The sequence below is a fragment of the Heteronotia binoei genome, chromosome 21 (genome assembly GCF_032191835.1).
Source record: "Heteronotia binoei isolate CCM8104 ecotype False Entrance Well chromosome 21, APGP_CSIRO_Hbin_v1, whole genome shotgun sequence".
In the NCBI taxonomy this organism is placed as follows: Eukaryota; Metazoa; Chordata; class Lepidosauria; order Squamata; family Gekkonidae; genus Heteronotia; species Heteronotia binoei.
Window position 1 is genome coordinate 170,514,463 of NC_083243.1, and position 71,338 is coordinate 170,585,800.

At 44.6% G+C, this 71,338-nt stretch overlaps 3 protein-coding genes across 4 annotated transcripts in view; 1 reads left to right on the forward strand and 2 right to left on the reverse strand.

The window, feature by feature from the left end:
* Nucleotides 1-15,865: 15,865 nt before the first annotated feature.
* SERPING1 (serpin family G member 1) lies at nucleotides 15,866-37,922 on the reverse strand. Of its 2 annotated transcripts, XM_060262671.1 has the most exons (9): nucleotides 37,799-37,922; nucleotides 37,324-37,393; nucleotides 33,752-33,856; nucleotides 28,645-29,131; nucleotides 26,761-26,898; nucleotides 22,966-23,169; nucleotides 20,655-20,797; nucleotides 18,120-18,339; nucleotides 15,866-16,447 (listed from the first exon to the last, which is right to left on the reverse strand). In XM_060262671.1, exons 1-9 carry the CDS (start codon nucleotides 37,906-37,908, stop codon nucleotides 16,200-16,202), a joined length of 1,725 nt encoding a protein of 574 aa, XP_060118654.1. In that variant the 5' UTR covers nucleotides 37,909-37,922; the 3' UTR covers nucleotides 15,866-16,199. The 2 variants fall into 2 exon arrangements, with proteins under 2 accessions (XP_060118654.1, XP_060118655.1); XM_060262672.1 differs by lacking the exon at nucleotides 33,752-33,856 and having other exon boundaries at nucleotides 37,799-37,856.
* An 18,603-nt stretch (nucleotides 37,923-56,525) lies between these two features.
* Nucleotides 56,526-57,874, forward strand: UBE2L6 (ubiquitin conjugating enzyme E2 L6). The gene is given in 3 exon segments (XM_060262421.1): nucleotides 56,526-56,699; nucleotides 56,996-57,182; nucleotides 57,325-57,874. Coding segments are annotated over 3 exon segments (516 nt in total). The 3' UTR covers nucleotides 57,480-57,874.
* A 4,258-nt stretch (nucleotides 57,875-62,132) lies between these two features.
* Nucleotides 62,133-71,338, reverse strand: part of SMTNL1 (smoothelin like 1) — a 12,169-nt gene continuing 2,963 nt past the window's right edge. Inside the window, exons 3-8 of the mRNA XM_060262045.1 lie at nucleotides 70,663-70,717; nucleotides 69,980-70,147; nucleotides 67,664-67,766; nucleotides 63,967-64,118; nucleotides 62,947-63,152; nucleotides 62,133-62,224 (exon numbers count right to left, since the gene is read on the reverse strand). Coding sequence (XP_060118028.1) covers nucleotides 63,008-63,152; nucleotides 63,967-64,118; nucleotides 67,664-67,766; nucleotides 69,980-70,147; nucleotides 70,663-70,717 — 623 coding nt within the window. The 3' untranslated portion in view covers nucleotides 62,133-62,224; nucleotides 62,947-63,007. The remainder of the gene's footprint in view (nucleotides 62,225-62,946; nucleotides 63,153-63,966; nucleotides 64,119-67,663; nucleotides 67,767-69,979; nucleotides 70,148-70,662; nucleotides 70,718-71,338) is intronic.

The following is a 71,338-nucleotide window of genomic DNA, read 5'->3' on the forward strand; positions in this document are numbered from 1 at the left end:
ATTAGCTGGAGACTGACAAGTGGGTCTAAGTAACTTAGTAACTTTGATAGCACACACAGAAGAGAGAAAGCTATTGCTGCATCTAGTCTTGAGCATCCTGCTACATTGATACAGGCTACTGGCTTTGCCATACCTGGAAGCTAACAAAATGCTTGATAGTCTATTTAAAGCATTTTTATGCTGCCTTTCCACCCAAATAGGATCCCCAAGGTGGCAAAATGTAACAGCACAGTATCTGTGGTCAGCCTGGATAGTTGCAGTTTCAAGTGACTATTGTGGCATGTTGGCTGATTGCGGTAATTATAATGTGTAATTCTGGCCAAGGTTTGTGGAGACTGTGGCATTGGTACTGCTCCTTGAAACATAAGTGCAGCAAAAGGAAACATGGTCATGGATGCCTTGCTATTGTTGCTGTCAGAGTGGAGAAATTCCCAACATTTATAAGGAGTTTGCAGTTATTTCAAATCAGTGCTCCAATTAATTGGGTAGCATTTCTTTTGAGTGTCTTGACAGAGTTTGAATGTGCAGGAAGGTATGGTCCCCTGAGTGAGTAGATAGTTGGGTGCACTCCAGAACACTGTGGTAAAAACAGTGACTCCACAACAGCCAGTTAACAGTTATATTTTGGGTTAAACGGAAGAGGCAGTCAAAACAGGCAATGGTCATACACAGAATAGCAGTCCTCCAATATGCAGCACCAAATCACAGTCCAATAGAGAAGTCAAAGTCAGTCCAATACATTACATGAATCCAGCAAGTCAGTCAGTTAGTCACTCCTTTCAAGAAACAGTTCAACAGAGTTTCTCCTTCACATATGTCATACATACAGCATCGCCCAAGGCCAAGGCACGGCATGTAACCAAGGCAAAGTGCTGTGGCTAATGCTACCACAGATATAGTGCAGCCACCCAATCCTAAGCCTGATTGGTAACATGAGCTACACCTGTGCTTCTCGTGACTTCTATCACAGCTGTATAGTTTTAGTTGCATAACCTTGACTCAGCAGTTTAGTTCTTAAAGGAACTCAAACACTGACATCCTCCCCTTATGGAACTAAAAACATTCTATACAGGTAACATAAACTATTTACATTCATAGTTCACATACATATCAACAACATGGCAGTAATATTGCAACTTCACTTCAGACCAAGTTTTATGCAGTTGTCTTTATGTTTAAATGGTGTCTGAGCTTTTGTGAAAATGTCTGCAATATTGTCACTCGTTGCACAGTATTCTAGAGTGATTAGCCTGTCTGTTAAGCATTGCTTCACATTGTGGAACCTGACGTCTGTGTGCTTGGATCTTGATTTAACTCCAAGATTGGTTGCTAGCTTTAGAGCCGCCTGATTGTCTTCAAACACAGTGATAGGTTCTATGTAAAACAAACCAAGGTCAGCTAGTAGCTGTTTGTACCAGGTTAACTCACTACAGACTGTACTGAGTGCGGAATACTCTGACTCGCATGTCGAGAGAGCCACATGTCGTTGTTTCAGAGATCTCCACCCTACCAGGACACCACCCATGAAAATTGCCAGACCGGTGGTTGACTGCCGGGTGCTCTGATCACTAGCAAAACTTGCATCTGCGTAAGCATGCACCTTTAGATCCTTAACAGGTGTTATATACAAGCTTAACTCTAGAGTATGCTTTAGGTATCTAAGGACATGTTTAGCAGCAATCCAATGGCATTGTCTTGGCTCCTTTACAGCCCTTGCCAATTGGTTAGTTGCCATAGCTATATCAGGTCTTGACCAGTTAGCTATATAAGATAAACTTCCAATCAAAGACTGATAGATGCTTTGGTCAAACAGTGGACTATTACTATCATTTAAGTCAAAGTTCTGCAGCATAGGAGATTGCACTCCCCTGCATTGGTCCATTTTATAGCTCTTTAGCAACTGAGCTATTTTACCCTTCTGTGAGACACGATACCCACCATTTACAGGTTCTATGTCTAAGCCAACATATTGTCTGATGTTGCCCAGATCCCTCACAGTAAACTGTTCATTCAAGGTTTCAACAACAGATTTCATCATCTTTTCAGTTCTACAAATCAAAGCTAAATCATCAACAAAGACAAGGATTAAACATTGCTGCTCCCCTTTTCCTTTGAGAAATATACAAGGGTCAGCTATGCCTTGCTTGAAACCAAGCTTCTTTAAACATTCAGTTAAGAACTGATTCCATTGATGCCCAGACTGTTTTAAACCATACAGTGATTTTTTAAGTTTCCAGCACACATTTACATTGTTATTTCCACCAGAAACACCAGGTGGCAACTTCATATACAATGTGTGTTCTAGAGGAGCGTGTAGGTAAGCGGTTTTAACATCTAGATGTTTTACAACACAATTATGCCTGGCTGCATAAGTCAGAGCACAAAAGATTGATGTAGCTTTGAGTGTGGGGGCAAATGTTTCGTCATAATCTTGCATGGACTGCAAGTACCCCTGTGCTACTAGTCTAGCTTTATAACATACGTTTCCGTCTGCCCCAGATTTTAATTTGTAAACCCACCTACAACCCAAGAGTTTATGATTAGGTGGTAGTACAGACTCTTCGTAGACTTGTAGCTCTGTTAACGACTCAAGCTCCGCCTTCATGGCTGCGTTCCATCCAGCCTGTTCGTCTTGCGTGAGATGCTTGATGCTGTCGTAGCAGGAAGGCTTAGCAAGGACGACACACGCCTGACCAGGACTGTAGCGATCTGGAGGACGAGTGTCTCTCGTAGATCGTCTGAGAACAGGTTCTGGTTCCTCATCTGACACTCCATGCTGGCTCACCGGCTGCTGCTGCTGCTGCTGTGACACTCCCGCTCCAGAAGACGCAGGTGTAACAGGTTCCGGCTTGATGACTCTGCTGCTGGGTGAAGGACTCCGCCTCTCGCCTCCAGTTGGTAGTTGCGAATCGTTTTCCACTGCTGTAGGTAGGGATACTGTAGAGGACGTTCTCTCCCAACCGACAGAGGTTTCCAGGAACTTAGCAGAGCAGGACGTTGTTATCTTCTTGTCACCTACTTGGGAAAATCTATAAGATTGGTGATTGTTGGAGTACCCAAGAAATAACAACTTTACAGCCTTATTACTCCCCTTTCGCTGTAGCTGTTTTGGGATGTTTACATATGCTGGTATCCCAAAGATCTTTATATGGCTAATGGACACTTTCCTGCCGTACCAGACCTCAGCAGGGATCTTTCCAATAGCAGAAGACCAGGAATAGTTCAGCACATGGGAAGCACTCATGATACTTTCCCCCCAATAACTCATGGGAAGGTTACTGTCTCTCAACATAGAGATACACATATTGTAGAGGGTGGCATTCCTCCTCTCGACAAAAGCGTTATGCTGTGGCCTATAAGGTGATGTCCGTTGATGGCTGATGCCATATCTCCTAAACAGAGAAGACATGCGGTCATTACAAAATTCTGTGCCGTTATCAGAAATAATAGCCCTTGGAACTCTCCCAGTTTTCCTGTTGACAAAACGAAGCCAGTTGCTGATGTTTTGGTAAGTTTCGGCCTTGGATTTAAGTAAATAACAAAAACCATAGCGAGAATAGTGATCTTCTATGTGTAAAGCAAACTTAGCTCCGCCCACACTTCTGGTTGGGAATGGTCCAATCAGATCCATGAAAACTAGGTCCAAGATTTCTGCAGACTGGAATTTTGATGGAGACACTGTGGGTGCTGCCTTTGATTTCGTTGCTTTGCAGATCTCACAGTCAACAAAACAATGACAGGCTCTGGGGGTAATTCCTGCAGCTTGCAAGGTTCTCTTGACAGCTTGGAAATTTATATGCCCCAGTCTCCTGTGCCACATGTGTATGCATTCATCATGAGGGGGTCGGTTCATACTCACATGTTGCACAAGGTTTTCTTTCTCCAGAAAATATAAGTTGTCTCTCCTTTTAGCCACCACTGAAACGCCATCACCACTAATCAAGCAGCTCTCAGCTGTAAAAGACACTTTAAAACTCTGCTCAGTTAAAGTGGAGACAGATAACATGTTGTACTTAATGCTGGGCACGTGAAGCATTTGGAACTTTCTCCTTAGACAAGGAATGCTAACAAGCCCAGTTCCTTCTACGTTGGCACAAAGCCCATCAGCTAACATAACACACTGACCTTTAATTGGTGTGTAGGTGTTGAAGAGACTCTTGTCCTTGATAATGTGCACAGTCGCGCCGCTATCAAGTAAAAACTGATTGCAGAAGGAAGAATAGTTAACAACAAGGTTCACATGCCTGCCTCCCTCCGGAGGTACAGTAGACTGTTTCCTTTTGAAATGTTTACAGCTCCGTTTGAAATGATTAGGGCTGTTACATATAAAGCATCTCCTCACTGAGTAAGTTTTCCCAGCTGCTGCATGACTGTCGGCCCCTTTAAATTCCTCCCGGGCGGGAGACTTGGCTGAATGAGCTGGAGACACACCGAACAAAACTGTGTTCCTTCTCCTCATGTCCTCATTCAACAAACGTTGAGCGATGTTAGACATAGTTATCTCAGCTTTAGGCAAGATATCCAAACAGGATACAAACTGATCATAACTAGCATCCAGGGAGCAAAGGATTATGTAGGCTTTCTGCTGCTCAGAAAAAACCACCTCCTTCTCCTGTAACTGTTGCAAGATACGTTGCATAAACTCTAGGTGGACATTCATTTCCCCACCAGGCACATATTTTGCACTAAGGAGTTTCTTCATTAAGTATATGTGGGAGCCTACACTCTCACTGACATAGAGAGACTTTAAAGCGTCCCAACAAGACTTTGCACTGCTGGAGGACTTTATGTGGATAAGCTGGCTGTCTTCCAACGTTAGACCAATTAGTGCGCAAGCTTTATCCTCATTACTCCTGTGTTTTGCTATAACAGCTGCGTCATCAGCAGCGTCTAACACAGCTATATTGGGTGGACTTGTCACGTACTCCCACAAACCATGATATTTGAGGATCATTGTGACCTTCTCCGACCAGGTGCAGTAATTCTCCCCGTTCAGCCTCTTGATGAGGAATCCGGAGACTTGGATACTGGACTCCATTCTGCCTGTGTAAAAAACAAAAAACTGCCACGCCCAAAAATGGCTGTTACTCACGAGTAGACCTCGAGTAGACCACAGGAACTGATGGCACGTAGCGCTCTTACTCTCCAGGAGACCTACGCACTGGGCCCATAACCGATGACAGAGTTTGAATGTGCAGGAAGGTATGGTCCCCTGAGTGAGTAGATAGTTGGGTGCACTCCAGAACACTGTGGTAAAAACAGTGACTCCACAACAGCCAGTTAACAGTTATATTTTGGGTTAAACGGAAGAGGCAGTCAAAACAGGCAATGGTCATACACAGAATAGCAGTCCTCCAATATGCAGCACCAAATCACAGTCCAATAGAGAAGTCAAAGTCAGTCCAATACATTACATGAATCCAGCAAGTCAGTCAGTTAGTCACTCCTTTCAAGAAACAGTTCAACAGAGTTTCTCCTTCACATATGTCATACATACAGCATCGCCCAAGGCCAAGGCACGGCATGTAACCAAGGCAAAGTGCTGTGGCTAATGCTACCACAGATATAGTGCAGCCACCCAATCCTAAGCCTGATTGGTAACATGAGCTACACCTGTGCTTCTCGTGACTTCTATCACAGCTGTATAGTTTTAGTTGCATAACCTTGACTCAGCAGTTTAGTTCTTAAAGGAACTCAAACACTGACATGTCTCCATCTTTCAGCAGAGAATAAGTTGATCTTTTATTTATATTGGTAGATGTGAAGGGCCCTTAAGTGTAACAAGAAAGACAATTCACACCTCAGGCTCTTCTGTAGAAGACAGAGTGCCTACTCCTGCTATTTAAGTTCAACCGCTTGTTTCCTTGTGGGAGGCACTCTGTGTTTATCAGCATGCATACTGTTTGCATTTGACAGAAGTGAAATAGGAGAGAGACATCAGGATGAGCTGTAGAAGTATCACTTGCAATGTGAATCTGGATTCCAGGTTTTGATGTTTAGTAGGTTCAAAGAGGGAAGAATCTAATTTCCTTTATACTGGTAGGAAATGCACTTGCCAATGTTCTCTTGTCAACACTTTTGCTTCAGGCATAGGCAGGGCTGCCAAAAACCACCACAAGCTCCCAGACCAAGATCCACTTTGTGCCTTCCACCTCACAACACCCAGATGCAATACAATTACAGTATGAAAACAAACCATACAATATGACCCAACTTTCTGAGACTATAGCATGCCCAAGATCCTGGAATTTTATCTCTGGTCCCCCATCTTGAAACTCCTGGGCATAGAAGTCCCAGCCTGTACTGAAATCCAGGTCTCCCAACAGATCGCTGCATTGCACCTCAGATTTCTGAAATCTTATAATTGTTCCTTCAACATAAAATTCTTTAAAGCAGTGGCTGTCAGCTTGTCACATCTGGGACCCACTGAGTTGCAAGCATTTGCCATCAGAAGAATCACATGACAGGAAGAGAGGGAACCAGGGAAACATTACAAATGTCAAGGCTAGGATGGGGCAAGCTGCCTGAGAGACCTAGGGTTGGAAACACAACCTGAGCATTAGGAGGAACAAACCAAAGACCAGATCTATGGAAGAATCATTGAAACCTCGGGTGACTTGTTCTTACTGTCCTACTGCTCCTCTCAGAGCCAAATTACTTCACAAGACATTTGGCACATGATCTTCAAGGGGATTGGCATCCATATACCAGCTGCTGATCCCCCTGGAGAACTTCCTTTAAAAGTGCTGTGCAGGGCCTAACTTTAGTCAGTTTCATAGTGTGGATGGGAAGTAGGATTGCCAAGTCCAAGTCAAGAAATATCTGGGGACTTTTGGGGTGGAGCCAGGAGACATTGGGGGCGGAGCCAGGAACAAGGGTGTGACAAGTATAATTGAACTCCAAGAGAGTTCTGGCCATCACATTTAAAGGGACAGCACACCTTTTTAAATGTCTTCCTTCCATAGGAAATAATGAAGGATAGGGGCACCTTCTTTTGGGGCTCATAGAATTGACCCCCTGGTCAAATCATTTTGAAACTTGGGGAGTACTTTAGGGAGAGGCACTAGATACTATATTGAAAATTTGGTGCCCCTACCTAAAAAAAGAACTCCCCCAGAGCCCCCAAAACCTCCAGATCAATTCCCCATTATACCCTATGAGAATCGATCTTCACATAGGGAATAATGCTCAGCAGACGTTTCCCTCCACTTTCCCTCCCCCGCCACCCCATTTCTGGCGACTCTGAAGTGAGGGATTGGCCTCTCTACTCACGAGTTGCTGCCAGCTTCTTCACAGCAACACAGACACACCATCCCAAGAGGAAGCCTTTCAATCAGAGACTGGAGCCTCTGGAGGGGGAAAGGCACATGGTCCTCTGGGGACGGGACTTCCCCCCCGCCGGCCAGCTGACTGGGGGCAGGAAGGAGTCTGGGAAAATGGAAGAACCCCCGCTGGGACCTGGGGATTGGCAAACCTAGTGGGAAGAGAGGCTCCTGCCTCCCTTTGCTCCATTTTCATGGCCTGAAATGGGGCTAGAAGGAGCCAGTGTGGTGTAGCAGTTAAGAGCAGCTGAATCTAATCCGGAGAACCCGGTTTGATTCCCTGCTCCTTCACAAGAAGCCTGGGTGATCTTGGGCCAAAGTTCTCTCAAAACTGGCTCAGTCGTACCTACCTCACAGGGTGCCTGTTGTGGGTAGAGGAATGGAAAGAGATTGTAAATCACTTTGAGACTCCTTAGTGTGGAGAAAAGCTGGATATAAAAACCAGCTCCCCCTCCTCCTCTTCCTCTTCTTCTTCTTCCTCTTCCCCTGTTGAGTGGCTGCATGCTTCTGGAGCCTTTTTGGGAACAGAATTAGGGCCCCACATAATTTTTAGAGGAATTTCTCCACAGAGATTATCATTGGGTGGCATGTGACTACCATCCATGTGGAGAACATGAGACAAACATCCAGGCCTTGGATTCAGCAGGAGCTCACAGGAGCACAGCTCTTGAACCTTTCTGAGGGTTCCCTCTCCTCCTCCCCACCTTGTCCATTGAATAGTAGATGCAGCTGCATAGCAATCCCTGGATGAGCTCCACCACCTATTTTTCTACAAAGCCACCCCTGCAAGCATAAATTCCAGTTTGGCTCTCAATGTGCAATCAAAGAGAAGCTGGAGTTGTGGCACCATGTTATCTACCTGTACATACTAGCAGTAGGTTCTTCCAAAATAAGGATCTCTAGAAATTATCACAATCTAGCAGGTGGGGCTCTACTAGTCACCTAAGGGTTTTTACGTCTGGGCTGAGGCCTGTTGGTTTAAAGCAACTGTACATACCACCAGTAAATGTTCATCTGTTTAGTGCCCTTTCTTGTTTGTCTTACAGAGCAGTATTGAAACTAAACTGTGTCAGTATGCCCAGTGCCTCCAGCATTTTGTAAACAATATCCGGGAGATCAACAGTTTGCCACCTAGCATCACCCGGGCACTTACTGTTTGCCAGAACTTCCTTGGACATCTGGAATCTACCATTAAAAAAATGAAGGTAAAAGAGCCCATTCAGTCAGAACTTGTTTACACACAGTCATGGTTCATAAATTGCTATCTCAGTGTTATTCTGATGAGACAGCAACCTTTAGCTAAATAGACAATGACTTCCGAGATACTTCTTTTGCAGTCAAATGTTGATGATCCAGGATTGTTCATGGATTACTGTATTTTGCTGTAAAACTGTGAATATCGCACACTACAGAGCTGCAGGTTTTTTGCCCTGATAAAACATCTGTGTTTTTAACAGGCAAACAATTATCATGTATGTAGCATTTCCCCAGGGTAACAAAGTGATGTTAAACTTCTCTATTTTTTGAATGTCTACCTTTCATATATCAATGAACCCTCCAGAACAAAACATGGCCACTCTGTTTAGCATATGTGCAGACATACATAATTTTAGTGGTCAGGTCACTTTGGATCTGCACTTGCATATTCTGTGCGTATGAATCTTCTCTGTAGGAATGAATTCAGGACAAACTGGAACTGCTAGTTTCTAACAGAAGTTGACGTTGCACAGAGTAGATTGGCTGATTGTTATGATGTCATAATACCATCATCTTCACCTTTCCAAATCACTTTTTCAAGTTAAAAAAGGATTGTTTTTTTAAAAAGGTATTGAACTTTAAAGACACTAAAGAAAGTTGAGGAGAGCTAAAGAAAAATCAGCATTGAACTTGGGCTGTTTCCACATGGATGTTTTGTTACTCCTCAGCTTCCTTATGGCTGCACTATTTCTGGGAGCATCCACATGACATCATCCTCTATTCATCCTGCTTCTGTGCTTTCACTTGCTTTGCTATGAAGTGTCCCAAATTTCATTTGTTAACATCTTTTTGGAAAGATAGCAGTTAAAACACCTGTGGATGTTATGTGGGTGGGAAGGTGCACATTTTTGAAGGTCCTGCTTCAATCAGCACTATCTTCCTGTCCTCATCTCCACAGCCACCATTTTCCTCTGCTACTGGAAGGCTTTTCTCAGACTTTTAAAAAAATGTAATAGGTAGATTATTCTGGCATTGTAACACAATAATGATCTATTGCAACAACATACCAGTTCCTAACTTTCATTTTTTTAAAAAAGTAAGTCTCTAGCTCTTTTTGTCTCCATGTTATAAGAAAAAAGATGTGCGCTTTGCATTTCTCCTGATGAGTCTTCAAATAAAAGGGCTAGATGTTTTTTGAAAAATGAAATGTGGGCTCCGCCAGTCCTCTAATTATTATGGGACTGTTCAAAATTTGTCTCTGATCTGAAATCTTAGGTAAATTTTGTTTTTTAATATATTAATCTATTTTAGATGCAGAGACATCCTGATTTTTTTATATAAGCTGGAACAATATTTATGAAATGATTTTTGAATGTCTATATTTTCTGTTAATACCTTATTACCATCTTGAATTTTCAATATCATTTCTCTCTCTCTTACATTCCTCATAAGCAACTATTTCCCTGGTTTGTTAGCAAACGCAGAGTCTTTTTGTTTTACATAATTTAGTTTTGTTTCCATCTCCCTTGTCATCATAGATAACTGCTGTTGTAGATTTTTATTTGCTGGGAAATGCCTATATCATTCGGGGACTTTTTCAAGTAATCTTTTAAAAAATCTCATCCAAAATAGTTTGAATCTTTTTTCGTCTCTTTTTCTTCCATTCCACATTGTGTTATATTAGGTGCCTTCTCATGTCGGCTTTACTTGCATCCCCAAACCATTCTCAAGTTATTTAAATTAAGTTGAAAGAACTCTTAACTTTTTCTTGCAGCCTACTATAATTGACTCTTTTTGAAGTAGGGATTCATTTAGTCTCCATCTAAAGGGGTCCATTTTTCTTTTACATATCATACTTACAGGATTATTATCTGAGAAAATCCTAGGTAAAATCCAGGGCTTTTTAAAAGCAGGAATGCACAAGAATGCAGTTCTAGCTGGTTTGGTATGAGGGTGTGGGGATTAATATGCATATGAGTTCCTGCTGGGCTTTTTTTACAAAAAGGCCTTGGTAAAATCTCTGTGTGATCTTTGTGGCTAGATCTTTAGATACCAAAATCATATCAAGTCTTGCAAAGGATCTAAGTCTCTCTGAAAAATAAGTAAATTCTCTAGAACTGCCATTTTTCTGCCTCTATCAGGTAAAAAAAAAGACTTAGGCAATTTATCTTGGGTAATCTTAATATTCTTTTCGGATGATCTATCTATATATGGAAAAATATCACCATTCCAGTCACCCATCAGACACCAACTATCATAAGAGAAGCCCACAAGTTTATCCATAAGTTGCTTGCAAATTGACCCTTTGTCTTCACTGGAGGCATAAAGACCTAAAATCAACATCTTAACCCCAGCAGAGTATTTGAACCCTCACAAATCTATCTTGTTTGTCAGAAAGCACCAATTCAGGTTTCAGTTGGGGGTTTATATAAAGTGCCACACCATTTTTCCCCCTTTGTGTTGGGGATTTTTTTCTTTGGGTTGGCAACCTCTGTCCAAACTCCTGGCCTCTCACCATTTGAAAAAAATATATATAAATTGGTACCACTATACCATTACATTATTTCTACCATTAAGTGATATTCCTGGTGTCATGTGTAAAAGCATTAATTGGCTCAGACTGGGAAAAGTACAGAGATATGTTATCCAGATGTATATAAATTCAATTGGAAAGTACATTATTTTGTGTGTGATCATAGCCTCTGTCTGGCAAATTTAAAATCTGGCTCTACTTCTGCAATCAGATGTGAGATGAGCTCCTGACTGGATCACTCCAACACATGTGAGAAAGTAGCGTAACTCCATGACAAAAACATCTGAATTTGTTTGGACACATCTGGACTGCTTGCCAAATGACTGGCTGTCTGTTTACAACCAGCAAGCATGATGTAAGCTAAACTGGTGGATGTTTGAGCATCTTTACACAGAACTGGAAGTTAGGTGGGAGTTGGGGTGGGGTTTACCCTCCTGAACAGGCTTGACAGTGTGTCAGAGTTACTTCTGCATTTGACTGTCTTGTTTTGTCCACAGTACCTTTCCCATGTAGGTAGATAGCATAACATCTGCATGATGTTTTCATGACACTTGAGGGAGGAACTGCCAAAAAAGACCAAAAAATTTCAGGAAGTAATGAAGACCTGGTGGCAGAGAGAAAGAACGGGGACATCAAATGAACATTTTGTTCTTTGTATAAAAGGACTCAGTGTAAACAAACCAGACCTTGAACTGAGTTCAGGTACTGGTAGCTCAAGATCATTGGCAGTATAAATAGGGAATTAGCACAGTTCTTTTTCTACTTGTTGTACCAAAAGAACTTTCATCTGGCAGCACAAACTATTAACATTTGTAAACTTCCATTGAATTCTCCCACAAACATATACCATGGGTTTTAAGTAAGTATGGTTCTCCTGCAAAGTAACCTTCCCATTGGGAAAATCCTTTCCATAAGGAAAAGTCACTTGTTCCTGATGCAATTCTTAAGTTATGCCATGACTGATGGTAATGTGGTATAGTAGTACTTACTGGATGAAGATCTGGGAGGACTTTGGAGACCTAGGTTTGAACCTCCATTCCAAACCAGTCACTTTCTCTTTCAGTCTAATCTTTGGGTAGGGGCTGTGGCTCAGTGGTAGAGCATCTGCTTAGCCTTCAGAAGGTTCCAAGTTCAATACCTGGCTTCTTCAGTTAAAAGGATAAGACAATAGGTAATGTGAAAAACCTCAGCCTGAGACCTTGGAGAGCTGCTGCCAGACTGAGTAGACAATATTGACTGCAATGGACTGATGGTTTGATTCAATATAAGGCAGCTTCATATGTTCATCTGACTCACAGAGTTGTTGAGAGGATAAAATGGAAGAGAAAAGAATGATATAAACTGCTTTGGGTCTAGTTGGGAAGAAAGGCAGAGTCTAGATGAAGTAAATAAAACAAACAAATGATTTGATATGAAATCCAATGTCTTTCACTTTGCTTTCTTGTGCCCTCATATCACATGTACTGTATTTGTATGACTGTGTTTTGGCATTTTTGCTCCATCGTTTTGCTTTTCTCTTCAGCAGGAGCCCTCAGCTTTGTGTACGACTTCCTGTACAGTCCCCTGGTCCTTTGCTGAGTTGACGTGGGAGGAGATCATCAAAGGACCCCGCCTTGTCCAGGAGCTGCTGACATATTTGGAGCATGTCCAGTTTCATTGCAGCTGAGGCATATATATGCATACGTCTCACTGTATACTAAGTTTGGAATGTATGAGTACAAGTTTGTATGTGAGAGACAAAGAGACATAAGGTGCCTTTTTGAGTTTGAGTATGCATGTGTGGAGTGGTTGGCTCCAAAATGAAGCAAGGGGGCCTACTTGATTTCTATTATTTGCTTGTTCTATTTATATATAATGCTATTAATAATATTGCCCATTGCCCTTGTATGTTTTGTCAACTCCCCGTTAATCTCCAGCAACTCTACTTTGTAATGCTGGAGCTGGATGCCCTTTTAAATAAAACCAAACTTGTTTTTCTATATTTCTGGCTGCTGTATATTTTTTAGGAAGCATAGAATTTTGCTCAAAGCTGTCATGTAGGAGCACAGGGCGGGAGATGGCCCTGCAGATGTGAGGGACAAAGGCCATGAGGGGCTTTGTATATGATAGCCAATACCTTAAAGCAAGCCCAAAAACTAATAGGCAACCAATGCAATGACTGCGGAATAGGAGTAATGTGTATAGGTGAGGTGATATGATCACCATCTTCAAGTACTTGAAGGGCTGTCATATAAAGAACGGTGTGGAGTTGTTTTCTGTTGCCCAGAAGGATGGACCAGAACCAGCGGGTTGAAATTAAAAGAGTTTTTTGACTAAACATTTGAAAGAACTTCCTGACAAAGCGGTTCCTCAGAGGAACAGGCTTTCTCAGGAGATGGTGGGCTCTCCTTTGGAGGTTTTGAAACAGACACTAGATGGCCATCTGACAGCAATGAAGATCCTGTGAATTTAGGCAGATCATGAGAGAGAGGCTAGGAAGGGTTGCATCAGTGCTTCTTCTGGGCATGGAGCAGGGGTTACTGGGTGTGTGAGTGGGGGAAATAGTTGTGAATTTCCTGCTTTGTGCATGGGGTTGGACTAGATGACCTTGGAGGGCCCTTCCAACTCTATGATTCTATGATATGATTCTCCATCTAGGTCCTAATAATAGCTGAGCCACAGTATTCTGCCTCAACTGTAGTCGGCAGTATACACTTCCCTAGGTATTGAGCCATCATGTAGTGACTATCTCAGCAGGATCAAAAAGATGATACCCACTGGAAAGTTGTGCTTCTCTGGAAAAAAAATCCCTCATCCCTCATTGTTATGCAAGAAAAAAACCCACACCCTTTAAAACTACAAGCAATCAACAGTAACGTGTAGTCCTTCTGTACATCAGCTGGCTGATTAAAAAGAGCTTGACCCACCAGTTTGCTCCCAGAAGCAAATTCCTACTTTGCCAGTGGAAATAAAGCACTCTCTACTTGTGTCTTGATCCTACTGGAATACTGTGAAGCATCAATTGAACAAAAATAGATTATAAAAGTGTTTTTCAAAACTACATTTTTAAACGTATTTATTGCAGTCCTTTTGGGAAGCTCACAGATCAAACTGCTTCAAGATGTTATGCTTCCTCATAAAATTAATGTTTTTCAGATTAATTATTAATGTCTTAAGATTTTACAGAGTTTGTGCATGCAGTGAAAAAGATCCTGCGTTTTACATAGTTTAAGTAACACAGTGTGTACTTTTCTTGGCAAGAAAGAGTAGAAGACAAGGTACTAGCAGAAATATCTGAGGGTGTCATGGAATGCTTTATTAAAAAGGCAGTAGTCTGGCTTTATGGGAGTAATCCTAATGTTTCAGATTGTTGTTTTGTGCAAGGAGGTCTGTGAACTGAAAACAGGAGCCTATAATAAATTTAATTTATTTTCACATCATTAACAAATGGCAGGTGAGCTTGGGAGCCTATTTCTAGATGGTTCTATTTCAGGACTACAGTTGTGTGTGTTTGGTGTGTGGGGTAGAGCTCATGTGGTAAAATGTAAAGAAGGAAGAAAGAAGATGAAGAGATTGGATTTATACCTTGCCTTTCACTTGGAATCTCAGAGTGGCTTACAATCTCCTTTCCCTTCCTCTCCCCAGAACAGACATCCTGTAAGGTAGGTGGGGTTGAGAGAGCTTTTTTGAGAACTATTGAGAGAACAGCTCTTTCAAGAACAGTGACTGACCCAAAATCACTCAGCAGGTGCATGTGAAGGAGTGGGGAATCAAGTTCTCCCAGATTAGAGTCCGTGTACTTAACCACTACACTAAATGGGCTCTCAAGGAGAAATTACTCTAACCTAGGCTTGCCAACTTCCAGGCAGTGGCTGGAGATCTTCTGCTATTACAACTGTAGATGATAATTTACCCTGGAGAAACTGGCTGCTTTGGAGGGTGGACTCCCCATTGAAGTGCCTCCTCTCCCCACACCCCAAACTTCTCAGGCTCTGTCCCCAGAATCTCCAGGTATCTCTCACCAGGTATCTGGCAACCCTTCTTTAAACTGAGAATTTACTCCAATATTTCAACTATTCAGACTGCATTCTGTTTATGACCTGGAATACAGCAGAAAATCCATAGCTGGCCGAAAGGAGAGTTTGGGAGAAGGAGCCATCAAGCCTCAAGCATAGAGCACTCAAGCTCTTGGTTATGCTTAATTAATTAATTATTGTATGGCAGGGTGTGTAGTATAGCCAGGAGATCCTAAGATTGTCTGGCAGCCAGAAGTTCTAGCTAGGTGGTGAGCTAGATGTTTCAAGGCTAAAGATGTTTCAGAGGTGGCTTGTCATTGCCTGCCTCTGCATCACTCCCTTGGTATTCCTTGGAGGTCACCCATCCAAATACTAGCCAGGGCCAACCCTGCTTAGCTTCCGAGATCTCACAGAATTGGGCTAGCCTGGGCTATCCAGGTCAGGGCCAGAGCCAGTTTGGTGTAGTGGTTAAGTGTGCGGACTCTTATCTGGGAGAACCGGGTTTGATTCCCCACTCCTCCATTTGCACCTGCTGGCATGGCCTTGGGTCAGCCATAGCTCTGGCAAAGGTTGTCCTTGAAAGGGCAGCTGCTGTGAGAGCTCTCTCCAGCCCCACCCACCTCACAGGGTGTCTGTTGTGGGGGAGGAAGGTAAAGGAGATTGTGAGCCACTCTGAGACTCTTCGGAGTGGAGGGCGGGATATAAATCCAATATCTTCTTCTTCTAATTACTCTAGTGGATACAAGACAATAACTCTCTCACCCCAAATTTCCTCCAGCACCCTTTTCTAGAAACACAACAATAACACTCCAGTAAGCTGGCATGGACATTCTTTATTCCATTATCAAGCAGAAAGAAATGCAAGAGGCTGACAGGCTTGTTGCAGTGGTTGCGCCTGGGAAAAGAAGGACCTGACAGATGAGATGTCTTTTTCAGTCTATCACATAAATGAGCCTCAGCAAAAGGTGAGAATGGATTTTTTTTTTTAAAGTAATTGGTTAAAGCAAAAAGGGATCTGAAAAACTCTGTGCGTGCACCACAGCCAATCAAAGCATTATGTGTAAATACTGCAAGATGAGCCTAGGACAATCCTACTGGTGGAAGATGTGACACCTACAGACAGAAAGTGAGAGGAGCAAGGAGGAAGTTATCTCATGCCTGTGGATTGTTGATGCGCCCCATGAAGATGGGGAACTTCTTCTCATTCACTACTGCAAAGATGAAAGGCTGCTGCACCTCAAAGAAATTGGCTGTACGTGCCAGGGAAATAGCTGTGGCAGCAGCTGCCTCCACTCCTTCCTCATTGATTTCCATCACAGCTCTGTGCTGGGCACTGGACACTGCCAGCTCTTCACTTTCAGAAATTCCACACAAGTTGGCATCGAAGAAAATACCATATGCTAGAGGGGAATAATGAATGGAATGAATAAATGAATATCAGCTCAGATGATATATGAACTATTCCCTTTCTTGGGAATTGCATGGCAGAAGCCTGGAACCTTAACCAGAACTATGCGAGAGCAGATCAAATAGTATAAGCCTGTACTATTTTTGTGCTACTAAGCTACTGTTAAACCAATATGTCAATAAAATTCCTGGTCTTCTAGGCCTGAAAGCACATGGCTGGTAGACTTCATTTGGCTTGGTGTGGAAAATGGGACATGGTGGTATTACCCATCTCTCCCACTATGGACATGAGGTCCAGGGAGGAGTCCACCTTGAACCTGGGAATAGTCACTACAGTCAGTTTGAAAAGGATGTGCTCCAGCTTGGTCATCACTGACTTGAAGATATCCCCACTGAGACATGCTCCTGGTCTTCTTGGCCTGAAAGCACATAGCTTGTAGACTTCATTTGGCTTGGTGTGGAAAATGGGACATGGTGGTATTCCCAGACATGCATTGGCCTGACTTGGACTGGGGCCATAGCATACATGAAGAAGGAGCACCCCCCCCCACCCCCCGCTCTTTACCTAACATGAAATGTTCCTGGGGAGATGCGATTTGCCCCATTGTGGAAACCCATGTGGCGCAGTCAGTACATGTAGTTTTCCTCAACAGGGCAAATAGTAGCTCTGCAGGGCTGTTTCAGGTTTACAAAACTGCATAGGGTGGAAGGCTTAAACCCCATCTCCCTGAGTGCCATAGTTCCAATCTAAATTGGGCCCCCACATATCTGGAGATTAAGTTTGGATCACGGAACTCCTAGCACACATTTGATCAACAGGACTCACTGAAGACAAGTGGGAAGGGCAGGACTTTGTAACGTTAATTTGTCCTAAATCATTCATACTTCCAATTAAGAGCATATCATGTAGCAGGGCTAGGAAGTACCAGCTGTGCAGACTTGACTTCCCAGTAGCTTCACAGATATCAATGAAATGGATTACATATTAGGAAAAAAGGGGTATCCAGAATCAGGGATGTAAAGTGACCTCTTCCTCAGCTTTCAGGATTTCTCCTCAGTCCACTGTGAAGATCTATTGATTTATCTCAGTTTTGCTGTTAACTAGAATGGCCATAATAGATATTAATTTGAGTCCCATTTGCTTCAGTGGGCCAAACTGAACCAGTAAGGTACATACAGAAAGGAATTAACTTGTTTACTGAGGCACAGCAATCAACATACCATAAAATAAACTCCTTTAAAAAGTTAAAAAAGAAATGTCTTGAGCTTTACCTATTTTCCCCTTTCTTTTTTTGTTTATTTTACGGTACATCGTTCCTTGTGCTTCTATAGACCATTTAACTCATTTTAGTGAAGCTACTGATTCTGTGAGTACATTATCAGCTCAGTGTGGCCCACTGGAGTAAACAGGACCTAGAATAACATGAAGCACCCATCATATGGATCTTGTGCCCCATTTCTACCTGAAGCCATTGAATGAGTTCTCTTATATCATAGGCTATATGGTGCACAAACAGCTTTCTCAGGAAAAGATAAATATGAGTTAAAGGAATATGCCTCTGGTAGATGGTATTTTCCCCATAATTCACTATGCAAAACATGAGAACATTGATGACCCTTTTTTCTTGTTTTCAATCCTTCCACCCTTTATTTCACTTTTCTTACCCATCTCTCCCACTACGGACATGAGGTCCAGGGAGGAGTCCACCTTGAACCTGGGAATAGTCACTACAGTTGGTTTGAAAGGGATGTGCTCCAGCTTGGTCATCACTGATTTGAAGATATCCCCACTGAGACGCTTCTCCACATCAGAAAGATTCTGCGACAGGAATCGAGGCATGATAATAACCAGACTCATGTTGTGGGACAGCTGCAGTTGACCAACCTAGCAAAGCAAACTGTATTAGCTTTTTATGTCTCTTCCATATTCTTATGCATCTTGCTTTAAAAATCAGTATTTACTCCTTCCTCTTCTTGGCTTAGGATCTGCAAACCACAGTTGCTTCTGCAACTTTGTGCTCTATAGTTCCTGCCGCCCACAAGATATTTGAAGGAGTTGTGTGGGTTTCCAAAGAAATCCCTAAATTGTTTTGTATGGTACATGCTAGGAGTTTAAAGATGTGTCCCACTTCAGTAGTAGGAACCTGTGCTATTCAAGGATGTTGGCAAGCGAGGAATGACACAGGACCAAATCAGACTTGGTGCTCAGAGATCCATGGTGAAATCTTCCCAGCATTTTTGAAAAAGGTCATCACGTTGAGCTTGGCTCAAGTGTAGAATGGGTCTATGATGCAAAGGGAGAAGGGGTTTAATTCTCCTACCTCTCTGCGGTATCATTAATTGTACTACCACCACCTCCTCCTTTCTAAGGCTAATATTAATGGGAATGCACATGGGAGGGAGTTGGTTCCAACTGCTGAAACCATGAGAAGGTAGAAGGGTTAATTTCCTTCTCCCCTCCAGCATTAGTCTTGAATCAGATTGAGACTTTGCACAAAAACGATTAGCCTTTTAGGCAGGTTGGGAAGACCAGTCATGGATTTCCTACTGTCTTATCTGTTTTGGCCCACTGACATGCTCCCGAGAACTTTGTAGCATAGAAATGTATTAATATTTGGAGTATAAGAAGACATCTACACTATTAATTTAAACTGGTATGAAACTGATTTAAGTTCTATGGCTTAGGGTTGCCAGGTCTGACTCAATAAATATCTGGGGACTTTAGGGGTGGAGCCAGGTGACTTTGGGGTGGAGCCAGGAGCAAGGGTGTGACAAGCATGATTGAATCTCAAAGGGAGTTCTGGCAATCACGTTTAAAGGAACCGCACACCTTTTAAATGCCTTCCCTCCGTTTGGAAATAAGAAAGGATAGGCACCTTCTTTTGGGGCTCATAGAATTGGACCCCCTGGTCCAATCTTTTTGAAACTTTTTTTTTGGGGGGGGGGGTTGAGGAGAAACACTGGATGCTGTGCTGAATATTTGGTGTCTCTACCTCAAAAAACAGCCCTCCCCCAGAGCCCCAGATACGCTTGGATCAATTCTCCATTATATCCTATGGGAATCGGACTCCATAGGGTATAATAGAATGCCCAGCAGACATTTCCCTCCCCCCCACCACCGCCACTTTCTGATGAACCTGAAGTGGGGGAAGGCCCTCTAAATTGGGAGATCCCTTGCCCCCACTTGGGGATTGGTAATGATATTACGGCTTCTTCCTAAGAACTCTGGAAACATTAATACTGCAAGGGTACTAAGTCAGAATTCACTTTTTGATGTGAATGAACTGAAGAAGCTATTTTCATTACCATCATTATATCAAATATGAATCACAAATTAACAATGTTAATTACTATTAGCCTTTGTAATCCTTGCTTTTGCTGTTTGTGTTAGCACTCATGGTGGTTAGAGGGGACTAACTGCAGGCTTGGCTAGTACTGGTGCTAGGTTAGGGGCTTTTGCTGCCACCATTGTTAGCCTAACCTGGCCAGGCAGGATGCGAGGAGATGAAGAACTGACTCTCCGCTGTAATTCTCTGGGTGCACTGTAATGCCTTCAATTTGGAGAGCCAGTTTGGTGTAGTGGTTAAGTGTGTGTACTCTTATCTGGGAGAACCAGGTTTGATTCCCCACTCCTCCACTTGCACCTGCTAGCATGGCCTTGGGTCAGCCATAGCTCTGGCAGAGGTTGTCCTTGAAAGGGCAGCTGCTGTGAGAACCCTCTCCAGCCCCACCCACCTCACAGGGTGTCTGTTGTGGGGGAGGAAGGTAAAGGAGATTGTGAGCCGCTCTGAGACTCTTTGGAGTGGAGGGCGGGATATAAATCCAATATCTTCTTCAGTATCTTCTTCTTGTTACAAGGAGTGTCTGAGGTGACGGGGAGAGTCGATTCTTCATCTCCTAGCAACCTGCCTGGCTGGGATGCTATAGTGGTTGCAGCCTCAAAAACCCAACGATGAAGTTTTACCTGGCAGCCACTCACTAATCAAACTCTTAGGGAAGCAGTTACACCAGTGGCTGCCAACCATAGTTGGCCTTTAAAATTGCACTGCCTATCTGCCTCCACCACATGCTCAATTTGAACAACTGTAGAGAAAGGAATTAAAAAACAAACAAGCACAAGTTTCTGATGCCCAGTAATGCTGCTTGGGAAAGTATAGGGACACCTAACAGTATCCATCAATAATGGGTCATGAGCATTACCTTGGCCTGCAGAGTGTGGTCAGTGAAGAAAGCCAACGGATATTTCTTACTGGTCATCATGAACACCTTGAAGGGAGGGAGGCCTGGGCGGTAGAATTTTTCCTTTGTTGTATCTTTTATCCTAAATATATTCTTCCACTTGGCTAGAAAGATAAATAACTTGGATCAGAGAGAGGTTACTTATTTATACATACAACCTAGAAAGGCTCATTAAACTGAGCTGCAAATTTTTGAAAAAGAAAATAAAAAGAAATAACATTTCGTATTTAGGAAGTTCATAGTCCAATGGCCAAACTGTATATTAAAGGGAAATCTGTGACCACGGGTGTAGAATTTCCAATTTCCCGGGGGGGTGGGGCTGGGGCTCAGCCAGAGGCATTGCTATGATAGGTCCCTAAAAGAACTGGGATCCAATGACATCATAGGGAGGAGCAGGTGACATCACAGGGAGGGGCCATTATGGTCAGTGGGGGATTTAAGGAGAAGCTCCCCAGAAATTTAGCAGGAACTCCCCTAACAACGCCCCTGGGCTGGGCCAAACCCAGGAAAAGGTGGGAGTTGGCTAGTGGTTATAGTGGTATCTCAGCAGCCTCTTGCTGTGATTCTGTTTTTGAAATTCATTTTTAGAATAGTCACTTTAAGATCTGCAAACATGAATATCATGTGCATAGGATAAACTAATGGTCACAAATTTGACAGTAAAAGGCAACACAGAAAAGCCTTTAGGGGAACTTTTTAAAAAATTTCCCTGGATGTTCATTTACAGGTGTCTTGTTTCCTCCTTATTCATAAGGGTGACACTGTACTGAAATTTACGAAATTATGGCATCACAGATACCTTCATTTGGTAAATGCATGGCTGGAGTCTCTGAGCTAGGGCAGAATAGAAAACAGTTGCTGTGTATTCAAAGCAACTGTGCCATAAAACAGCTATTCTGAGGTCCCCATTGAGTGTCCTGTGAGGTTTAAGTGTTCCACAGGTTTCTCATTCTTGTGATTCTTGATGTCAGATTTGTGGCCATTGTGTCTGGGGATCTGAAAGACTTTTTCTGACATCTATGCCTGAAGGAGTACTTCCAACGTATGCAAGAACAGAAGAACATGTCAGCCTTCCAGGACACTCAATGGGGGATCTTAAAGTAGCTGCTTGTTGCAAAGGAACTTCAGAAGCAGATGGGAATAGGAGATTGCTAGGAGTAAGGAATAGGAGAACTGCAAGCTATTACAACACTCTGAACAATGGAACCCCCAGGACTTAACAGAGATATTGACTTCTCTCACTATACATGCTAAGTCACTCAGTTTTCACTTTGAACCAAGGGCATAGCCAGAATTTTTTAGGTTGGGGGGCTGTTTAAAAAGTTCAGGGGGCACCTGAATTTTTTAAAAGTGCCCCCACCTTAAAAAATCTCAACTATGCCCCCCACTTGACCTTCCCTCCCCACCACCCCACTCCTGCCACAGCTTGAGGGCCAACCGTCTCCCCCTTTCAAATCACGTGAGAGGGGGTGTCAGAATCATTTAAAGAACCTGCCGACCAGATGGTCAGTGGGGTCTTTAAATCACTTGGGGAAGCTGGTGGATGTTCCTACTGCCTCCTGCATGATTTGAATCATGGGGGGGGGGGGGTGGCTTTTAAATTGAATATGGAGGCTGGGGTCTGCTCTTACTGCCCCTCCCATGCAATTTGAATCATGGGAGGCAGCCCTGAAGCTGCAGAGGACATAGGAAAGGAAGGCCTCAGGCTTCTCCTTCCCTCCATGATTCAAATCGGGGGGGGGGGATGGTAGGAGCAGCCCCTGGACTCCACATGTGATTTAAAGTCCCCACCAACCAGCTGATTGCCCTTTAAATGGCATGGGGAGCCTGGTGGGTGCTCCTGCCCCCCCTCTGGTGCAATCTGTATCACGGGGGAGGGAGGAGGCCACAGCACAGGCCCTGATGGCTGGATCGGAACTCTGAGCTGGGGGCCCTGCCAAGAAGTTGGGGTGGGGCCTCCATAGCTCACCCACCCCCGTGTCTACGGGCTTGCTTTGAACTGGAATCGGAAAAATTATATTAAAAACCATCTGAAAAAGAGGAACTCATTCTCTAGCAGGCTGCACAACACAGCCCTGGAGCCACAGGGCTTATAGATTGGGAGCAGGTACAGGCATGGTTTATGAGAAGCAAGTGGCAAATGCTGACGTGAAGCTGTCCACAATTAAGACTCTGCACTGGCATTGCCAAGGATAGTCTGCCACTGAGGGCTTCAAGGCCAAGGTCAGCTTTGTATCTGTGGGGCTGGGAGGTCTGAGGAGTTCCTACTTACAGTGAAAGTAGACAGCATTGACAAGCACAATCTGGACATCTGAATCCAGCTGATCCAAGAGCTTTTTGATTTTGTAGTTTGTATTTCTTCTCACCCAGTCATTGATTTCATTTACATCACTGGCACTGTCATTAGTGAGACTCCGCAGCACAGTGCGATAGAATTTTTGTGACAGCTGGTAGAAATCACTGTTCCAGGTGAGCCCTGTATATCAGAAAACCCAGGAAAGACAATCTGAAATATCTCCTTAGTAGAAAGTAATATGCCTTGCTCTGTGGGATTATTTTGACAGGTTTCACCTAATCCAAACGAAGAGCAAGGGAATTATATTAATAACTATAACTACTGAAAAGGACCTGAAAGATTTTCTTTGATCAAAAGGATTTGCAGATTATGCATGGTAAGAACAGCATCATATGCATATTAGCCATAATTAGTGTTACCACATGTCTGAGATTAACTTCTGTAACTGAGCATGAATGGAGAATCTGGAAATCTCTCATTATAATCTTAGTTCAGACATGCATTTATTTTAATGTTTAAATCAGGGGGTTTTTTTGTAGCAGGAACTTCTTTGCATATTAGGCTACACCAGGACTTTTTTTTTTGTAGAAAAAGCCCAGCACGAACTTATTTATATATTAGGCCACACCCCTGATATCACCATTGTTTCACACAGGGCTTTTTTTGTGCAAAAAGCCCAGCAGGAACTCATTTGCATATCAGGCCACACCCCCCAGTGCCAAGTCAGCCAGAACTCCATTCCTGTGGGTTCCTGCTCAAAAAAGTCCTGGATTACACCCCCCGATGCAGCCAGTGCTCCAAGAGCTTACAGTAGGCCCTGTAAAAAGAGGCCTGTAAGCTCTTGGAGGATTGGCTACATCAGGGGGGTGTAGCCTAATATGCAAAGGAGTTCTTGCTACAAAAAAAGCCCTGGTTTAAATTAAACCAAGCACATTCTCTTTCAACCCCCAGTCTATATGGTAGTAATAATAATACAGTCATAACTTAAAGGGTTGTTGTATGGATTATTGAGACAATATAAGTGAAATATACTGAAAACCTAGGAAATGTGCTACACAAATATCGAGAAGTAATATCCCATAAACATGATACCACCATTAGTATTCCCACTGCCCCACTGATTACATATATACTCTTGTAATATTAAATGATGGACTATAGCTCCACCTGATTAACAACCACTGATGATAACACAATGCAGTACTTACGAACACAATCTTTCACGGAAGTTAACATTAGAGACTATAACAACGCCAATTATATATAATATTTGTTTCCTTGGTGAGAAATTTATTTGGGCATCTTGTTCCCATTTTTCTCTTCAATGAGGCCCCGATATGGCTAATAAAAATACAGTTTAAAGGATTAAAGGTGTCTGATATACTACAAAACTATAGGGAATAGCAACTCTCATGCTTGGGTACACGCTCCCAAAGAGTGTTAAAAGCATTCACATGACACTTGTCTTGTACCTACTATCAGCAGATAAATCTGAGAAATTATGACCTTATTATGCCCCAAAGTGTTCCTCATAACCTTACTTTTGTGTATCAGGTAACTCCCCCAACTTATTCCCATGAATGCATCCACGTGTTCAATAGAGTAATAATGCCAATTTTGTTACTTACTTATTCTTCATAGTATTTAATGATGTAGGTGTAGCATAGGTGAGATGGAAAATGAATAAAATATATATAATTCAATCATAATTCTGAAAGATATAAATTGGTTGTTGACAAACAGAGCCAGTTCAGGCTTAATGTTTTGTGCTCCTGGATTCAATTTTTAAGATCATCATGTGAGTGTCTGCATGAACAAAAGTTAGCCAGTTTGTTCTCCATGAACCTTCCAATAGTTAAAATCTTTTTATAACACTTGGGCTCAGTTTAAAATGCTGTTGCACTGATGAAGAAGTTCCACATATAGGTGCTGCTGCTCATATGATCATTACCAAAATCTATGATCATTATAATGTAGAAAATAAGAAGACAACATTCATCACTCCATCTTGAGAAGAACATACTTCTTCTCCCCACAACCCTTTCCTCATACTACAACTTTGGGATCTTTCATAGGGGTATATTTCTCAGAGGACTCCAAATCACATTTTAAAAAACAGGATTATGTCCAGTGTTAATATCAAGAGATGGAGCACCTGCTTTCCTTCCCTCAAACTGTTTCTACAGAGTAATTCCAGTAATCTAATATTATGCTAATATTATGAACAAAACAGGAGTCAGTTGCACCTTTAAGTCCAACCAAGTTTTATTGAGAACGTTAAGCTTTCATGTGCTCTCTAAGCACACTTCATCAGATGAGGGGATCAGGTATTATGGGCTGAAATACATGCAGTTTGTTGTTTAAGAGTGCAAACTGGCTGTGGTCACATGATAAAACTGCGTGGCTTGGCCATTTGGTCTGGATAGCCATAAAAGGTAATAAAGTTCCCTGCCAATTGGTGTTCTTGCAAATCACAGAGGGACATGTATTTCCTAGTTGCAGGCTACCTAATTTACTTATCAGCAATAATCTATACAATATAAACATCATTCTAGTCTGCCGTTACATAAAATGAAAATGGGTTAGGTATATATAATGAGATGAATAGCCAATATCCTTTGTTTGAGTATGTCAATATAAAACATTATTCTGATACACTATTATAAAAGAGAAATGCATTGGAATACTGTGAATGTATAGCTATACTCACTGAGAGTGGGTTTATCATATGTAATGAGATAAAAAACCAATATCCCTGTTCAGTCGTGGGGAGGTGTCCCAAGTTTCATAATAATTTGTAATTCAGCAATTTCTCTCTCCATTCTGTTCTTGAAGTTCCTTTGCAGTAAAACAGCTACCTTGGGGTCACCCACTGAATGCTTTGGAAGGTTAAGAAGAGAGCCAGTTTGGTGTAGTGGTTAAGTGTGTGGACTCTTATCTGGGAGAACCGGGTTTGATACCCCACTCCTCCACTTGCACCTGCTGGAACGGCCTTGGGTGAGCCATAGCTCTAACAGAGGTTGTCCTTGAAAGGGCAGCTGCTGTGAGAGCCCTCTCAGCCCCATCCACCCCACAGGGTGTCTGTTGTGGGGGGAGAAGATATAGGAGATTGTAAGCCACTCTGAGTCTCTGATTCAGGGAGAAGGGTGGAGTATAATCTGCAATTCTTCTTCTTCTTCTTCTAAAGTGTTCTCCCACAGATTTCTCAGTTCTGTAATTCCTAATGGCAGATTTGTGTCCATTTATCCTTTGGCGCAGGGTTTGTCCTGTTTGCTCTATGTAGAGAGCTATGTAGAGAAATGCCCTTCAGTCTGATGAAATGTGCTTAGAGAGCACATGAAAGCTTACATTCTCAATAAAACTTGGTTGGACTTAAAGGTGCCACTTGACTCCTGCTTTGTTCAACTGCTTCAGACCAACACGGCTGCCCTCTTGGATCTATGCTAATATTATGAAACTCACATCTCTGTGAATAAAGCCAGGTCTATACACCCAGAAGAGTGGAGCAATAATGAGGTGTTAGAATGTCCTGTGTTAGAATGGCCTTCAAATTGCAGGTGAAGAAATTACATTTCTCAAAATTCCCCTACATTAATAGTTCCCTAGACCTGGAAAACTAGCACAGCATGTGAAGTTTTAACATGGGGAGACATCACAAAAGTTACCCACCTGAAATCTGAAGTGGTATGGTCCATTTGAACAGAATAGTTCCAACTCATAGACAGACCAGGTAGAGGAACTTACTCCTCTTGGAACTGGCAATTTACTCACTTGGTTGGGCAAAAATTGCAGAGGCTGCCTTCATGGCTTCTGATTTGCGGAATGTACTCATTACATCGTGGACACAAGTGAATTCTTTAGGGTAGGAGAGCAGATTCTCAAGATCTTCTTTGGTTTGTCCATGAGCTCCTGTAAGGCAAAGGTATTACACAGAAAGAATGTAACTGGGCAGGCCAAGACCTCTTTCATCCAGGTGTTTTTTAAATGCACGATTGCTCTCTGTTCTCTTAGATTAGAAGTTGCTACGTTTTGTCATGGTAGCAATCAAAGTTTATTTGTACAGTGCTTTATTACTTGTTAAAGTGTAATAGTTTTTCCAATATGTTAAAAACTGCTACGAAAAGTGGGGGTGGCTTTGTGACTGACGCATGAAACAGTCAAGCTATATTGTTCGTGGCCTGCCTTCAAGGAAGAGGGGTTATGGTTTCATGAATGATAAAAGGGCTGGCGACTCACAATTGTGCAAATGAAGGTTCTGTTGAAAATTAAAAGAAACTGAAATTGAATTTGATCTGGGGAAGGAAGATGATGTGGATGCAAAAAAAAACCTGTGCACTAACCTCTGAAATTATGTATATTTGCACACATTCTACAAAATCATAGAGGGTTCCCTGTATAATAGTCAGATGTGTGATTAGTGATTGAGGAGTGATTAGTGAAAAGGAGATTGAGGAAGAATCGCACTGCTACAGCACCAACCCCAAATCAGACTTTTCCCTGCAGCCACTGTGGCCGGATCTGCCTGTCTCGCATTGGTTTTGTCAGCCACCAGCGAGCCTGCAGCAGACGTGGACTACTGCACCCTTCTTAAATCTTCGTTCGCGAAGTCAAGCCGAGAGAGAGAGAGAGATTAGTGAAGAGGCAAACAGACTAAAATGAACAGGAATGAAAGAAAATGGAAGGAACAGCAGGACCAGATTTACATGGTTGTTGAGGGGGGGCAAGTTTAAAAAATGATGCCTTCTTATGGGCCCTTTCTATTTTATGGGCTCATAGAATAGAATGGACTCCATACCCAATTTGGTGGCCCCCCTCTGGTGGCACCCAGGGCAAGCACCCCTTCTGCTCCCCCCAAATCTGGCCCTGGGGAACAGGATTCACAATTTGATTTTCAAATTGTTAGGGCAAAAGAATTGGCAAGAAATACACAGAGTACCCATGAAGTCCCATCACTAACAATCAGCACACGGGAAGGTGCTTTAAGTAAATTAATGACAAAGGTGGTGTAGCAAGTCACAGTTATAGCGTAAGAACAATAAAACAGAGCTGTGAGCTAAACAGGTGGAAATGTGCGGGGGAGCAAATGAGGAATCTGTACAAAGGGTATGAGGACTGCTTCTTAAGTTACATTTTCTCTATGAGAAAACCTTTGTTTAGTAAATGATATATACATACAGCAATGCTTACAATGTGAAAGGTTTTCTTTCCACGAGTGCATGAGCAAAATTTTAAGCACTGGGGCTCCTCATTTTGTGTAATCACAGAGGAAACACAAAAGGCAGCTCTTCATATATATTGTGATATATGGATCGATTCCCCACTAGGCTTGTTCCGACGTTGGAGGTCTTTTTCTCCCAATGCTTCAGTCTGGTTTTGCACAAGCTGCTGTGTTGCAGCGAATTGGCCCGCCTCTTTCCCGCAGCAAGCAAGATCCTCTGAGAACCAGTTTCTGCTTGCCACGGGACAGTTTGTGCGAAATCGAACAGAAGACTTGGAGGGTGGGGGGAGAAGAGCTTCGATGCTGGAACAAGCCTAGTGGGAAATTGGTCCTTTTTTTTTAAAAAAAAAAATGTGAACTGTATTTTAACATTTTTTTTTAAACTAGCCGTCTTGAGGTTGTAATAATTTCGTTCAGGCATGAGAATGAAGAGTTACCTAGCAAGAGGTTAGAAAGCATCATGGAGATACTGAAGGGCGAGAAGACCAGATTAGAGTCACTCTCCTCATACTGTATTGCTGCCGTATAGAAATTGATTGCAAATTCACTTAGAGCTTCAGCCAACTTTAATTCATCCTCCACTGTGGATTCATTACATGATGACCATGGATTACTGAGAGGCTGGCATCGTCGGGGCGGGTTACTGTCAGTTGTCTCTGTTGTAGGAACTATGGTAGGCTTTGTTGTGGCTGCACCCTCAAAGGATGGCTCTGTGGCATTCAGACATTCCAATAAGAGGTTTCCAGGGAGTCTTGCCAGTTGACATGCCTTTGTAATACTTTCACTTTCTTCTTCCCTACTTGCTGTGTTAGATTCAGCTTTCAAGTCAGCAGTTTCCTCATTCCTTGTAATTGCTTCTACTAGCCCTTCTTCTGGATTCCTCAGATTCTTGCTTCTGTTGTTTTCATTGTAATCTGAAGTCACCTGTCATACAGGAAGTAGTCAAATGATGTACAACTTACCATGTTTAAGAATGTACTGCTATTAAACTAGTGTTTTTACCCATCAACAATGACAAGGGTATTGTGCACTGTTCTCTAGTCTCTGTTTCCTGGGCCTGGAATTTCAAACCACAAATCAACTATGATCTTTTCCTTTCCTTTTGTCCAGTAAAAGCTCTATGAGGCATAGATCTCAAGCAGTGGATAGTTACTATAAATCATTTATTACCCAATAGACCAAAAGGTAAAAACACATGTTGGACTCATTCTTGTGAATTTTCTTTACAATATTTCTTTAAGGAGATGCTTGAACTGTTGATGGAGCACACCTGGAGGCTGTTAATGGATTTATTTTTATTCTGTGTAGCTTGTGTTCAGACACTTTGAGATTTTTTGAAATTGACAAAGAGAAAGAGTTCTAAGCATCCTGCTTGGTGTGAGCTATTTTCATATTGTTATAAGAGGTGTGTTCTTTATGGTTATTTCTCCTGGTGATTTTGCACGTATTATTATTGTTCTTTCATGTATGTTTTACAATTGCTATAGTTTTTCCAGTGTCGACTGGAAGGCGGCTCTACTCTTTGAGAAAGTATCTGCAAAATGAGGCTATTTAATGCCTGGGTGACGGTGGGACTGGGAATGTGTCTGGGACTTGTTCTTTGGGACCACAGACAAAAAATTTCTACATGAATTGTTTCTCATTGGATTTCTACATGAATTGTTTCTGAGACCCTGATTGTACAGACTTTGGTGACTTAGAGGAATGAGAGCCCATTGGCCAGAAGGTCAGTCACCCAATGCATGGGACACATTGGTGTGGGAGCCCAGTGAAGTCCCACCCAGGTACTTCTTTATAAGACCTGCCTGGAGACCCCCAAGGAGGAAGGAGGCCAGGTCTTGTTCTCAAAGCCAGAGAGCAGGCAGAGGCCAGAGAGAGAAAGAACAAGGGTGAAGGAATATCGCACTCCTCCCCATTGCTGAGGCATTGCTCACAGACATACTGGAAAAGGAGAAGGTGGAAGGCGTTCCTGTTCTGGCTTCAGTGCAGCGACATCGAGGGGGAATCGCAGCGCTTGCGATCCCCCTCAAATTGCACACGTTGAGGTGATCTGGACACCCGGATACCCGAAGGGACTCCAGAAGAGGAGTCTCTAAGCATGGGATGCGACAAAACCCAGGACTTTCAGCGACAGCGGAGTCCTGGGACTCCTTGTTTATCCTGAAGCCTCACCGTTGCAATTGCCATTTTGTGTGGCATCAGCTGTAGCTACCAGTAACAGAACTGCTCGATGTTAAAGTGTTTTGCTACTACAACCAGCAAAACCCTGCCTTGCAAGTAAATCTCTCTTGCAATGTTACCTACCAGCTAAACTTTCACTATTATACCAAATTTGACTGTTCAATACGAGGGGGAAGACCCCCCCCCCCAAGTAAGATTGGCTTTCAAACTTAAAAGAACAAATTTGCAACAACTGTTATTATTTTAAATAAAAGAAATTGTAGCGAATATTTACTTATGGATGGATTTGGTACAAAATTAAACACAGTATTGGGACTTACAATACAATAATATTATGAGAAAAGGCTTGATGCAACTCTTTTATGTGACAAACTTATCTTGTGATCTGTCTAGACTGATCTAATTTCTATTAGAACTCAGGAGAAGAAAACTCTTAATTGGAAACTTGGAAGAATTTGCTAATTGAGACTTCAAGCTGGATTTTTGGTCTTAATTGTTTTGCTATTGGGTTGTTTCATATTGAGAAGGAGATGGCATTTCAAACTGAAGTGAATGCTCAAGAGGATTTCATGGCCACCATCTTCTCTATTCAGCAGGGAATTGGCTCTTTAACAAAACTCATATCAAACTGTTTTCAAAAGCTTCTGGACAAATGTGGTGAAACCAATAATATCCAGGATTTGGCATCTCAAGGTGTACAAGAGATACCTTACGAATTGGAAGAAGCTGATATACAAGTGTGTGAGAATGTATTGTGCAAAGGCGAAATGGAAGAGGCCTCTGATTTTTTGTGGCAGAAAGAGAAAACACAAATCACCGAGATAAAGAAACAGAAAAGCGACGTCGACACGGCTTGCAAGCTTGCTGTAATATTGGTCAAGATTAAAGGAAGAAATTTGTGGATTCTAGCAAAGAAAGACCCAAGAGAATGAAAATGTGGAAGAGTTTTAAGAAAAAAAGACTATAAGACTGTTCTTTAACGGTCATAACAGGAGGCTTAAAATGCCTGCTCCCAATATTCCCAGTTACTCTGGTATATTTATGGGATTATTTTGTAGCACAATAAATCCTGGACACCATCTGGAGACTCAACTATTTCTGGAAAATACCTATAAGGTAACTCCTCTTTGCATATAATGATGTACTTATTGTCTCTAATGCTATCTCAGGGCACTGCATTAGTTAGAAACTACTGATTTACTGTAATTTCTTTTTTATACTATGGTAAAACTGTTACACTGCTGCATGGTAGGCAGTGGTTATGGATCAAGATGAAGAATTCTGTGCAGGCTGGAAGTGGGTGCACAATACAGGAGAGATGCAGAAGTTACTTTCACAAGGGACCTTTTGGTTAGGCAGGACGAGAAAGAAGACTAACAGCAAGCCCTTGCTGCAGAGCACAGGCAGTACCCAGAGTACAAAGAGATCAAGGATGGAAGACAGAGTCTCTTTGCCAATGTGAGCTCTCAGGATGAGTGCATGTAGGGGTCCCTGACAGCCCAACAAGTTCAGATTCTCACAGTGACAGCTCTCCAGGGGAAAGGGCTGACTGGCTTGGAGACAGGAGGCTGAGCAGTGTTGCAGGAACAATGGACCTCAGTGGTGCAGACTGGACTACAGCTGAAAGGGTTCAGTTGTCAGGAGATTACCATGGTAGATGAAATAACAGGCTGATCCAGTTTGGTGTAGTGGTTAAGTGTGCGGACTCTTATCTGGGAGAACCGGGTTTGATTCCCCACTCCTCCACTTGCACCTGCTGGAATGGCCTTGGGTCAGCCATAGCTCTGGCAGAGGTTGTCCTTGAAAGGGCAGCTGCTGTGAGAGCCCTCTCAGCCCCACCCACCTCACAGGGTGACTGTTGTGGGGGGAGAAGATACAGGAGATTGTAAGCCGCTCTGAGTCTCTGATTCAGAGAGAAGGGCGGGGTAAAAATCTGCAATTCTTCTTCTTCTTCTGATCAGAGTGACCGTACCAACCAGATGCTTTGCAGGGGAGAGCAGAGCTGCAACTAGCTCTCATTAGGATGGCCCGCAATTGCGAGTCTTCACCTAGAAGAAATATGTCTCAACTTGCAAGCAGAGGAGGCACAGATGGTGTTTGCTGTAGTAAGAAGTGGACAGTCAATGCAGCAATGGAAGGGAGATAGAGAGCAACCCCCAACCCTGACAAGGTGGACTACAAATCTTTGTCATGATAGGAGGAGGAGGGCCTGGACATGGCGGTCTTCCTCATGAACTTTGAACAAGCATGCAATTTCCAATCGCTCTAGAAGGCAGAGGGTGCTAGCTCCACAGGTGTTGGGCTATCTGTCAGAGCTATTGGGAACGACATGGCCTGGCAAGCTGGTGTACTGTGCTTTAAAGCTGTTCCACTACAGCCATAAATCAATGTTCTTCTGTCTTTTGCAATCGATAAATGTTATTCAAAAAGAGACTGTGTTGTAATCTAGCTGGAATTTTGAAAAATAACTATTTTTATTGAATATTTACTAAGGGGAGGGACGGTGGCTAGGGGAGGGACGGTGGCTCAGTGGTAGAGCATCTGCTTGGGAAGCAGAAGGTCCCAGGTTCAATCCCCGGCATCTCCAAAAAAGGGTCCAGGCAAATAGGTGTGAAAAACCTCAGCTGGAGACCCTGGAGAGCCGCTGCCAGTCTGAGAAGACAAGACTGACTTTGATGGACCGAGGGTCTGATTCAGTAGAAGGCAGCTTCATATGTTCATATGTTCAAGTGTTCTAGATGTGATTTACTGCCCTAAACAGTTCCATTGGAGCGACGTCAGGGCACATAAATCTCAAAAATAAGTATATCAATTAATCAATCAGTACCCAAACCAGTAATACATTGATTTTCAGCTGTGCTTTTACACCGTAATACATATATGCTATACTCAAAACTGCTCTGGAAAGCCTGGAAAATTAACAGCCAAACTGAATGTAATGATGCCTACAGATCTAGCCTGTGGACACTGATACCATTTTAGAGTTGAATTTGGCCATTGTGAGGCTGTTTTGGCTCTTGAAAAAGCATGCCCCGGGGGTGGGATAAGATCACCTCTTCCTACCACACCGAGGGATCAGGCCTTTATAGTATTTTTAAATGGCTGAATTTAGCTCTAAAATGGTGTAAAATCTAGTCTGGCACTGAGATAATGCTTATGAATTATTTTGACTTATCTTCAGTTACAATAAATGAAATGAAATGAATGAAGGCACAAATCTCTAAGCTAGAGAAACAGTTCCTAGTTGAACTCTCAGAGCTGTTGTCTCGCAATGAATATAAACGTTGCTGGAAGCTAAACTGTGAAGATGTTAGGAGCAGTAGAAAAAGGTGATATAGCTCTAATCCATGTTACCAGAAATACCTGGAAGGAAGGGAACTTCAGAGGGAAGAGCCGCCAGAACCAATTTTCCTTAATTGCGCTGCTGTTGTTCTGCTGCTGTGAAGGTCCTTCAGTACTATCCACCATCTTTAATTAAGACACACATACACATGAATCATTGGACATTTTATCATTGTAACCAATAAATATGCATCCTCTTTTAAAAGAAACTGGGCTCAGATTGGGATAGTTTTTAGCATGTGTTTGAAGAATTAATGGGAAGTAGGCCTTTTGGGCAACAGGCATGGGGAAAGAATGTCCTGTCCCTTTAATAGAGGCTTAATGGGTATGATCAGCTGAAGCTTTTGGCATGGATGGATATAAATAACATTGCATGGTAAATAATGTCCCATCCCAATGTGACGATTCTCCAATCTATGTAAAGCTGCTTTTTCTGTTGGAACACTTTCTACTTCTGAGGAAGCAAGTGCAAAACGAAAATGGAAGCCGGCAAGTTCATAAGGCTAAACTGAAGTCCAAAGCAGATTGATGCTTAAAGCTGCAGATGGAAGAATAAAGCTGTAAAGGCTAGGCTGAAATTCAAAGCAGCCTTCAGAGTGAAGGCTAAAACACTGAGCTGAAGGCTACATAGGCTGAAGTCTGTACAAATATCCTATGGACCTCTGACTTATAATGTGAAGCCTAGTACTTTCCATTTAAAGGAAACTTAATAGGGCTGCATCTTATAAAAACAATGCATATTAGGTACGTTATGTATGGGGACCTTTATGTTTCAGTATATAATGACTAAATGTTATATTTGCCAATGATATACTGTTTATGACTCAATGAAAATTTCTAGGATATAAATAATAGACATAGTTCCTTAATAAGCACTCAGATACTTTTGTGGTAGCACTTGAGAGTTTTTCATAAGATAGTAGGTTTAATAAAATTATCACAATAAATTTATATTAATTTTATTTGTTCATAGGTTAGTTATTTTCACAGATTTTTTCCCCTTCATATTCTATGGGTCAAGTACTATGACATATAGGGAGTACACATCAAAATGTACTTATGTAAAATTCAAATGTAACCAAATTCACACACACACCCCAGAAATATACTTCCAATCCCACTAAGAGTTTATAAAGTATTTTTCCTGATTAGTTCCTTTTATCCTCACAATAACCTTGTGAAAGGATGGCTTGCCCAAATCACCCAGTAACTTTCATGGGAATGTGGGATTTGAATCTGGATCGCCTTCATTCTAGTCTAGCACTCTAACTGCTATAGCATACTGGCTTCATTCTAGTCTAGCACTCTAACTGCTATAGCATACTGGCTCTCAGTTCCACAATATCTGTAATATTTTAGGAATCCCAAGTCCTACATTCTGTCAAACGTTCAGATGAATTTTAATACAACAGTTTTACACTGTAGCCTTCCTTTCAAATTATTTTGCTAGGCTATTCAGATCAGCTATACTACCTTGGGAAGGGATCATCTAGAAGAAGAAGAAGATATTGGATTTATATCCCGCCCTCCACTCCGAAGAGTCTCAGAGCGGCTCACAATCTCCTTTACCTTCCTCCCCCACAACAAACACCCTGTGAGGTGGGTGGGGCTGGAGAGGGCTCTCACAGCTGCTGCCCTTTCAAGGACAACCTCTGCCAGAGCTATGGCTGACCCAAGGCCATTCCAGCAGGTGCAAGTGGAGGAGTGGGGAATCAAACCCGGTTCTCCCAGATAAGAGTCTGCACACTTAACCACTACACCAAACTTCTCCATCTATTTGGTAAATCTTCAGTGTGACCTGATGGGCAGCACAGAAATCAGATTGATTATATACTCTGCAATCAAAGATGGAGAAGCTCCTAACAGTCAGCAAAAACAAGACCTGGAGCTGACTGTGGCTCAGATCATGAGCTACTCATTGCAAAATTCAGGCTTAAACTGAAGAAAACTGGGGAAGCCATTAGGGCATTCAGGTTTGACCTTGATCACATCCCTTATGAATATACAGTGGAGGTGAAGGATAGGTTTAAGGAACTAGAGTTGATAGACAGAGTGCCTGAAGAACTATGGATGGAGGTTCGTGACATTGTACAGAAGGTAGCAATCAGTACCATCCCAAAGAAAAAGAAATGCAAGAAAGTAAAGTGGCTGTCTGATGAGACTTTACAAATAGCTGAGGAAAGAAGGAAAGCAAAAGGCAAAGGTGAAAAGGGAAAATTCACCCAACTGAATGCAGATTTCCAGAGAACAGCAAGGAGAGATAAGGAGACCTTCCTGAAGGAACAATGCAAAGCATTAGAGAAAATAATAGAATGGGAAGGATAAGAGATCTCTTCAAGAAAATTGAATAAATCAAGGAAACATTTCATGCAAAGATGGCCATGATAAAGGACAAAAATGGTAGGGACCTAGAAGCAGAAGAGATCAGGAAGAGGTGGCAAGAATACACAGAAGAATTATACAAGAAGGATCTCAATGACCTTGACAACCAAGACAGTGAAATCGCTGACCTTGAGCCAGACTGTGTGACTGAACAACAACAGTGTGACTTATGAAATAATATGTCCACAATACCCACATGGGATTAGCCTGTTGACAGCCAAGCATTTTAGTCTCCCAGGGTGCTCCAATGATTAATTAAAAGTCATCATTTTTCAACAAACTGTTGGATTAGAATTCCTCAAGAAGTTTGATAGCACTTCCCAAGGATTTAACAAGGACCTGGGAATACTTAGTCATTAAAGATTTGCAAAGCTAGGGAAATTGCATAATCTCCAATTATTGTTGCTGTGAATGGTCTCTGTACATTTCTTGATTGCATCTGAATATTCTACAACTATGCTTCACCCTATACTTACTGTATTTCATAGCTCTTTAACACTGCTGTTTACAACTTATTTTTTCATAACCACATAGCTATATGTCTGCCAAGTGAGGATGCACTTCATGCATCTGATGAAGTGCATCCTATAGGCCAGAGGTGGCCACACTTACTTAATATAAAAGCCACATAGAATAAACGTCAGATGTTTGAGAGCCACAAGACATGAATGTCAGATGTTTGAGAGTGACAAAAAAGGAAGGAAGGAAGGAAGGAAGGAAGGAAGGAAGGAAGGAAGGAAGGAAGGAAGGAAGGAAGGAAGGAAGGAAGGAAACTAACTTTAAATGCATTCTCCAAGCCAGCCAATGGTATGGTTGGGGCATCAAGAGTCACACAATATGTGTGAAAGAGCCACATGTGGCTCCTGAGCCGCAGTTTGTTCACCTCTGCTATAGGCCATGGAAGATTAAGATAGATTAAAAACTTGTTAATCTTTAAAGTGCCATAATGCTCCAGTTTATTCCAAATGCAGGTTTAGCCAGGAGATGGTGAACACTGGGACATTCCATGTTTGAAACAGTGTGTCTTCCTACTGTTCCAGTATACTGCCTGAGTTGTAGAATAATTATTCTGCCCCCACTCCCTTAAATATTAAGGCTTCACAATGGAAGCCCATGACCACAACTCTGAGTATAACGAAGTTTAAATACTGCATTTTGTTCCTATATTAGGGGTTGGGGTTGGGAAATAGATGCAAAATACTGCTACTTACCCATTCTATACTTATCACAGTAGGGACCAGATATATGAAGATCAGCCAGGTCTTCATGGTGGCAGACAACCTGCCAAAGAAATACACTTGTATTTAATTCCAGCAGAAGATGACTGTGCTTGTCCTTCTTCAACTGTCTTGACTGTCAGGTACTCATGTGGCTCTTCCCTTAAGGAATTCCAAAGGATATCCACTCCAGTCACTTGCTTTCTCTCTCTCTCTCTCTCTCTGTCTGGTATAACTTCTTTCCCTCCTCCTCTGGCTGCCTGCAGGCTCTTTTCTCCCATTTTTCGCAATCCCTGATCACATGTCTAAGAAAAACATTGGTTTCACTTTATCTAGGGGAATTCCATTTCCCTAGCTCCTCTAGTTGGAAGGAAATAATTAGCCTGTGGAGCGAACTGGGAAGCTGCCAATTAAAACAAAAAAGATACAAGTTCCTCAATAGAAGAGAAGTAAAATATCAAGAAATTACCTTCTTTTCAATCTATAGGACCCAAACGTTATAACACACCTTAGCTCAGCTGCATATCCAGAGTGAAGTATGAGAGAGGAAGGAGCTGGCAGGGAGACTTCACATCCCATTGGCTGCTAGAGGCAGCGGTCAGTTAAAAATTAAGGATAATTCCTGTTATGGTGAGAATTCCTGTAAATCATGACAGAGGCTGGACATAGGCCAGCCTGAGGAAAACACAGAAATTGTTGGAAGATACTCACATTATGACAGCTTGTTTTTATTGTTCTGCTTTCTGATGACAAGCTTTCAGACAAAGGGCCACTTCATGTTGCAGATTATTGTTGCAGACGTTAGTAAGAAATAACAATAGGATTCCTTCCTACAGTTTGTGATGCATGGTAAAAAATTCTACTGTATTATTCCAGTATATATAGTTTGCATACACTTAGAACTAGCAGCCAACCCTAGAAGCAGCCATCAGACAAGATGATCTATCTGTAAGTGGCCTGCAGCTTTCCCATTTGCTTAACCCCTCTTGTTTCTTTCTTTCCTTCCTTCTTTCATTGGGCTAGTATATTATCCTGACACATGTTAATATGTGTTTCCATATGACTTTTTTAAAAATGAATGAGCACCTTCAGTGCATTTGAGCTCAGCACATATTTATTTTATTTCTAAAATGTCTATGTCAATTTTTTGTCAAAAGGGGCACTCAGGACCACTTACAATTTATAAAAAACAAAAGCAGTATGTAACAATACAAACCATGTTAATAACAACCCTAGCAGCATTAAACAGTAGTAATACTTTTAAAAGCTCATTAAGAAGGCTTGAGTAAACAGGACACCTGAAGCCTGACTGATGCAGTGTTGGTACCAGGCAAGCATTCTTTGAAAGGGAAATCCATACATTGGGTGCAATAGCACATGAGGCTGTGTTTCCAGTAGATATGAGTGTTGACAGGCTCACAAGTTTGTGAGAGTCCTGTGTCTTCAACCTTCCTGGATCCATATCTATGAAACTATATCAGTTTTCTTGCTAAGAAATTGGGTTAAAACTAGAAGGACAGAAGGGTGGTAGGGTGACATTGGCTAATGTGCATTAAGTTTGCTGTCATGTTTATAACCTTTTTAAAAAAATATATTTACAAGGTTTTGCAGTTCATCTCTCCATTATCTAGTGTGTTCTCTACTGGTTTAGAACTGATTTAGAATTATACTTTATTTACTCATGCTTCAACACTGCCTACTTATAGGCTTATATTATTTCCTGTTACCATCTGGATCTTACTGATGGTTTTGTATCCATGCTTTTTTCATGTATTCCTTTACCCAGGGCTATTTTTGTAGAAAAAGCCCAGCAGGAACTCATTTGCATATTAGGCCACACACCCCGACATCACCATTGTCTCACACAGGGCTTTTTTGTAGGAAAAGCTCAGCGGGTACTCATTTGCATATTAGGCCACACCCCCTGATACCAAGCCAGCTGGAACTGCATTCCTGCTCAAAAAAACTCTTGCCTTTACCATACATTTGATTCAGTTTGCAATGTACAGTTTGCTTTTGTAGTGTACAATTCAGTAATGCCTTTCAGTAACCTGTTTAATTCATATCAGTAACATTATGGAGCCTGCATCTTCCTACTGCCAGTCATGTACCCACCACAGTAAAAACCTATAGAAAAATCAAGGCCTCTTGTTTCGGAGTCCAAATTAGCAACAGAAACATCTGACTAGGGATAGGTGTGAATCAGCTCACAAACTAAAGTTTGTGACAAATTTTGGCCAGTTCATGCTTTGCAAAGTCAAATTCATGGCAGTGCAACCAGCACAAACTTTCCAAGAATGTTCAAGCTGTTTGTGGAGATTCATGCCAGTTCATAAGCAGATACTGTCTCCTTCCAATCAAAATGTTTGGAAGACTTCAAAGCAACAGCTTGGAGGGCATGTTTGGTGTCTCTAGCTTGAACAGGATCTGTTCTGGAAACTGGAAAGCCAGTTTGGTGTAGTGGTTAAGTGTGCGGACTCTTAGCAGGGAGAACTGGGTTTGATTCCCCACTCCTCCACTTGCACCTGCTAGCATGGCCTTGGGTCAGCCATAGCTCTGGCAGAGGTTGCCCTTGAAAGGGCAGCTGCTGTGAGAGCCCTCTCCAGCCCCACCCACCTCACAGGGTGTCTGTTGTGGGGGAGGAAGGTAAAGGAGATTGTGAGCCGCTCTGAGACTCTTCGGAGTGGAGGGCGGGATATAAATCCAATATCTTCTTCTTCTTCTTCTTCTTCTTCTTCTTCTTCTTCTTCTTCTATACACTCCTGAACCTGCTGAACCTGCGCCTGTTAAAATGACCACATACAGTCATTTTGACAGTGGCTGGTTCAGGAGTGTATACACCAGACTCTCAGGGAATGAGAGAGGTAGAATGCTGCCAGCTTGAAACTCCAGGCTAGGTGCTTTTACTCTCTCTTAATATAGGTATTTATAGCTCACCAGGGACATGAGTAAGGGCAAGAGCCTAAGGGATCTTGGCTCTTGGCTCTTAGCCTGCAGATTACAGCCCTAGGCTTGAGGGATTAACCTGGTGGGTATATTGTTTGTGTCTGTTGTCTACACACACATACACTAACGTAGAGAGAGTACTATATTTAAATTTGTCTGAATACATATTGTTTGAATTGACCCAGAAGGGAGATATAGCTTTATAAAAGGCAAAATTGGTTTGCAGGAGCTAACACTAGCTTCAGTTTATGCACCTTATAGCTCAGATATCCTTCTTAGAACAAGTATTTGAGAAGCTACAGACATAAGCAGCCCAATCCTTAGTACCGCCGTGTAGCCCTGCCCAAGTGTAGAACTAACATGAGCGGAGCTAGTCAGCTTCCAAAGGGGGGAAGGTACGCCAGGCGGGGAGGGGGACGGAGTGCAGTCAGACGAGCAGGCACAGAGAGAGAACCTGTCACCATGGCGATTTCGCCCATGCATGCGCTATTGGCTCGCTCCTGAGGTGGGGAAGGAACAGGGTTGCGTAGGACCACAGGATTGGCCAGTCCATTGCACGTGACGGGGAGGGGGAGTGGAAAAAGAATCTACAAGTTGCTTAACTACAGTGTCTCTTCTGGGAAGATCACTTAAATCTGCCTCACTGATTTTTTTTGCCACCCAGATAGCTTGTTTGTTTTTAACCAAAGTGTCAATATTAAGCAATAGACATACTGAACTTTTCCACACATGCAAAATGAACAGGGCTGTCCCCCCCATCCTCCAAAATGGGAGAGATTCTGTCACTTTCTTGATTTTGCACTGTCCCTTCACCTCACTGAGGGCCAGTTCTAAGGCTCTGGAATGTAGAAGGCAGTGAGTCACCCTGTTTGTAACAAAAAAAAAAATGGCTCAGAGCTAGGAAGGCCTACAGCAGTCTTTTTTTTCCAAAAAAACCCAGTTTATTGAAAGATATTTACAAAACAAGAAGTACTTGCAGCAACAAAATATCACAACAAAATATCATAATACAATACCACCCACCACCAATTTCCCCCCATCACCAAGAGCTTATGGGGTACTACTAAAACATAAATTCAGGTTCCTCATTTCAATTCCCATACTTTTTATCCATAGATACAAGGCGTGCTGTCTTGAATGGGCCAGAGAATGGCTACTCTTGGAAAACAAAAGGTTACTAGTGAGATGGGGCGATAGTTCTTTATCTCTCTAGGGTCTGATCCTTCCTTATGTATCAGAGAAATTGCTGCTTCTCTCCAAGATGCTGGGATTATAGCCGAATCTTGAATTTCCTCAGTCTTATATAAAATTAATAAATTTCCACATTCTTATATGGAATTAATAAAGATTCTTCAAATATTTTAAAAAATTCAATTGGGAGGCCATCTGGGCCTGGCGTTTTGTTATTTTTCTGTTTCTTAATTGCTTCGCAAATTTCGTGAATGGTAATTGGTTCCTCTAACGCATCCATCTGCACTTTGGTTAGCTGTTGAATCTGGACTTCTTCAATATATTCTGCCTGCAATTGTTCAGAGATCTCCTGTTTATTATAAAGGTTCTGGTAAAAATTTTGGATGATTACTTGCATTTGGGATGTTTTGAAGACCTCCTCGTTCGTTTCATTTTTGAGTGATCTGATAATATTTTTTTCTCTTTCCTTTTTCAGCATGTATGCCAGCCATCTACTAGGCTTATTTGCATTTTCAAAATGGTTTTGTTTGGCCCATTTCAGTTTTTTTTCCAATTTGTCTGTAAGCAACAAGTTAATTTCATGCTGTATGGCATAAACCCTTAATTTTGTTTCTTTTGAACTCCTCATTTTTTGTTGTTTTTCTTGTTCGCTTAATTCTGCTATTAAATCATTATAGGCCTTCATCCTTTCTTTCTTTCTTTTTGCCAAATATCCAATTGCGATTCCTCTAAAGAAGGCCTTAAAAGTATCCCAGATGATTGGCATCGACGTATCTTGTTTCCGATTATATTCGTAAAACATCTTGATATCTTTTTTTGACTTTTTCTACAAAAGCTTCATCTTTTAAAATTTGGAGATTTAATGTCCATTGAGTTTTTGGGTGAAAGTCTTCTAAAGTTATTTGGACCGGATTGTGGTCAGCATAGGTTTTGGGTAGTATATGTGCTTGAATGACTGACAGTCCTAGGGTAGCGGACATCCAGCACATATCTATCCGCGACCAGCAGTTATAAACATGAGAGAAATAAGTAAAGTCTCTGGTTTGCGGGTTTTTCATTCTCCAAACGTCAATTCGGTTGAATTCATCTACAATTTTTAAGAAAGACGCGGGTAACAAATTTCGGGATTTTTTCGCTTTGGTGCCATTGTATTTTTTATCTTTTATTGCCTCTAAAACTGCATTGTAGTCCCCCACAATGCAAAAGTTCCCTGAGTCGCATTCAAGTAATTTTTGGTGTAGTTTAAGGTAGAAATCTTCCTGGCCGTTATTTGGGACATAAATATTACCCAGAATTATTTTTTCCCCGTTGATTTCTATTTCTACAACAACAACAACAAAATTTTATTTGTATCCCGCCCTCCTCGCCGGAGCAGGCTCAGGGCGGCTATCCTATTAGCACAATTCTCGTCTCATCACTGTATAAGAGCTTGAATTTTACATTCTTTTGTACATAAATGGCGACCCCCCCTTTTTTTTCCCGAGGCACAAGAGTAGTATAATTGGCCTAATTTCTTGTTTTGTAAAAATTTTAGGTCTTCTTTCTTGATATGGGTTTCCTGTAAGCGTACTATTTGAGACTTAGTCTTATATAATTGTAGGAAGATCTTTTTCCTTTTCTTTGGTTCATTAAGACCATTTACATTGACTGAGATAATCTGTAGCCCTGATTTGGCCATCATTAGGTTGTCTGGTTACTATCAAGTCTTTGCTCTTTTTGCGTTGATAATCTGGTCTTTACCCTTCCGCTCTTCTTTTTCTGCGGGTCACTTACACCTGAGGCTGCCTGATCCAGCCTCCCTTCCTGTTCCTCTCCCGACTCAGAGTCTTGGCTATCCATTTCCACAAATTTTGTCCAAAATTCTTCGACCTTGTCTAGCGTTGTTAAATTATATCTTCTAGATTGGTATGAAAAGAAAATCCCCTTTGGAACCAGCCATCTGAACTGTATTGCGTGTTTAGTTAGCCAGGTAGTGATTTTTTTATAGCCAAAACGTCTCTGGCGTACAGACCAAGGAATATCTTTGAGCACCTTAACACTATTACCATCCCATACTAGGGCTTTTTCTCTTACCAACCTCATGTCATGGGTGCTGGGGACCCTGCAGAGGAAGACGAGTCTGCCGAGGAAACTGTACCCCTGCCACCTGCACCAGTGCCCCTGCCTCCTGCTGAAGAAGATCCCAGCCCCCCTGCCTCGCCCTCTCGGGTGGCTCGTGTGCGTGACCGCCTCCGTCAGGACCTCAGGGATCGGAGGAGTGCGGCACGCTCACAAGCAAGACGCTCCCTGAGTCCTGAGTTTTGAGAGGATTCTGGCCCTCCTAAGAGCAAGGATGCTTGAGTTGTAACAGGATCCTGGCTGCCTCCCAGAGCCAGCAATTAGCCCAAATGGGCAACAGCCAGCAGAGGGCTATATAGCTGTGGGCTTTGGGAGGAGGCTTTGTGGAAGCAACTAGTCATCTCCCTGACGTTCTAGCATCCACTCCGGCTTGACTTTGGTTCCTGACTCCCTGACTTTGGCTTTTGACTTCTGGACTCCCTGACCTCGGCTTCTGGACCTTGGACCTGCGATACTTGCACAGTGATTTGGATTTGGCACCTTGGACACTCCTGCTTGCTGGCTACAGACCTTGGACTGCCTCTGGACTTTGCCTGACCCGGCCCCAGCCGTGACACCTCAGTATCTTTCACACACTGAAATTCATGTGAATCTGACATGTATCTCTCTGGGGAGATTTAACCTTCTAGTGTGAGTGGACGACACTCTTTTAGTCCATTCAATTTCAGATCTGCCTTCTATTAGGGCATCTTCCTCTCCAGACCTCAGCAGCTTCAATATCTTGTTCTCCGTGTTCTCCCCCTTGTCCTCTGGGATGTTTTGGAATCTTAGGACATAAGCTGCCTTTTCCATTTCAAGTCTGGCAACTCTTGTCTTCCAACTCAGCCACATTTGCCTTGTTTTCTCTAACAGTGGTAGACGTAAATTCCTCTTGATCCTCCAACTTCCCAATCCTTGCTGAGAGCTCATGTACTTGCTGTGTATTGTCTAACAGTTGCCTTTGAAATTCGCCTAGTTGTTGGTTAGTTTTTTTTATTTCCCCCATTAGATCAGACTTACTGGTAACTCCTTCTAAAGCCTCTCTGTTCTGTTGGAAGCCCGTCAACATGATGTTCTGCAGCTTGTCAATGGCTTCCTGACTAACTGATGGGGTGGCAGGTTTACCTCCCCCTGGTGGAGTAGACTGATTTTAATTTTAGTCTCCATCATGAATCTTAACCAGACTTAACAATCCCCCAAATTTTTAATAATAATAACCAAGTTCTATATCTAAAGATTTCTAATACGACCTCTTAATCTACAATTCCTTCTATTAATTTAATTAAGTTTACCAATTAATTCCTTTAAGCCAGTTAGTTCATTAAGCTAATTAATAGTTAATCAATTGTGTTATATCTTCAATCAATTGCCTTGCCCCATAAATAATTATTCAAAATTAGTTTCTCAGTTAATTAATTAATTAAGTAATCAGTATACAGTTAATCAAGTACCCACAGTTATTATCCACGTCTTATCAAATTACAAATTTTTTTCCCTTATCTATACAGTCAGTCTAGACTACAGTCTACAGTCAGTGTGTGTGTGGGGAGGAAGGAAATGTCTGCTGGGCACTCCATTATACACTACGGAGACCAATTCCCATAGGGTATAATGGAGAATCAATCCATGGGTACAGGGGCTAAGGGGGGGGGGCTTTTTTTTAGGTAGAGGCACCAAATTTTCAGCATAGCATCTGGTGCCTCTCCTCAAAACACCCCCCAAGTTTCAAAAAGATTGCACCAAAGGGTTCAATTCTATGAGCCCCAAAAGAAGGTGTCTTATCCTTCATTATTTCCAACGGAGGGAAGGCATTTAAAAGGCACATGGTCCTTTTAAATATGATGGCCAGAACTCCCTTTGGAGTTCAGTCGTGCTTGTCACAACCTTGATCTTGGCTCCAATTCAAAGTCTTCTGGCTCCACCCCCAAAGTCCCCAGATATTGTGTCTGACCTGGCAACCCTAAGTGTCATTCAACCCTCTAGGTTGGACGGATAGACAAAAACGGCCACCTTCCCTAGACCTCAGGTCAGAGGTCTGTCTTCCCTGATCGATTAAGCCACAAGAGACCTTCTCTTCCTCTTACGAGCAATGTTATCAAATCTCTTTCCCCATCCAGGTCAAGGCAGTTTTTCCTTTTTTCAGGGATCTGTCTTCCTAAAGATTCTCTAGCATTGATACCTTCCTTCTTTCCAGCCCAGAGGAAAAAACCCGCAGGGTTATTTAAACTTAATATTGGCTGGCACTGATTGCCTAGGGGAGGTTCAGCACCCCCCCCCCCCGAAAAATTTGGGGGATGCCCAAGACTCCCATAGTCTATGGATTCGAGGAAGATTTGTATTGAAACAGGAAGGACACCAGGTACCTATTTTTAAGTGATCAAGTCGATGCTATTGGACATTGAATTTCTGTGTTGTATGGTTAAAGGTTTGCGATCTTGTAATGCTTCTTGAACTTTTGAAGCCTTCTTTTTGGCTGTTTGTAGAAGTTAACATTGCCATTACTTATCTTTTGGAATATTAAGCATTGCTACACACATTGTTCTTCTGATATATTGGTTTAATTATTAGAAAATTACAATATTGTACAAGAGTTGTATTCATAGTACGTGGTAGTTTCTTTGCATTGTTGTTCCTATAACACCAAAGAGCCCCATGGCGCAGAATGGTAACCTGCAGTATTGCAGTCCAAACTCTGCTCACAACCTGAGTTCGATCCCGGCGGAAGCTGAGTTCAGGTAGCCAGCTCAAGGTTGACTCAGCCTTCCATCCTTCTGAGGTTAGTAAAATGAGTACCCAGCTTGCTGGGGGAAAGTGTAGATGACTGGGGAAGGCAATGGCAAACCACCCTGTAAAAAGTCTGCAGTGAAAACATTGTGAAAGCAACGTCACCCTAGAGTCAAAAACAACTGGTGCTTGTACCTTTACCTTTACCTATAACACCATGTTTGATCCACTGCTTATATCTTATTGTGTTGTACGGATTTTGGCAAGGTTCATAGCTCAAACTGTACTTCATAGTCATCCACAATATGTGACTGGAGTCTTCTTGAGAAAAAAGATAGGCATAGTCTTCATACCATTTTTCCTTGACAGATTCTGCAACCTTTGCTCAGTTCAGTGTTGTAAATGCTAAGACTTCTGCATTAGCAAGATGCCATGAGGGCAAGAGCCAAAATCACAGTAAGGGCTTTCTCCAATAGCCATCTGAGTAGGTCAGCGTAACCACCCACAAATGAAAACCAAGAATATCTTCTAAAGAATGATGTATTAATAGGCATTATTTTGTCAGCTATTGGTCTATTCATCTGCACAGTGGACCACCAGTTTCTCAAAGCCTGTTTTCCATTAACTGGCAATAACATCCCGAGCCTGAATTAGCTAATTTTGCTCCCAAAAGCAAGAATGTAAAATTGTACCACTTATACTTTCATAAGAATTATTTTGGTTAAAACGTAAATACAGAAATAGCATGATCAATAATAACATAGCATTTATTTTAATTATATGCTTTTTTTTGGACCCCTCCAGCTTTGTGCACCCACTTGCCTTTGTCACAGCTTTTGAGACTGCAGGGACTGAACCTAGAACCTTCTGGTACAAAGCAAATAACTCCCCTATGTTGGAACTGTGCCCACATCTCTGTTGCATGTGCTATGACCACCAGGGGTTCAATTGTGGCTTTTCATTGTGTGGCTTCTAATCAAGATGCCCTTATTCCGGATTTTAAACATGGCGCACGTGTGATCACGCAACATTTAACAATACTAGGGTGGAAATTTTAAACGTGGAGGGGGCAGAAGTAAGGATAAGAGGCTGCTTTCTTTTTTTGTACGGAAGGAGGGCAGAAATGCGAATTCTTCCATAGCCATATTGGGATGCCAGCATCCAGGTGGGACCTGAGGATCCCCAGGAATTACAGCTCATCTCCAGACTACAAAGATCAGTTCGCTTGCGGAAAAAAATGGAGAGAGTGGACTCTATGGCATGGTGCCTCACTGAGCTCCCTGTCCTTCCCAGGCTCCATCGCCATTATCTCCAGGACTTTCCCAACCTGGATTTGGCAACCCTACCCCACATCCCCTGCTAGGGGCCAGGAAGAACCTAGCAACTCTAGCTCCCCATCTGATTAAACAACCCTCCGCTCCCCAATAACGCCGTGTCCGTTCTGTGAGCATCTCCTGCACGCGGCGTCCGGCGCTTCTGTCTAAGGCGAGGCGGCCCCTAGTCACCGTGGGCGTGGCCTCCCTAGCGTCGGCGCCCTGTTTGCCGCACAGGCTAAACGCAATATGGCTGCGGCGGCGAGTGGGGAAGGCAGGCAGTCGGCCTGGAGGCTGCCCGCAGCTCGTTCCCGAGGGCGCGCGGCGAGGGAATGGGACGCGAGATGCCAGGAGAGCGGCCGGCGGCATTCCGGGGAAGGGCTGCTGTGGCCGGATTCTTGTTTCTTATCGCAGGGAATGTTTTGGGTTCGGTTCACCCCTCGCCTGCTTCCTAGGCTGGGATCGGATGGACGGAACCCATGGAGGATGACCCGAGAAGCATTTCCCATTGCAACACTTCCGCGGTGATGAAACGGCACTTCATGGGGCCGGCCTTTGCGCAGTCCCACATGTGTGCGTGCGCAAGGCAGTCCCGTGAACGGGAGTTACTCCTGCAACGAGGTTTTCTCCCTGCTTCGCAGTTGGTTCAAGGCACAGGAGCGGTGCCTCCCCCCCCCCACCCGGTGTATATGCGTTTTTGTGCATATATAATGATGGGAGAGCCTTGCAGCATGAACGATGTGCCTTCCATTAAGCAAAAAACTCCACAGCTGCAGCAGTAACGGTAATAGAAAGTGAAAGCAACCAAGCGGTGCTGCTTTTTGCACCCAGCCTGATTCTCACAGCTTTCCCTTGTTCAGGCGTTTACCGCTCAAAGCTTTTGGCAGCTTCAGTCTCTTCACTGACTCGGTTCAGGATTTATATTTGTTAACAGTTTCTGAATTTGCCAATTCCATAAAGACTAAGTCCTTGCTTCAAGGGTTGCCAGTGTGGTTACACTAAGGAATCTGCCCTTTGTCCAGCCCTCCATTTTTAGTTTTATTTTGGATAGTAGTGTGAAATTTGGGCAGTTATGAAGTTTGCAAATGTTTCTTCAAAACTGATTTCACAGTTATGGGCGTAGAGACTATCAAACCATAAAGTTATATCTGAAGCAGCCCTAGAATTGCCTCCTCGGCCCTTTAACTTGCATCAAACTGTATGTGGTTTTCAGGTTAAATGAATTATTTCCCCCATTTTTAATAGCTGAAGCAGCTGTGGAAAGTCACAGTCTAGGTTTGAAGGTGGGGGGGGGGGCGTTTTCTTCTTCTTCTTGAAATTGCTCCCTCTGAATTGCTTTTTGTGTCCTGCAAGAAGAGTTCAGGTACTCCAAAACATATTCCAAAGAACGCCAGCTGAGATTAGAGTAAAAAGAACTTCAAATGTAATAGACTTGATTGCAAGGATCTGAGTCATGTTGTTAGAGGCTATGTAAGGCTACAATCCCATGTACTGCTAGTGGGAAGTATGCCCTATTGAGCACAGTAGGGCATTCTTCTGAGTAAACATGCATAAGATTAAACTGCACAAGATGGCATCCGTAGAAAAGGAGATCTGCAGAGTTGTGACTTTTATATTCAATGTGGCGTGTTTGAGAAATTGTTGGGGTTTTTTTTAAACAAACAAACAATTTATTCACAGCAATTAGCAATACAAACAGAAATAACAATCAGTTGCAGCAAAAGTGTAGTACCAGTGTGCAGTCAGCAGGTCACTGAGGCTTTTGCAGGGCTTCTGTAAAAGAAGTAACAAAATTGCCTGTGAGGGGGTCACCTGTTTAGCAAATCAGCTATAAGGGTTCCCAACAACAGTCAGTCATATTAAGAGTTTAAAATAAAAGCCATCTAGGACAGGATGGGTTAGATGGAAGGAAATCTCTCTCCTGCATATACTGTGGGATGGGAGCTCCTGGTTTGCTAAATTGTTGTTAAATTTGTTCTGCAGTATTTCTTCATTATCCTATTTCACAAACTGAACCAGATTGATTCAGATTTGGTTTAGATCTTTCAAAAGAAAACACAGCTGCCAAGAACAGGATGTTATTGTTTGGCGGGACTTGTTGCATCTCAAAGGCCATTTGGAAAAGCACTACTTTTCTGTTTGGCATTTAAGAATTCTGTTGGCATTCTGTTTGGCTCCTGCATAAGCAATCAACCTTGATATAATGTATGCCAATGGCCATTGGAAAATTAAGGTAATTCTGTGGCTTCAGTGAACGCATGCATTCTAATTTCAGAATGTCAGGCTGACTGTGACAGGGAAAAGCCATAAAGTTTGAGGAAATATATATGTATGCTGAAAGATGTTCTAATCAGAGTTGTTTGTGGAAATTTTTGGCTATAAAACATTGCATGAAGGGAGGCAAGGCAGGGCATAATAGATACAATGTTAAGAAAGGTCTCTTCATATTTTGGAATCCCCCCCTAGGGTGGCCATAATGTCTGAAGGCCAGCCAGGGACACCTTGGGGGGGGGAAGGCAGGAGTGCGCGCGCGCGAAGCGTGTGCGCCGCCGGAAACAGGAAGTGACGTCACTTCCGGCGACGTCACTTCCGGCGACGTCATACCACCGCCGGAAACAGGAAGTGACATCACTTCCTGTGACATCATTTCCCCCGCGCCACCTGCCGGAAACGGGAAGTGACATCACTTCCTGTGACATCATTTCCCCCGCGCCACCTGCCGGAAGCAGGAAGTGACATCACTTCCTGTGACATCATTTCCCCCAAATGGCATCATTTCCCCCAAATGCCACTGCCGGAAACAGGAAGTGACTTCACAGCACTTCCTGTGACGTCCCCAAAAATCCCCCAAATATCACCGCCGGAAACAATTTTGTTCTCAAATCCTGTATATACTTCATCAGTATATGGGATAAGGCACTTTCTCAACTGTGCTGCATAATGCAGCCTATTTATTTTGTCCTGTTGGCTCTGTTGGCTCTATCTGCGCCACCTTCATCACTTTCGGGGTGTGGATCCCCCAGTGGGGTGGGCTCCCGACTCCCTCCGCCGGCTGTTTCTGATAGCCCTGCGCCCCCTCTTTCATTTGATATGTGTCCCGTGCGGGTGCCACCCTCCTGCCGGGAGATGCCGCAAAATGAGCCCCCTTGAGGCTTATGGCGGCAGGGCTCGGGGGAAGCAAGCTAGACTGCTGTTCTTTTGAGGGGTTATAGAGTGTTTCGAGCCCCTCCCTGTGGCATTGGTCCCATCGTCGTGGGACCCAGGGGGCCGGCGCAGCAGCCTGCCGAAGCAGCCTGTCACTAATAACACAGGTCGAGATGCGGAAGTGACTGACAGGCTGCTTCAGCGGGCCGCTGCGCCGGCCCCCTGGGTCCCACAACGATGGGACCGATGCCACAGGGAGGGGCTCGAAACACTCTATAACCCCTCAAAAGAACAGCAGTCTAGCTTGCTTCCCCCGAGCCCTGCCGCCATAAGCCTCAAGGGGGCTCATTTTGCGGCATCTCCCGGCAGGAGGGTGGCACCCGCACGGGACACATATCAAATGAAAGAGGGGGCGCAGGGCTATCAGAAACAGCCGGCAGAGGGAGTCGGGAGCCCACCCCACTGGGGGATCCACACCCCGAAAGTGATGAAGGTGGCGCAGATAGAGCCAACAGAGCCAACAGGACAAAATAAATAGGCTGCATTATGCAGCACAGTTGAGAAAGTGCCTTATCCCATATACTGATGAAGTAAATACAGGATCTGAGAACAAAATTGCACCAGAAGACACAAACACAAAGCTCCCTTACACTGAATCAGTGCTTGGGTCCACCAAAGTCAGTATTGTCCACTCCAGTCACAAACACAAAGCTCCCTTACACTGAATCAGTGCTTGGGTCCACCAAAGTCAGTATTGTCACATAAGAACATAAGAGAAGCCCTGTTGGATCAGGCCAGTGGCCCATCCAGTCCAACACTCTGCGTCACATAAGAACATAAGAGAAGCCCTGTTGGATCAGGCCAGTGGCCCATCCAGTCCAACACTCTGCGTCACATAAGAACATAAGAGAAGCCCTGTTGGATCAGGCCAGTGGCCCATCCAGTCCAACACTCTGCGTCACATAAGAACATAACAGAAGCCCTGTTGGATCAGGCCAGTGGCCCATCCAGTCCAACACTCTGCGTCACATAAGAACATAACAGAAGCCCTGTTGGATCAGGCCAGTGGCCCATCCAGTCCAACACTCTGTGTCACATAAGAGAAGCCCTGTTGCATCAGGCCAGTGGCCCCTCCAGTCCAACACTCTGCGCCACATAAGAACATAAGGAGGGAAGGAAGGGAGGAGGGAAGGGAGGAGGGAATGGAAGGGAAGGGAAGGGAGGAAGGAAGGAAGGAAGGGAAGGAAGGAAGGAAGAAAGGAAGGGAGGGAGGAGGGAGGGGAGGAGGGAGGGAGGGAAGGGAGGAGGGAAGGGAAGGGAAGGGAGGAGGGAAGGGAGGAGGGAAGGGAAGGGAGGAAGGGAGGGAGGGAAGGAAGAAAGAAAGGAAGGAAGGGGGGGAGGGAGGGAAGGAAGGAAGGGAAGGGAGGGAGGGAAGGAAGGGAGGAAGAAAGGAAAGAAGGGAAGAGGGAGGGAAGAAAGGAAGGCCGCCCCCCCCCCCGCTTTCGGCCCCCTTACCTGCGGTGGCGGTCGGCGGCGAGTCGGGCGGCGGCGGCGGGTCGGGCGACGGCGGCGGGTCGGGCGGCGGCGGCGGCGAGTCCAGCGGCGGGGGGCGGCGGCGAGGCCAGGGAGGCGTCGGAGAGGCCTTCCTTGGCCGGCGCTGGCCCGGGAAGGCCTTCCAGAGGCTCTGGAAGGCCTTCCCGGACCAGCGCCGGGTGCTCCGCGGCCTCCCCGCGGCCTCCGCTGGTCGCTGGGGGCCTTCCAGACACTCTGGAAGGCCCCCAGCGACCAGCGGAGGCCGCGGGGAGGCCTTCGCTGGCCGGCGCTGGTCCGGGAAGGCCTTCCAGAGGCTCTGGAAGGCCTTCCCGGACCAGCGCCGGGTGCTCCGCGGCCTCCCCGCGGCCTCCGCTGGTCGCTGGGGGCCTTCCAGACACTCTGGAAGGCCCCCAGCGACCAGCGGAGGCCGCGGGGAGGCCTTCGCTGGCCGGCGCTGGCCCGGGAAGGCCTTCCAGAGGCTCTGGAAGGCCTTCCCGGACCAGCGCCGGGTGCTCCGCGGCCTCCGCTGGTCGCTGGGGGCCTTCCAGACACTCTGGAAGGCCCCCAGCGACCAGCGGAGGCCGCGGGGAGGCCTTCGCTGGCCGGCGCTGGTCCGGGAAGGCCTTCCAGAGGCTCTGGAAGGCCTTCCCGGACCAGCGCCGGGTGCTCCGCGGCCTCCCCGCGGCCTCCGCTGGTCGCTGGGGGCCTTCCAGACACTCTGGAAGGCCCCCAGCGACCAGCGGAGGAGGCCTTCGGGGCTGGCCGGGGTCGCTGGGCCGCGGGGAAGGCCTTCCAGAGGCTCTGGAAGGCCTTCCCGGCCAGCGCCGGGTGCTCCGCGGCCTCCCCGCGGCCTCCGCTGGTCGCTGGGGGGCCTTCCAGACAATCTGGAAGGCCCCCAGCGACCAGCGGAGGCCGCGGGGAGGCCTTCGCTGGCCGGCGCTGGCCCGGGAAGGCCTTCCAGAGGCTCTGGAAGGCCTTCCCGGACCAGCGCCGGGTGCTCCGCGGCCTCCCCGCGGCCTCCGCTGGTCGCTGGGGGCCTTCCAGACACTCTGGAAGGCCCCCAGCGACCAGCGGAGGCCGCGGGGAGGCCTTCGCTGGCCGGCGCTGGCCCGGGAAGGCCTTCCAGAGGCTCTGGAAGGCCTTCCCGGACCAGCGCCGGGTGCTCCGCGGCCTCCCCGCGGCCTCCGCTGGTCGCTGGGGGCCTTCCAGACACTCTGGAAGGCCCCCAGCGACCAGCGGAGGGCCGCGGGGAGGCCTTCGCTGGCCGGCGCTGGCCCGGGAAGGCCTTCCAGAGGCTCTGGAAGGCCTTCCCGGACCAGCGCCGGGTGCTCCGCGGCCTCCCCGCGGCCTCCGCTGGTCGCTGGGGGGCCTTCCAGACACTCTGGAAGGCCCCCAGCGACCAGCGGAGGCCGCGGGGAGGCCTTCGCTGGCCGGCGCTGGCCCGGGAAGGCCTTCCAGAGGCTCTGGAAGGCCTTCCCGGACCAGCGCCGGGTGCTCCGCGGCCTCCCCGCGGCCTCCGCTGGTCGCTGGGGGCCTTCCAGACACTCTGGAAGGCCCCCAGCGACCAGCGGAGGCCGCGGGGAGGCCTTCGCTGGCCGGCGCTGGCCCGGGAAGGCCTTCCAGAGGCTCTGGAAGGCCTTCCCGGACCAGCGCCGGGTGCTCCGCGGCCTCCCCGCGGCCTCCGCTGGTCGCTGGGGGCCTTCCAGACACTCTGGAAGGCCCCCAGCGACCAGCGGAGGCCGCGGGGAGGCCTTCGCTGGCCGGCGCTGGCCCGGGAAGGCCTTCCAGAGGCTCTGGAAGGCCTTCCCGGACCAGCGCCGGGTGCTCCGCGGCCTCCCCGCGGCCTCCGCTGGTCGCTGGGGGCCTTCCAGACACTCTGGAAGGCCCCCAGCGACCAGCGGAGGCCGCGGGGAGGCCTTCGCTGGCCGGCGCTGGCCCGGGAAGGCCTTCCAGAGGCTCTGGAAGGCCTTCCCGGACCAGCGCCGGGTGCTCCGCGGCCTCCCCGCGGCCTCCGCTGGTCGCTGGGGGCCTTCCAGACACTCTGGAAGGCCCCCAGCGACCAGCGGAGGCCGCGGGGAGGCCTTCGCTGGCCGGCGCTGGCCCGGGAAGGCCTTCCAGAGGCTCTGGAAGGCCTTCCCGGACCAGCGCCGGGTGCTCCGCGGCCTCCCCCGCGGCCTCCGCTGGTCGCTGGGGGCCTTCCAGACACTCTGGAAGGCCCCCAGCGACCAGCGGAGGCCGCGGGGAGGCCTTCGCTGGCCGGCGCTGGTCCGGGAAGGCCTTCCAGAGGCTCTGGAAGGCCTTCCCGGACCAGCGCCGGGTGCTCCGCGGCCTCCCCGCGGCCTCCGCTGGTCGCTGGGGGCCTTCCAGACACTCTGGAAGGCCCCCAGCGACCAGCGGAGGCCGCGGGGAGGCCTTCGCTGGCCGGCGCTGGCCCGGGAAGGCCTTCCAGAGGCTCTGGAAGGCCTTCCCGGACCAGCGCCGGGTGCTCCGCGGCCTCCCCGCGGCCTCCGCTGGTCGCTGGGGGCCTTCCAGACACTCTGGAAGGCCCCCAGCGACCAGCGGAGGCCGCGGGGAGGCCTTCGCTGGCCGGCGCTGGCCCGGGAAGGCCTTCCAGAGGCTCTGGAAGGCCTTCCCGGACCAGCGCCGGGTGCTCCGCGGCCTCCCCCGCGGCCTCCGCTGGTCGCTGGGGGCCTTCCAGACACTCTGGAAGGCCCCCAGCGACCAGCGGAGGCCGCGGGGGAGGCCTTCGCTGGCCGGCGCTGGCCCGGGAAGGCCTTCCAGAGGCTCTGGAAGGCCTTCCCGGACCAGCGCCGGGTGCTCCGCGGCCTCCGCTGGTCGCTGGGGGCCTTCCAGACACTCTGGAAGGCCCCCAGCGACCAGCGGAGGCCGCGGGGAGGCCTTCGCTGGCCGGCGCTGGCCCGGGAAGGCCTTCCAGAGGCTCTGGAAGGCCTTCCCGGACCAGCGCCGGGTGCTCCGCGGCCTCCCCGCGGCCTCCGCTGGTCGCTGGGGGCCTTCCAGACACTCTGGAAGGCCCCCAGCGACCAGCGGAGGCCGCGGAGAGGCCTCCCCCACCGCTGCCGGCCCCGCGCGCGGGCGGGGAAGGCGGGGAGTGAGGGAGGGAGCGTCCCTGCGCGTGCGCAGGGGCCCTGCGCAGAGCGCAGGGACGCTCCCTCCCTCACTCCCCGCCCGCGCCCGCGGCCCACCGGCTCCTGGGCTGCCTAAACCGGGACCTTTAATGGCCCCGGTATAGGCAGCCCGGGATCCGGGATTGGGTGGCCAGATCCGGGAATGTCCCGGGAGACCGGGACGGTCTGGCCACCCTATCCCCCCCCCCCCCCATCAGCTTGCAGCCTGACTTGAATGAGCGAGTCCCATGGAATCTGGTAGTAACGGCTATAACTGATGTCAGGAAGTAACTTAAACAAATATAGATTTGGTGAAAAGCATTTTGTAGAAATGCAGTCCCATCACCTTGACCTGTGGAGGTTCAAAGGCAGGCCTCGTTTCTGTTTGCTTTTGCTTGCTGCATGATATGACTTGGCTATGTGAGGAGAGATGAAAGTGGAAGTGTTCAGTATGGACTTCCTAAAGCAGAGGTCCACAACTCCCAGTCCGTGGACCAGTACCGCTCCGTGGCCTGTTGGCAACTGGGCCGTGAGTTGTATATTTATTTCATTGTATATTACAATGTAGTGGTAATAATAAGACATTGGACTTATATCCTGCCCACCATTCTGAATTTCAGAGCCTCAGAGCAGCTCACAATCTCCTTTACCTTCCTCCCCCACAACAGACACCCTGTGAGGTGGGTGGGGCTGAGAGAGCTCTCACAGAAGCTGCCCTTTCAAGGATAACTCTGCAAGAGCTATGGCTGACCCAAGGCCATTCCAGCAGCTGCAAGTGGAGGAGTGGGGAATCAAAATTGCCTGTGAGGAGGTCACCTGTTTAGCAAATCAACTATAAGGGTTCCCAACAACACAGCCAGTCGTATCAAGGGTCTGCACACTTAACCACCACACCAAACACTTTAGAAATAAAGCGCACAGTTGTATCATCCCAAAACCATTGCCCTGTTCCCTGGTCTGTGGAAAAATTGTCTTCCATAAAACCGGCCCCTGGTGCCAAAAAGTTTGGGGACTGCTGTCCTAAAGGATGGGAGTCAAGGAAGTAATAAGGGTAACAAACTGAGCCCTCTCCCATGCAATGTATTCTTGTGGCCAGGGACCATTGTTCATTTAGTGCAGCAGGATGGCTATGTACTGCTTGAAACCTGTCTTGTCACTACAACTGGGCCTGGAGACAGTTCATGCCTTTCTGCATTCTTAGGAGCTGGATGAGATTAAGAAGTCAGGGTTCCGTTGCCTCCAGAATGTCGAAGTGGGTGAGACTAATGTCCTCCTCTGGAAGCTGCTTCTTGTGCCAGTAAGTAGAGTGACAGCAGGGTCTTTTAGACTCATAGGCTTTGTGGTGCTTGTATTGTATCAGCCACCAAGGCAGAGTGCAGATGCCCTCTCAGATGGCCTGTCATTTAAACCCCCCTCCATACCCAGTTCATTTATTTATACATTATTGTTTATCAGAGGTACCAAAATGTAAAGACGACTCCACTGGGCAGAGCTCTTTACTATTTAGCTTAACTCCTTGCAAAGAAACAGAGAAATATTACTTGCTACTAGTGCCTTGCTGTGACTTTCAGTCATCCATGTCAATATGTTTAGGATTATCGTCCGTACAATAAAGGTGCATTCCAGATTGAAATCAGCTTTCCGTGTGAGTATCCATTTAAGCCCCCCAAGATCACTTTCAAGACAAAGATCTACCACCCCAACGTGGATGAGAATGGCCAGGTGTGCTTGCCAATCATCAGCAATGAGAACTGGAAACCTGTTACCAAGACAGAACAGGGTAAGAAAAGAAGGGAGATATGAACTGCAGAACACATAATGCTATTTGCCAGTTGGATGGCTGCTGCTCCACCTGTTTGTTCTGTTGGCTCTTATCTGCTTAAAGGTGTTATTGTTTCTGACCCTCTTGACTCTTCCAACAGTGATCCAAGCATTGATAACATTGGTAAATGAGCCTGAGCCAGCCCATCCACTGCGTGTTGATTTGGCAGAGGAGTTCACCCAGGACTATGAGTGTTTCCTGTGCAATGCTGAAGACCATACCTGCAAGCTCAGTGAGAAGTGGCCATATGAGTAATCCCCTGTCCAAAGCATTGCCTGCTCACTCTTCATGCTTGCTTTCCTAGTTAGCAGGAACTAGCTGGGAGATTCTTTTGCATATGAACAATCTCACTGGTTTGATAAGGGGAGTGGGGCTTAAGCAGCCACTTTCACTAGTGCATATCATCAAGCTAACATACACAATGGCATCCTGGGGCTCTCTAGTACTTGACACCTGACTGTGATATTAACATTGCACTTTGAGGTATGTGAAACCTTATGCCTGAATATGGTGAAATGTAAGGTCATTTCTTCCTGCTGCCAAACTATTGCATTCTAGTGGTTTACCCATGGCTCTCCTGTCTCTTTCAAGATCTGGTTTTCAGTGATTTTTCTGAGATTGTGTCCCATTGATGCACTTGGTGGGGAAGTGGCCCATGAGGCAATTGGTGATGTAGTTAGTAATGCCCCACCATTGGCTGGTCGCACTGCCATTATGAGTCTTTTGCAATGGTCACTTCCTCCGTTGTCTTCAACTGTCGATTTTGCACTCTTCCCCCCCCCCCCAATTTCTTGCATTTTTGTATAACATGCATGTTTAAAATGGGTATTATAAAATAGAATGTTAATTCAGGGGGTTATAAAGGGGGATGAGACTGATGGCTGAAACATACAAAATAAGTGGATCTCCTACCTGCTTTACCTAGGACTACTTTACAAAGCAAGAACAGACATCTTTCAGCCTTTGCAAGGAGCTCTGGCTGAAAAAAAAAAGACATTCTGGGCTATGGTGGGCCTGAGTCATTGGCGTGTGTGTGTGGACACATCTTGCTTAGAAGTTTTGTTTCTGGGTTTACCTAACTTTCTCCTTTTGAAATTAAGCAGCTGAGTCAGGACAGAAATTCTGAACAGAGGATCAAACTCTCCTTCAAGCAGGATGGACTTTTAGCAAAAAGTGGCCCTCCTCTCCTCATAACTGTCACTCCGGCAAATTCAGAAACCCAGGCAGTACCAAACCACGCACAAAGGCCTGCCTAAGTTTGCGACAAACTTGGGGGTAAAAAAAACAACCACCTGGTAACAAAAAGTTTTAATTTTTGTTGGTTTGATAAAATGTAAATGCATCTAAAATATTTGAAAAAATGAACAAGAGTTGAATGCGGTTGCTCTGGCTTCAAAGAGAAAATGAGTAACTGAAGGACAATTGCAACAATGGCTGGTTGAAGGCTGTCTGACTTTCTGGACCAGGCATCTTCAGTGTGGTGCCAGCCAACCGCTTTCCTGATGCCTTGCCAAGGGTTTAGAAAGGTGTGTGTGGGAGAGGGGGTGAGGTAGGGGTTTTGCCCAGCAAGGCTTTTGATTGGCCATTGAAGATTTAATTGAGTGTGCAGATTTTTAAAAAAATCTTTGCCAGCAGCTGCCACCACTGTATAAGGATCTTCCCTGTATGCATTAAGGTAAGCTGCAGCAGCCATTTTGTGACTGGCTCTGCCTCCTCAGTCACACCATAGATTTATACAGGGTATTATGATACTGGCTGATTTGTTTTCAGCCCCCTTCCTAATAATCACCAGCATAACATTTACCCTTTTTATTGCAGTCGCACACTGAGTCAACATTTTTAGTGTGTTACCTATGACAACCAAGATCTCTCTTCTGGTCAGTTACTGCTAGTTCAGACCCCATCAATGTGTATTTATAGACAATTTTTAGCTTCAATGTACATTACTTTGCATTTGCCCACATTGAACTTCATTTGCCATATTGACGCCCAGTTACCCAGCCTTGACAGATCCTCTGGAATGCCTCAGAGTCCTCCCTGGTTCTCGCCGCCCTGAACAACTTAGTGTCATCCACAAACCTAGCCACTTCATCGCTTACTCCCAACTGAATAATTAATGAACAAGTTAAAAAGTATTGGGCCTAGAACCGAACCCTGCAGTACCCCACAGCGTACCACCTTCCACTGTGAAAACTGCTCATTTATACTCACACTCCATTTCCTGGTAAATTAACTAGTTTTGAATCCACAAGAGGACTTGTCCTCTTATCCCATGACTTCTGAGTTTACTTAGGAACCTTTGATGAGCAACTGTATCAGAAGCTTTCTAGAAGTCTTGGTAAACAACAGCTACTGGGTCACCCTTGTCCACGTGTTTGTTCACTCCCTCAAAGAACTCTAAAAGGTTGGTGAGGCAAGATTAAGTTTACAACGTATGAAGCAACAATGAAGCCCCTCTTTCAGTACTCATGCACATATTTGGGCTTCATATGAAAGAGTTCTAGGGAGATAACTCCTGTGCAGACTGAAATACTCAACATTTAGAGATTCAGCAGCAGAACATGCTCTTCAGTAGCTTTTGGTTATAATGGAAACGACAGCTTTTCTGGGATTCCTATTATAGGAGTCTAAAGACATGCAAATTTATTGTAGTTCAAACTCTTGTAGGATAGAATCCACTTGGTTGGATGCATACAGTGAATCTTCTGTGTGTATATGCACACATACAGGCACAGAAAGATACTGGGGAAAGGGGCCCACTTTTTCATTTCCCTTCTCTGTGTATGTATCTGTCTTCCTATAAAACTTGTTTGATACTATGCAATTTGTGGCTCTCTAAAGTTCTTTTATAGAATTCTGTAGTTGCTGGAGATGGACTAGATCAGGGGTAGCCAAACTTGCTTAATTTAAGAGCCACACAGAATAAACATTAAATGTTTGAGAGCTGCAAGATGTGAACAAATATTACACATATGTTTATATTAAAACTCTTAATAGTTCCTTTGCACAGAAAGATAAAATACGTATGTATACACTGTACAACAAGACTTTACCTTTAAAGCGCTAGAAGGAAATACGTTTTTTAAAAAAGCTGGGAACAACAGTTCCCATAAGACAAGTATAGGGAAAGGTTAGGGAATTTATTTTTTTTGTCGCCAGTGGGAGTAGGAAACACATATGTACCATATAAATCACTGACCACCATTTGCATCATTATGCCTCTTTGCCTTGATACCAAGGTTAGTAAATACAGCTCTTACAAGAGCTCTGAAACTGAGGGGGAAGGAACCTGCACTGACTTCTTTAATTCTGTCCCTTCTTCCAGTGTTACAGCCTAATTGGGGGGGGAGGAAGGGAGAGGCATCTGAGAAAAGGTGCAAAGTGTTATCACGGGCGAACCAAGGGACCCCACAACCCCACCACTGCTTCTGCAGCTGCCTGGAATCTGGCAGGATACTAGTTAACTTAGTTTTTAAGGCCCAACTCGAGAGGGGGATGCAGCAGCTCCCCTGCATTCAGAAGATCTATCAGGACAATGATGCTCAGCTGGCCACAGCCCCTGGCTATCAAGTCTGCACTGGTCAGCCAGCTAAGGGAGAGAGGCAAACCTCTTCTATTAGTGCCATAGTTTGCTCAGGCTGCAGGGCTTGCCATTGGCCATCCCAGTGTAACTCACAACAAGGTGTGAGGGCAGCCATCACACTCCCCCCCCCCCAGTCTTGCCACCATTATTGCTCGCCAAGCTAAGAGCTTGCACTGGTGGTCACTCTCATATTCCTTCCCTCACTCCCTGCTCTTGATCTTGTTGACCTTCTTGGCGGGGTGGCTGCATTTGGGTTGTTCCACCCCTCCAGCTGGGAAGGGCAGGAATCCCAAGTGCATGTTCAGTTGGACTCAGCAGTGTGGCCGGTGGCTTCCCTCTCCTACGTGCTTGCTTTTCTCTTTTAGCTCTTGTGCTCTTTTCTCCAAGCGACATCTGTGGTGGAGGAGAAGAGCTTGCAAACCTGCCTATTGCCCCTTCCTTTCTCGCTTCACACATGGTGGAAGTAGCCCACCTACCTATGGATCAGCAATGCTCAGAGGCTGACTGAGGTCCCGCAGGCTTACTTGAGAGTAAGCCTGCATTAAGTTCCTCTCTGACTTCCAGGAGCCACACAATATGTGTGAAAGAGCTGCACGTGGCTCCCAAGGCGCAGTTTGGCCATCCCTGGACTAGATCAACACTTCCAGGCCCTTGCACTGAGACAGGCTATGATTATTACCCCTTTCCTGAAGTGTCATTAGAAAATGGTTCAGGTGAAGGAAGGAATTCCACAACTCTTGTGGGCAGTTTGTCTCAATGCTGGATGGATTTTATAGCTAAATCACATTCTAGCATATTCTCACACAGCCCAGTCACAATAATTGTGCCTAGGTGTGTAGCTGTTGGGAGCCAAGGGCACTGAATGCAGCAGGACTTGCTTTCTGACCCAGCATGCATATACTAGTTTGCATATTTCCCTGCAGTCTTAAACAATTGTTTTGCTTCTGAAGAATATTTCCAAGGATAATTATTCTAATTGTCATCCTGGTATTCTCACCACTGAGGAGAGAAGGGGACCTGTAGGCACCGAGCTGTTTGCTGTCACAAAATCAGAATAATTGCTTTGGTTCAGAATATTTCTGCTTTAATAGATACAAGTACTCAGGAAGAAGAAGCATCACTGCTTAGAGGAGGGGGGGGGAGGTTCCTGGAGAAGAGAATGTGCTCATTCTAAGTTGTATCTGCTTGGAACAGATGCTGCCAGTTTTGGTTTCATGGAGGTCAGATTGCTGAAGATGATTGCTTCTGTGGTATCAGCAGTCTCTTCCCTAAATATCTCAAAGGCATACTGATAAAGTGTCTGTGTTGTAGACTTTAGCACTAGAGGGGGAAAGCTACTACTATTCAGTGCTGTGTGCAGGAAATCACAGAATGAAGTCAGGGCTGTAGCCAGGACATATCCCATGCTATCTTCTCCCTGAGAAACAAACAGCAAATCCTGTTTTTTCAGCCTGAAATTTTTTTTAAAAGTATCCTGCATGTGAACTCTTTTTTTCGTTACAGTGTGCAAAGAAGCGGAGCAAGATACACCTAAGCACACTTCCGGTGGCAAGGCAAATTAGACAAGATGGTTCCCCCCCCCCTCAGATGTTGGAAACAGTTGTTTGGCAGTGATGGAAGTGAGCTTAACCCTTCACTGCTGTTTTCATCCCTTCAGTCACACCCCACCCAAACTTCTGTTACCCTGATAGTTGGTCAACTGGTTTGAGGACATCATTTCCAGGCTGTGAACATCGTTCAACGAGTTTGAGGGCAGAGGTGCTATGGCCATTGTTGGGAATTCCTAAAAGTCTGATAAGGCTCCTGGACCTGGATGTGAGGGCGATCTGGCTGCGACATCTGTCACCCCATTGATCGCCAAGGTTGATTTGGCTGATCCATCCCAGATAGAAGGAGTGTACCGTTCTTCAGCTCCTGGACCTTCTGTGTGACAGCCCTCAGTTAAACCATTGCAGTTTTGGGCATTCTTCTTAAATGTTTTTCCACCACAGCTGTATGGAGACTAGAATTCTTCACTGAGGTAATTTACCACTGAGTAGATGCTCTACCTCCATCCACTTAATATCTTCCACAGGATGGTGTCTTTAAAATGTTTGTGACATTCCCCCCTCAGTAATAAGATTCATAGAGCCCCCTTACCTGTCGTGAACTTTCCTTTGTAGTTACCAGTTGGCCTCAGATATAAGCCTACTGTCTCTTTTCACTGCTTCTTTGTCTTCACCAGGCCTTTCTGTACTAGGCTGCGATAAAGCTCCTGGATATAAGTGTAGATGCATTTGGCATCAGGGACACTCATGTGCACCATATCCTCCACATCCAAAAGCGGGGCACAGTCTGCAAGCTTCCTGGGAGGAGGTTGTTGAAGAGAAGTCAGATTAGTTTTGATACTTTTTAAGGCCTCGTTGAATCTGCAAGTTAACTCTGGGATGTAGTTCTTCACACAAATAGGTCCAGGACAGAAAGAATGCAGTACCATTTAACCATAATAGATGATATGCAAAGGAAAAATAGCACTAACAGGAATATCTTGCTTTTTGAGACTCACTTGGTTCTCTCAGTATTTGTAAATTATAATCTTTCTCCTCTTCTGTACTTCAGGGGCCAAAGAGGTCATTTTCTGGAGTTATGAGGGAGAATCTACTGATACTTGGTCACTTACAGCTAATTTTGATTGTCCTGCTGCCATGCCTTTCCTCCTTTTACTAGTTACTGTCTCTTCCAGTATTGGTTCCTCTACTGGCTAGTCAGTGGCAATCTCATTTCCCATGAGCCTTTGAGCCCCCTCCTCTCAAAGCTAACCTAGCACCTGAAGGACAAAACCAAGAGTGGATTACCACATTTGGCAGCACTGCAAAACACCAGGTTTTGACCTGTGTCTGAAATAGTATACACTAAGTGTGAAGAGGAGATATGTGAGTGTCCCCCATGCACTTGGAGACACACAGCAGACATGAGCTGAGGAACAGTAGATGGTGTGGTTTCTTGGCATGTGCTCACTATATTTAAGGACTCACTTCACTCTTGCATATTTTATATGGTTACTACAGCAAGCACCAGTTTAGCCAGGGTGCGATGTGAAGTGTGGATCATCTTCCACCCAACCCAAACTGTCCTGACTGTTGTGCTGTCCCAGAGTCTTGGAATGTGTGGAGTGCTCACTCAGCAGTAGAGAAGGCCAGGACAAAGTTTTCTCTGCGCTTTGCTGGATCAAGTGCAGAATAGTCAAAAGAATCTGGGAAGAATTTGTGGATGAGGGCACAAAAGGCCATGCCGCTGCTCCAGCTGGAGGAAAAGTTCTGGACGTCTACATTCTGGGAATGAGAAAGAGAAAGGTTAATGACGAAGGGTTCAGCTGCTTTTTGACCTTATACTTTGTGTCTCAGCTGCAATAGATTTTTCTTACTAAATCATCATTACTGTTGTACATCAAGATTGCATCCCATCATTCCTCCAAGCAGTTTAGGGCACTGCATATGAACTTGCCTCTTTTTTAACAGCCTTGAGAGGTAGGCTGGGCTATAAAAAAAGATTGCCAGGCCACCCAGTGAGTAATCAAGGCTGAATGGGGTGCTGCTGAACATCCAACACCACACTCTAACACTATACTATGCCGGCTCTCCGAGAAGCACGCATTTGTATTTTTCATTAGAAAATAAGGGGATTGCTGTAGGCCTACACAGATCTTTTGTTTTAACAAGATTGCATCACAAGTAGGCGGATGTAACAGTTCTAATTCTGCAGCATACAAAGTGGCATGTCTGCTTAGCAACAAGTATAAAGTTCAAGTAGACTACAGTATCTTTCAGTGTTAGTGCTAAACAGCATTTCCTTTTTTTTTTGTAAAACAATTTATTAAATTGCAATATATTGTTATGATATTCTTTTAAAAATATTATGAAATTAACACCAATACATTACATTTTTTTTCCCTCCTCCCCTCCCCCCTTTCATGACCCTCGCTGGTGTTTACTTAAATTGCTAAAGAAAAACAAGGTAATTGTGTCAGTCCTAGAATCTTCATATTAAAAACCTTATAACAAACAAAAAAGAAAAAGTAAGTAAAGGAAAAACCCAACTCTTTAAAATAGTTATAGCCCATCCTCATTCTTATCTTTTAACCCTTATCAAGAAAAAATACAAATAACATAATAAAAAAACCCCAAAGAAAAGTATCCCTTTGTGAAAGATTTCAGGTTTTCACGGCTGGTAACATCATTAGGGTTTGTAGAATCTTTCGGGCTCAAGTGCCGTGTTCTACTGGAGAAAGTTTGGAAGAAAAACTTTCTCCAGTAGAACACGGCACTTGAGCCTGAAAGATTCTACAAACCATAATATTCCTTTGTGATTTTAGTCCGTTAATCCACAGGATTTCAACTGTTGTCAAAAATCACTAAATGTCCCTTTACCTTCCAATACTTTCCCACATATTTTTGAAATTTCTCCCATTCCATTTTAAATTTCTTCAAGTCATAGTCTTTTAAGATTCTTGTAAGTTTGTCCATTTCACTCCAAGTGCTAAACAGCATTTCAAGCAATTTTTCCTTTACTTGCCAGTTGATGGAATGTTTGTAAGGCTTCGAAGCCCAGAACTGAATAATGAAAGATGTGTGCTTGTTCTGGAACAAAATTGGCACTGAACTCGAATTCTGTTCTGTCACTTCAAACCAACACGGATATCCCCTGAATCTATAAATGTTCCTATTAGCTCTATGATTTTAATTAGAAGAAAACTAATGTGTTGATTTTTTTTTAAGTATGGATGGAAAGCCCATAATCAAACATGACATTTCTTTTCTCAGCTGACTTAATTTTTGTTTTGTGTGAGATCACACCGCTTTGATATTGCCATGTGTATGTGATAACTATTTTGTGGAGTTACACAAATTAAGGGTGATAGACAAGCAGGCCATATCATTACAGCCAGAGGGACATCCTGGTCACACTACTATAACTCAATATTCTCTAAACGAGGGGTAGGGGGAAGATGATTAGTAGCACTTATAGCTAGATTTGAGTCCAGTGGCTCCTTAGGACCAGCAAGGCTTTTTGGGGGGTGGGGTGGGGGTAATAAGGCTAAGAGTCAAAGCTCCCTTTTTCCGGTTCCAGCTGTTATACTGCAGACCAACATGGCAGCTGCCTCCTGAAACTACTAGCATTTATGTAGCACTTCCAACATGTTCAAAGCACTTCACATAAAAATATTTTTCTAAGATGGGAGGTTGTTAGGCAGAGAGCATTCAGCTTGGCAGGGGTGAGAACAGAACTCCTAGTTCACAGCTCCATGCACTAGTTCTCAGGAGGAAACATGATCAGATACAAGTGCATGAGATGTGGCAATTGATGAGAAGTAAAAGTGCTAATAAACAGTGCAGATCAAAACTACAGAGACTGTAACGAGAATGCCCTGTTGTTTTTCCATACTTCAGGGTAGCTAAGAAAACATGCCAAGAAGAGAAAACCCTGTTTTGATTGATACCCATGTAGTTCTCAGGAGATGCTGTACTGCTACATTTGCCGTCCAGGCTTTTGCCCTTGTTAACAACTCACTTGTGTCTGCTGCGTTATCCATACTGAGACTAGAAACATAGCAAAACCTGCTCATGGACAACAGCTGAGCCTAGAAATGTTGATGCTCGTGGCATTATATAAGGCCAAGCCAAAGATTCTAGATCCAACCCAGACATGTGGCAGACAACATGGAAACATCAAGAGTTTGTAGTAGGTGAGGTTCATGATCTTGAATTTTGTATGGCAGCTAAAACCAACCCAAGGCTATATACATTTCCTTGGAAATGAGTCCAGAGAAACTTACTCCCAAGAAAGTGTGTATAGAATTGTGGCATTATTATCTTATAGGAACTGCCAATACACACAAGCCTGAAGGGATGGGCATGAACGAGGAAAATGGTTTATTTTGTGGCTCAATCACAAACTGAAGTGGTTTATGGCTTTGCAAACCCTGTTGCAAGGGACCTCAGTCTTTTTAAACAGGGTTTGCAAAAAGCCCAAAAAACAGCTGAGTGACAGGGAGCAGCATTCAACTGTTTCAGGCTGTCTTGTGCCGTCTCTTTAAAGTTTACAAGGACTTCAAAACAGCAAAATGTTGCGCAGCAGGGAGACACTTCCCTCTGCACAGCTGTTTTGAGCTGTCTTCTGCAGTCCCTTAAAACTTCAAAGCTGAAACAGCTGTGCAGTGCAGAGTACTGCTCAGCTGTTTTTGCGGCTCTTGCTGGGAACAGAAAGCGAGGTTTAAAGAGACTTCATTTAAACCCCCACTTTCTGTTCCCTGTGAAAACCACAAAAACAGCTGAGCGGTGCTTCCTGCTGCTTAGGCTGTTTCGGGGTGTCTTCTGCAGTCCCTTTAAACAGATTGCATAAGACAATGTGAAAAACAGCTGCATACCTCCCTCACCATGCAACTGTTATTCAGACTGTCTCCTGCAATCCTTTTAAAGTTTAAAGCAACTGCAGGAAACAGGTAAGCAGCAGGGTGCGCTGCTCAGCCATTTTTGTAGTGTTTGTGGGAACAGAAATTAAGGTTTTAAAAGGATTTGGAGTCCCTTTAACCCCCCACTTTTTGCTCCATCCACGAACCACCATGAACCACTCTAAAAGTTCATGGAGAACTTCTGTTTGTGAGCCACAAACAGCATAATTTGTCACAAATTCTGCTTTGTGGTTTGGTTCATGGCCATCCCTACAAGCCTGCCTCCAGCTGTATTCCCAGTGTCACTCCCTCAAATGGAAACAAATATGTCTACATTTACCACAGGAGATTAATGAGATCATGAGCTGAAGAGCACTTGGGAAAGGGATGTGTGCTGAGCTGTTATCACAGTTTGTTTTGACTTTTTACCTCATAGCCACGAGTCTTGGCCCTGCACCATTCCAGCAACATGTTCTTCACACTGTTTGCACCTCCCATCCTTCTGATATTGGGAGCAGGACCACTTGCTGCCCTTTTGGAAGGAAAATTGGGGGTTGTGGAGGGAAATGATGAGAAAGAGAAGGATATGGGAAGATCAAAAGAAAGGATGAGGTTGATAGCTAACAAAAATGAAAAAACCCAATGCGTATTTCTCTGAATATCACATGATCACAAATTCTGAATTACTGTACTTGATTCATTTATCCTTCTATAATGGCCAGAAGTGTGAAAACAGTTCCGTTTAATTAGGATCTGTACCCATTTATCCTGATTCCGATCTGTTCACTAGACTTTACAAGAGACTGTTGTTATCTTTAATACACATCAGCCTCAGTGTTCTCTCTAAACTGACTTAGTGTGAACTAGCTCACAGATTTTAAGCTTCCAGCTCACACATTTTTGTCTTAGCTCAGGAAGGATGAACCCAGATCACACTAATTTATGCAGTAACTCACAACTTTAATGCCAGTTGCTCACAAAGTAGAATTTTTGCTCACAAGACTTTGCAGCTTAGACGGAACATTGATCAGTCTATATATATACAAAGGCACCTTTTAACGCGGCAGTTAGACTGCATAACCCTCTAAAACTAACAATCTAAAAGGGATTCACATATGTCTGTGCAGAAATGTCTGATTTAATGAAACAAAACAATTTCTTGTTTTGCTAGTCATGTTAAGTCTGTTGCAGTCAAAGCAATAATCCTGTGACATTTTACTGTGGCAACAGTTTTCATAGCCAGAGCTGAATTCTGTTATTGTTGTCACTAACACTCCATTTTGGTTGCTGGCTCTGAGAGCAGGTCTTCTGTGTATCACATGGAACCCAAAAAATAATTTTTGGTCCATTACCAAAACAAAGGTTGGAGGCCAACAGAAGAAAAGCAGCATCAGTCGTCACCTCATACAGATCTAATCATGCTTATTGGTGGCAATGGTAGCCTCAGAAAGAAACAACCCTCTCTCTTTGTCTAGCCCCAGATCATTAACCAGGGCCTCTCAGTAATTATCCTACTGCACTGAAATTCTTTCTGACAGAACTAGATTCACATTAACATTCTTGGCTAAAAACTTTTCATTCATACCGATCAGCTAGAACCTCCTCCAAAATCCTAGTTTAATGAGATAATTAATACTGCCTCCAATATACCTTCCCTATCCTGAGAATTCCACTCTTTCTTTTATTTGGAAATGTTCCCAGGCTACAAGAACTGCCTCTCTCACCTTTGAAAATCAGGGAACATATCAGCCTGGATTCCTCTCCCCTTTCCTCTCCCCTTGTGAGGGGGGCGGGGACTTCAAACCCTATAACAGGCCAAAATCTATGCTGAAGTTTATGTTTTTGATGGTGTCACCCTCATGGGGTGGTACAAAACTTGCCTGTTGTTAGCTCACAACATACAAAGACACTGCTGGGTCCCAAGACAATGTTCAGCCTTGCTGCACTTTCCCTTTTGGAGTTATCTTTGAGATTATTGGCTGTCCAGATGTTTGTGACCCCTGAGTGAGGATATGGATCTCTACCTGGAGCCTGAATGGTTAGGTAGTGATAAGCCCTCTACTTCACCCTCTTGCCCTACTTCTTTTGGCCTCACGCCTTCTCCTTCTTAAGTGGTACATGTTGTTGCACTGTGCAAGTGTGTCTTTCTGTAATACAAATTTCTTGATATGGTCATCTTAGGATTTGGTACCGCTGCAAGCCACATTTTATCACAACTTCTTAAGTGTATTCCTCTGATTTCACCACACTCGTGTTCTTTGTCTTTTTAGTAACTTCCTTGTTCCTTTATCAAAGATCTCTTGATCACTTCTTGTGTTGGTTTTTTCTCATTCTTTTAAAGTGGGTGTTAGAGGTTAGCTCAGTAGCTCTTTGCAGTGAGAGGTTTTCTTCTTTACACTCTGACCATGCTAGTGTGAAGCTGGGGCCAAAGGGGAAAGGAAGTCCACTCCAATGGACACTTCTCTGTACATGTGTCTTCCTGACCACATACAGTAATAGCATTTGATGAAATGGGCTCTGGGTCATGAAAGCTTTTGCCTAATAAAATAATGAAGGTTATCATTCTGTGCGCCTTCTTTGGGACAAATCTCACTGAATTTATATGTACATGGAATTCAGCTGTTAAGTCTGCCCCTAAAAATGCAAACAACTTAGTGATCATGAGTGGAAGAAGCATGTTTACACCACAAAGAAGGTGCAAAGCTCATGGAAGCAATAAATACCATGCTGTAGACACAAGCTCACCCTCCAAACTTCTCTACAATGGCTTTGCGCGACTGCACTCTGGGTGGCATACGTGGCCTGGTTAGTTCCCGTCGGTCAAATGCAGGCCTTGTCTTTTTCTCCTTGGCAGTGGCTGCCCCCTCAGCAGCAGGGCGCTGCTCTTGATCCCCACTTGAAGTGGCTTCAGTGCTGGGAACCCAAAGCAAATCAAACAGAGGTTGGACAAGGGGAGACAACAGGATAAATCTGAGCTCAGTTTCTTAATACAGTGGGTCTCAAAATGCAAGGAGCAGAGGCAGATATCATTGGTAAGAAAGGTGAAAGTCCCTTCCTGATCACGTCCCCATCATTTTGGTTGTTTGCCAGAACCAGGTATACTCTACTGTTGTAGATGTTTTTTCTATGGTCCTGTTTCCAACTTGTGCCCAGGTCAAGAGTGAGCTTTGTCTGTCTATTTTTCTTAGTTTTGACTGAAAGTTTTCCAATTTAAACAGAAACAATTTAAACCAACTATGGTAATTATTATGTTGTTACTGGGTAATACTTTGGGACTTGTTACTGATATAAACTCTTAGCCTGAAACTAGAATGAAACATGTAACTAGTTACTGCTCATATTTTTAACCTCCGCAATTACTACTGAGTTTTGCAGTGTCTCTACATCCCTCCTTCCCTCCCATGCCAGAGTTCCTCCCAGAGACTCACTTGGTAGTTTGCCCAGTAGCAGTTTCTGCAGCTGTTGTGTTTGAAGTGGTGCCACCTAGAGGATATTGCACAAATACATTGAAATTAAGGCTGCTTTCCACGCTATAACTCTTTTGCATTGCTGAAGGGTTCGTTTTCTCAAATCAGAGTTGAAACAGAGCACTTACTATGCAGGCTGTCTTTCCCACTAAAATCTGGCAATGCCCATCCTGCTGGGCAAGATCTTATAATATTTACCTGGAAGTAAATCAAGCTTTATTCTGCAAAAATCCTAGTTTACCCTGCAGTTGTCCCTTTAATTTTTATTAGCCTTGTTTGCTTCATCATGTAGCTGTGAGTACTTCGGCCTCCAATTTTTAATTAATATTAATTAATTCATGCCCTGAGCTTGGTAGCCCAGGCTGGCCTGATCTTATCAGATCTTGGAAGCTAGGCAGGATCAGGTTGCTACACAGAGACTGGTGTTCCTCTCTTGCCTTGAAGACCTTACACATTTGCCATAAATCAGCTGTAACCTGATGGCACTTTCCATCACCATCAGTTAATTCGTGATGGCCCATGGCATGCCTGTGTGGACCCTTAATTTCTTTTCTGGAAGGGAGGTTTTTAATTATTGTGTTTTCCCTTTGCACACAAAGTAATGTTTAATTTCCCAGGATTGTAATTTCATAACTGT

Excerpts from the sequence above, each read along its gene's own strand:
- SERPING1 (XM_060262671.1), bottom strand. The coding sequence starts at position 37,908 with ATGGGATGTGAAGTCTCCCTGCCAGCTCCTTCCTCTCTCATACTTCAC. Across the intron at positions 26,899-28,644 it reads GCTTTCTAACCTCTTGCTAG|GAGCTCATGGACAAACCAAA; the intron begins GTAACTCTTCAT and ends TTTGCCTTACAG. Across the intron at positions 18,340-20,654 it reads ACCACACTCTGCAGGCCAAG|GTTGGTCAACTGCAGCTGTC; the intron begins GTAATGCTCATG and ends TTGCTTTGCTAG.